We start from the raw sequence: 70,132 nt of genomic DNA, 5'->3' as shown, positions 1-70,132 counted from the left end.
CTGCACAAGGCTGTAGACCTCCTTCCTGATACAAAGAGAGTGCTACCAGACCTTAAAAACTGTGAGGTCCCTGTGAATGACATCCAGTATGAGAAGCTGAATGCAAAGCAGCAGTCAGCGATTGACTTTATCACAGGGAATTCCAAAAACGTCCAGAAATTTGTGGCACCACTCCTCATTTATGGACCATTTGGAACTGGGAAAACATTCACCCTCGCTACAGGAGCCAGAGAGCTTTGTAAGCAGCCTCACAACAAAGTGCTAATTTGCACCCACACCAACAGGTAAAGCATACTACTGAAAATTATTTAATGAAATTTTTTTTTTATTAAGCTACTTTCAAAGTGTTAATCTAGGCTAAGGTATTTGGTCTAGGCTGTACTGTTGTAACAAAACACACGTATCTTTTGTCCTTGACATGTTGTTAACTTTCAGTTCTGCAGATCTGTACGTCAGAGATCACTTCCATCCGTTCATCGACGAGACAAATGATGGAATGAGGCCAATTCGAATAAAAGCAAACAAACAAGGGAATGCTTTGTATGCCACAGATGAGATTACTTTGAAATACTGTTTTCTTTCACAAGATGGACAGAATTTTCTACCACCTACAAAAGCTGCCCTGGATTGCCACAAAATAGTCATTACCACCACATCACTGGCGAGACATTTTCATGACCTAAAGCTCCCAGAGGGATACTTCACCCACATACTGATTGATGAAGCCTCTCAGATGCTAGAATGTGAAGCCTTGATGGCCCTCGGTCTTGCTGGGCCAAACACCAGAGTTGTTTTGGCTGGAGATCACATGCAAATGGGACCCAAGCTGTTCTCAGTTGAAGATCACTACCGTTCAAATCACACTCTCCTTAACCGCTTGTTCCACTACTATCAAGGCCAACATTGTGATGCTGCCCAGAACAGTAGAATCATTTTCAGCGAAAACTATCGCTCAACCAAAGAAATTGTTGAGTTTGTGTCCACCAATTTCTACGTCGGTAAAAATGATGTCATCAAAGCAACTGGAAATATTCCAGCTCCTGCAAATGGTCACGCTCTGAAGTTTCACCATGTTAGGGGAGAGTGTCGCTTGGAAACTGTGTCTTTGTCTTGGTATAACAAAGAAGAGGCTGCCAAAGTGGTTGAAGCAGTGAAAGAGATTATGGAACACTGGCCATTGACCTGGGGGACCAAGGACCAAAGCTCAATCTGCATTCTGTCAGAGGGATTTCAGGTAAATTGATTTTAGTTGTCACAAGACTGAAACAAAAATATCAATTACATCAATGATAGGGTGAAGATTTCTGCATGAGTGTGTTAGTACTGCCATTGTTAGACATGGCCAGAGTTGTAAAAGTCTGATTTTTCATTCATTTTTGATTCGTAGGTTCAGCAAATTAGGACAGTGCTTAGAAGAAGCTTTCCTGATGTCCATGTTGAGAATCTTGCAAATGTGCAAGGTAATTTTAATTTCGCTTTTAAAAACTCCTGCATGATTATCCCATTATGTTAGAAATAAACAAACTGCGTACCTGTGTGACTTAAGTTATATATTTTATTACCTTTCATATATGTTATTGTCATTTTACATAATAAACATTGTCTTCATGTGTTAACAGGTAAACAGTTCAGGGTAGTCATAATGACGTCTGTGCAAACACGTGACAGCCTAAAAACATGTCACCTGCCTGGTCTGGAGCTGTTCAACGATGCTCGTGTGTTAAACACTGCGATGACTAGGGCTCAGTCCCATGTGGTTGTGGTTGGAGATGCTGCTGCCCTCTGTTGCTTTGGGAAGTGCTCAGGAGTCTGGAAGAGCTACATAGACCATTGCATCAGCAACAACAGTGTTGCACCACAGCATTTCACCAAAGATTTCTTCGAAAAAGATGTTATGGAAGTTGCAAGGTTTCAAAAGTCTGAACATGTGGATGAAAGCAACACTCTCAGTGATGCAATTCTTCAAGAGTTGAAAGATGAATATGAACAGCTGAAAACAGAATATAGTTCAGATGAAGACAATTTGGAATTTGAAAACTTGGATCCCCACAAGCCAGGATCATCAAACAATATCATTGATGTTGACACAGACCTTTTGGAGCTATGTAAAAAACAACCAGAGATGTACAAGCACGGAACGTTGGTCATGGATTCATATAACGTAGGTTATGTCATACCATTTCAAAATCCCACCAGATGTATAAGCATTAAGGGAAGAGCAAACCTGGGTAAGGTCTTCACTGGAGACGAAGTGATCTTAGAAAGAGCAAGGGTGGTCAGCATCACCAAGGAAGCTGAATCAGCCCGTGTACTTGTGTGCCTGCTTGAGGATGAGGATCACAGCAGACCAAGACAGAATTCTGAAGTCAGATTCGTCCTAAGGACGATGATCCCCATAACAAAATCTGCACCCAAAATTCGCATACATATCAGCAAGAACAAACGTAACTTCATTCCAATATGGGAGCAAATTGATGGACAGTGGACGATTGCAGCATACGTGCCTCTTGATGAAAAGCTCAAACAGAACAATGTATTCGTGGTGCAAGTGATTGGCTGGAAAGAACATTGTTATTTTCCATTGGGCAATGTCATAAATATTCTTCCAGCTGGAAGAACTTTGGCTGATGGACTAAGGATCCTGAATGAAGAATTCAATATTGCACCCAATACACGTATATCAGACAAGGTTTTCTCCTGGGCAGATGAAGACAGGACATACAGACAGGACATACGTGACGTATTCACTTTCACTGTTGATCCAGCAGGAGCAAAAGACTTGGATGATGCCATCAGTATCAGGGAAATTGGAGACCAATATGAGTTGGGAGTCCATATTACAGATGTGGCAAGCTTTGTGAGTCCAGGTGGTAAATTAGATGAGGACACAAAAAAACGTGTTACTACATTTTACTGCAGTGGTGAAAACCCCGTTCATATGTTCCCCCCAGAAATGAGCACTGGACACTTCAGTCTTCTGCCAGGTCAAGATCGCAGAGTAGTTTCATTAATGTTCAAAGTAAACAAGCAAACAAATGAGATCATTGGAAAGCCCAAATTCCAGCTGTCACTGATCAAGTCTGATAAGCAGTTGTCTTATGAAGAGGCAGAGGACATAATCTCCGAAAGATACAGAAGGAGACCTACATTTGACACAGATGAGGACCGTGTCACAGTGGCTTATTGTTTTGCAAAAGCTCAAAGGAAGATTAGACTTATGGATTGGGCTTATTCTCAACCTGATGCCCACAGATTGCCTGGAAATCGCAAAGCCAATCTGATGATTGAAGAGCTGAGTGTGTTATACAATGCACGTGCATCTGAGACTTTGAGTGATTCAGAAAAAGCCAGGTATTACACACCCCTTCGCTGTCAGGCACAACCAGATCCTGAAAAGATAGTTGAATTCAAGGGGAAATTCGGGGAATTGATACCACTGTCTTTTCATGTGCGGCACAAAGTTGACCATGATGAACAAGCCCCAAACTGCGAAGACTTCCACATACTCACAGAAGTGTGGAAAGATATCCAGTTAGCTGCCAGAACAGATGATATAGACAAAATGGTGGACCTGATTGCTGCAGATGACATCCATCCTCAGCTCCAGCCAGTCATTGATGAGTTCAGAAGATGCTGCAGTAAAGCTTATGTCATCCGTTCCAATTCCTCTCCCAAAGCTAAGGTTGGGCATTATTCTCTGAACCTAAGATGTTACACACAAGCATCTTCACCGATACGGCGGTACATGGACATCGTCTTGCAGAGACTTTTGCATTCCGTAATATGTCACAGGGATGTCCAGTACACTCGAACAGAGATTTTGACTTTGTGCAATCAATTTGAGCGCAAACTCAAGGATGCCAAGGAGTATGAACAAAAGGCTGAGCAGATCTCCTATGCAGTGAGCATGAAAAAACAAAGTGCTTCAAAGCTAGCCTTTGTTGTTCGTGTGGAACCCAACAGAGACAGTTTTGCAGTGTCATTTCCTTTTAACAAGAACATATTTGCAGAGAGTTTATCAATCATGTACAAGGATTTACAATTGTTGGACCAGCCATTTGATAATGAAGGAAATCACTGCATTCTGAAATGGAAAAGGCGGATCTACGCAGTTGACACCAAGCAAATCCACCAAGAGTTGAAAATGCCAGACTGTGGTCCCTGCATTGAGCTTCCACTGACAGTATGGAAAGCCGCTGTTGAAGCAATTGACAAAGAAAACTTTGATCATGCAAAGGATCTCATATTGGATGCTAATCCAAAGCAACTGGAAAGACGAAATACTCTGCCACAATCATCCGAGATGCCCCATTCCAAGACGAAAACATGTTCCTCCGTGGAGCAAGAAGTACAAAGGGAGCATGAGGTTGACATCAACCTCCAGTTGCAGACAGGTGACACCCTTCAGATCCAAATGACATCAGAGGTTAAAAGAGGTTATCTCATGCCTGCTGTTCAGTTGGTGCGCATTAAACCAAAGTTTGAGATTTGTGTGGACCATGTCCACAGCCCTATCACATGCTTCTCCATGTCTGCAGATCATCCATCAAGGATTTTTTATAGTAACACAGAGGAGTATGTACGGATCTGGAAACCGTTGTGTGAGATGGAATCTGCTGCCACTGCCGTGGATGAAAGTGACAGCATAATCATCGAGAATATGTTGGTAGACTTCAACCAAGAGCAGAAAGGCACACTAACAGGAAGCTTCTTTTTACCTCTGCGATGGATCAATGAATGGGCCATTGAATGCAACCTTTCAAAGTGCTTACTGTGCATACGGAAAAGAGACTTGAAGTTGACTTCAACCCTGGAACATTCTGCATGGGTTGACCCAAGAGAGTTCACATGGGTGGCTCATGGTGTCACAAGAAAAGTAGAAGAACGTAAAAACCCTCCAAATGAAGGAAGTAAAGTGGAGTTCTATGTCAATCACCTGCCGATGGAGACCATTCCTGATTGTGTCTTTCAGAAAAACACTTGTTTCACAGTTGAAATAATCCCAAAGCTCCTGCCTGACATGTAAGTGCAGTTCCTTTTGACTTTGACTGCAACATTGCTTATAATTTGACCTCATGCTTTTCATCTCATATTTTTCTTGCGATGACATTGAGGTTATATGTTGATAGAAAATGTGTTTTTCAGCTTTAGATTACACTGTTGACATAGAGTTTTATAATTCTTTTGTAGCCGGAAAGAAAATGCTGTGGTCAGCATTACATCTGCATGTGATCTTGTCAAGACTATAGCACTTGGAAAACGCATTCCAAAAGAAGGTATGTCCATTAGTCAGCAGTAAATAGTTAAATAGCAAATAGCTATTTGTATCTATGGGAGTCACACATGAAACTGAACACACATTGCACATCCCTTTAGTGTCTTTTAAATTTGATTAAATGTTTTTTTTTTCTTTTGCTTGCACATAACAACGTCATTTTGTCTTTGCAGTAAAAGTAACGTGGCCCACCAAGAGGTCAGAGCTCCTAAATGTACTGCCAAGTTTTAACCTGAGTCAGCATAATGCTGTGGACAAAGCTCTAAACAATGCCTTCACACTTATACAGGGACCACCTGGTAAGAGCTGGAACTTGTATTTACCCTGATGCTTCATATTTTCTGCAAAGCCTCAAACCAATGGGAAACCATTTGTCTCTTAGGAACTGGAAAGACAGTAGTAGGTGTGTACATAGTGTACCGATTCTTTGAGTTGAACTCAAAGAACCCAAGGAAATTTGATGACCCAAAGGATGAGAACAAGAAAGAAGTTATTCTCTACTGCGGCCCGTCCAACAAGTCTGTTGATGTTGTTGCAGGCAAGTTATTTTGTGTCTCTGCTGACATTTCAGCTGTATTTCTTTCTGTAATTCTAACCCATGTTGTGTTGTGTGTGTGTGTGTGTGTTTTACTGTTGTAAAACAGAGTACCTTTTGAGGTTTGGGGACAAGCTAAGGCCCCTCCGGGTCTACAGCCAACAAGTGGAGATGCTTGATTACCCTTATCCAGACTGCACCCTTCAATTTTCCCAGAGGACACTCCGCCAAGAACGTGCCAAACCAGAGCTCAGGTATTGTAACCACACCAGTTGATGACACTCAGTTTTGACATTTTTCTTTAATTACTAACTGCCACTAACATATTTTACATGGTTTTAGGAGCCTCACTCTGCATCATCGCATGCGAGAGGACCAAAACCCCTGCTCGGGTAAAATAAAAGATTTCGACCAACGCATTCAACTTGCCCTTAAGGAAAATGAAAAGCTGACTGCTGAAGAGGTGAAAGAGTAAGTTCAGATGCACTGCTTGTTTTTCAAATTTTAGAACTGCAACTCAAAATATATATGATTGCATACCAAAATCCTGTGAAAGAAGTAAGTAAGCAATTTCAAGACATCAGTTTGAATATGAAGAACTTTATTCACAGTCCTAACTGGGTGGATTGTTTCTCCTGCTAGATATAAAAAGCTTCTCAGAGATGCTCGGACACACGAGCTTGAACGGCATGACATCATACTGTGCACATGTACACAGTCATCCACCCCGAGTTTGACTAAGACTGTCAGCGCACGTCAGATCCTCATCGATGAATGCGGAATGGCAACCGAACCCCAGGCCTTGATTCCACTGGTCTGCAACAAACCAGAAAAGGTTTAACAATCAGTATCCTGCTCTTGCTTCCCATTAACACTGCCTTTCATGTGTTTGTATGCTAATGATGAATGATGCTTTCTAGTTTCAATGTCAGAATATCTTTTCCATTAGCCTAATCCTAATCAATGATGTTTATTTTACATTATGTATCGTGACAGTGTGAGACACTTGAGACGATGGCATCATGTCAACTACTAGCGAGGTTGTCCTGTCTGACATGGAAAATCATGACTCTCAAATCATCATTTCTGATGATAAGTGTAACCCCCCCCCACCAACAGTTTGGTCCGTGACAATAAACCTCAAAAACTACAGGCTAAATTGTCCGTCACAGTGAATTATTCCTTATGTTTCTGATGACTTCCTGATTTCCTGACTTGTGCCCCAATCAGATTTTCCAAATATCCAAATATAAGGGGCAGATTTGTTGAGCATATTCATGTCCCCAGTAGGATCAAGCCTTTTCATTTTGGACACGGGAGACTCTCCCTGCTGGTTGCCAGCTAAACAGCCACCTACCGATATTAGTCACTCTAATGCCTTACAATGTCACTTTCAGGTTGTTTTGATCGGTGACCACAAACAGCTACGACCCATTGTGAAGAATGAGCGCGTGAAGAGGCTGGGGATGGCCAAGTCTCTGTTTGAACGCTACTATACAATGCAGGAGAAGAGGGCAGTGATGCTGGACACCCAGTACAGAATGGTGAGAACATACAATATGCACTATATACGCCGTGTTTCACATTATAAATTGTAATAAACTACTATCACTAATGCACCTTCACAGCATAAGGACATATGCGAGTTCCCATCAAATGAATATTATGGGGGAAACCTGAAAACTGGGGTGGAGCAGCCGGTCAGTGTCCTGCGTGTTGGAAGCAGGACAGTGCCAATCGTTTTTGGGGACATCCAAGGAAAGACCATCAGTCTGGTTGTCAACACAGCCAAGGGCAACGAGAACTCCAAAGCAAACCAGGAAGAGAGAGAAAAAGTGGTACTGTGTCGCACACGCTTGCATTTCCTTGTTGATTTTAAACAGCAATATTAAAATATCGGGTTGCTACAGAGTCGTTAACCCGATACTGCTCTGTGACATTATTTATTATTGCTTTCAATCTTTTGGTTTGTTTTCTTTTGCAGATTGACATTGCTGAAAAGCTCGTGAAGACTGCCAAAATCGAAGAGCAAAGTATTGTGATTCTGTCGCCCTATAATGCTCAAGTCTCAGAAATCACGCATGAGCTGAGGAAGAAGAAACTGCATCAAATCACCACCACCACATTCACTAAAAGCCAAGGTGACCGCGTACCGCTCTGCTTACGACAAATCCAAAAACTACTGTTTCGGAAGAACTGCTCCTCTCAAGAGTATTCCATTTATTAACATGTAACCAGTATTTTAGTGTTTGGGTTGCTAGGTCTAGCTACTTCCTGTCCTGCTGGGTAGTTTAAAACTAGCAATGTGTCGTATTTTATGAGCATATCTCACATTTGGATAGATAAACGTTGTGACCTCAAAATGCAGTTGTCATGGATAGTCTGATTTCTTGATGACATGGACAGTTTTCTAGACATGTAAATGACTCAATCTGGTATTTCAGTCCAGGTCAGAAGAAACCAAAGAAAAAGCTCCCACTTAGTTGTTTAGCGAAGGCTCAACATGTGACATACAACATTCTGTCTTCCAGGAAGTGAATGGCGTTACGTCATCATATCTACAGTGTGCTCTCTGCCGAGCGATGAGATCGAGAGTGAACCAGAAAGAGCTTGGCTGTCCAAACATCTGGGCTTTGTGGGCGATCCCAACCAGATAAATGTGGGCATCACCAGAGCCAAGGAGGGACTGTGCATCATTGGTAAGATACGGCAGCTCATGCCCTCTGCCCACGCTTAAGGCCCAAAGCTCCCACGCAGCTTCGTAACTCAAATGTTTCTGTCTTTTCAAAGGGAACCAAAAGTTGCTCAGCTGCAGCAGAGCTTGGAAAAAGCTCCTGGACCACTACAAGCGCCACAATGCGGTGACAGACGCAGACAAGATTTCCGTTGCACCACATAGCTGAGCTCCTCTATCCTTTTTACGAGACTCGATTTCATATATTTTTAGTTCTTTTTACGACGTCCCAGTATGTTTTTATGCATTCCTTTTTACAGTTTTATGGCAGATTTTGGAGTTTTGATATTGTTTTTGACCGTTTTTGTTGTGTTCTGATTCAAATACACCGTTTTCTTTAATATCGATGCATCTGTAAATAGGAAATCCTACAGCTTCTACGTCAGCTGTATCTAGAATTGTGTTGTTAGACGCGTTTATTTAAACTCTAAACCTTCAAAGATTGAATAGCCTGTTGTGTTTTGTTTTTTGTATTTTTCATTTTTGTTACTATAATATGAGTACTAATGAAGCCAGTGCTATTCTTAACTGTGGACAGCTGACAGAAGACAGAGTTCAGCTCTTGCTGTTTGGATCTTTTTATTCATTTTTAGGTTTTGTTGAAATATAGAGAATTACCACTGTATGAAGTCACCTCCAGCGAATCATTGTTCCTGTTTACTGATGGATGAGTCAGCACTTGTTTTCACTGCAGGACAGCTGGCCTCAACACTTAAACTGCCTTGCCAGGCAGTGAGCTTAGTCTGTAGTTTTTATATCTTTATGTTTGACCTCTCATATTATTGTTTTTGAAACCTTTAGATTTTCTATGTTCAGGGAACGTTGTTTGCAGAAATGTTAAAGCTTTGTGTAAGGTGCGAAATGTTTAAGCCTTACTACATTCAGTGACTTTAGTAAATGTGTGTACAGACGTACAAAAATATTAGAATGGATTTATTCATGGTTTACGTTTTTTTTTATGTCTTGAAATTATGGGATTTTCATAACATTTTGTTTCGCCTAAAACAGGCACATATGGCACCTCCTTCATTGGTATATAGTATAAGCTGTAATTATACAATTGACTTCTTTTCATATAAAGAAAAATGGAGCAACATCAGTGTCAGTATCAGACGAGAATGTCATTTGATACTAAAAGATGGGTTGTTTTGATGAATAAAATCTTCATGACCAAACCACTGTGTGCCTTCCCTTCGGCGGAGTCTAAGGAACACAGGCCATCGACGAGGGCCCAGTCAGTTTTTGCCTTATTAAATCATAATATTTAAGTCTTTTTTTATTTAGCTATTTATATATTTGATCAGTTCTGGTCTTATCTGGTTATCACATTTTGTCGATCAGCCATACTGTAAATGTAACAATTGACCTGATTCCTGAGTGGCATAACGGGGCGTATTGTGAAGCAGCAGCAGGGAATGGTTTCCTCTAGTGACCAAGAGCGCACACAAAGCACAAAATAATGGCAAGCCACTGCACTTTGGAACTGGGTCATGATGATTAATATTACACCTGGGTTTTTCTATTGTCTGCTGTGGCAAAGGTCTATTGGGCGTGATGATTCCCTTAAAAAAAAAAAGCTGAACTGTTTTTTTTTTTATTCTAATATTCTGAACATTGTAAAATTACGACTTTATTCTCATAACATTACAACTTTTTTTCCTCAAAATCTTAGGAGCGCGTGGGGCATGTGTATTGTAAATAAAGCACTTTTTCACTTTTTCAACTTGTTTGGTCTTAAAAGTTGCTTTGGGAGGGAAAGAGCAGGTAGTGTCAAGCTCCTAGAAAACAATGCTCAACTGCTCCAACTGCCCAACGCTCTCATCATCTCACCATCGTGTGCGGAAAGAGGTAAAAACAATATGCATGTAAGCAGACCAGAATTAGGCTTAGGCTGCTGTTACCAGGCTTCTGCTCAAATTACAACCGAGTAAAGTGAGGTTTAATATCGCCTCTAATATAGCTCTGTTGGTGAAAACAGATATGTTTGCTAGGTGACTGCAAACCTGGGGAAAAAAAACACAACAACCTTAAACTCACACTCTCTTCTTTGTGTCATAATAACAGTAAGCATAACATTCAGTCCGATACAACAATATATTGGACAGGGGTTACTTTCTGTCCTCCCCCTTAGCCACTCCAACCACTCTCTCTCTCTCTCTCTCTCTCTCTCTCTAATCAGCCAAGCTTGGACGTCCAAGGTGATCTACAGAAAACGGTCTTTCACCTCCACAAACTGGGAATGCAAGCCCAGACAAGAGGCCCTTCAAGGAGACTGTAACGTGAGACTGCATGTCACATAAATTTGCACCACAATGAAATATGGACAATGTGGATTTAATGCCACCTTGTTGCTGTGCAGTGACTGTATTCAGCAAGTGAGTGATGACGTTGACCATCAAACAAATGGTACTTTCTGATTTCTTGTACTGAATACTGACTACACCGTCCGGAGCCTTTAAGGTTTGTAAAATATAAAAAAGCAAAAAAATAAAATAAAATGTTATGTTATAATGTTATAAATAAAGAAAACGTTATGAAAAGGTCCGGTTTCCTGTAGATAATTAGTGTAACATAGTTTCAATATGTCAATGCCTTGCTATATTGCACAGCACAGACAGACTATAACTTATCTTAGAGGAGAATGAAGGGGCCTGGGGGAGTGGAAATGAGACAAGACCTTGGATCTCGGCCCCCGCTGCACCACTTTTGACTACTGCTTTTTACTCCTCTCTCACAATTCCCCCCAACTGCAAGCAAAATATAATTCAGCGTACTGTAATCCCTGCTTAGGTGTAGTTCCGCTGATGAGCACAAGGGGGTGTGTGGTACCCGTGAGTGAATGAGCAGTTTACCTGCTCCCAGTTAGACATGTCGGTGCTTTTCCATAATCTGTTGTATCGTGAGTACAAAGTTAATGTGTGTATGATGTAAATAATATAAAAGATTTCATCTGGATGATCTTCCATATACATCTATCTACACACGCACATGCCACAACACCTTGCAGTTTGGGGGGTCTCCTCAACGCCAGACCAAGTGGCCTCTAGATCCACATGAAGACATTTTTTGCTGCATTAAAAAAATAAGCCCTGTCCCAAATAACACATCAGTATTTCATCAGCGAATGAGAGAATAAGGCGGAACTTATTCTTTAGTGCTTATACGTGACACCAAAAGCTGTCGGCGCTTCAGAGGAGAGGAGATTCATCTGGCAATGGACTAATAAACATTATATCCCAGACATTCTCTCACCAGGGACACGGCAGACCGATGAAGTCATCTGTGGCCATCCTACATCTTGTTTCATACGGGATGATGTCAGCACGGGACAAAGAAAAGGCTGTATTCTGTTCTTCAAAAAGAAGCAAACAAACACTGGACACCTGAAGGCCAGAGAGAGAGAGAGAGAGAGAGAGAGAGCTTTGGATTTGACTTGGCTTTGCATAATTGAAAAACAAGATATAAGATTTTTTATTTTTTTGCCTCATACATGTGGCACAATACTTAAGGACAATTTATCCATATGATGGGAATACTGGCTTCTCTGGCTGCACGCCACTGGAAGCTGTGCCAAAGACCTGTCCCCTGCAACTTGTGCTTTAATAAAACACCTTAATCAAAGACAGGTCAGTCAAAGACTTTAAGGCCAGCTTAAGGTAGCTTCAGGTTTAGTTCCCGTAAGATATAATAAAACATTAAACACCATATATATATATATATATATAAAACTTGGAGCTTTCATGTGTCCTAACAAATTAAACTGCGCAAAGGGGTCATATCCCCCAAAATGTGATGATCCACTCCATTACAGTATACTTGTCAACACATTTTCTTATTAAGTTACTTGTTTATACTTACCACGCACAATCTCAACTGAGCCAATGAAAGAACAGGGTAAGCCGTGAATGGATGGGTGGATGCAAGGTTTCTTTTCCGGAGCTGAACCTGATTATTAAACTCCCTGTCTAGCCAGGAGAGAAAATGCTCCTGCATACCTAAACCCCCTACCCCCATACAAAAAAAGCAAAACAATTTGTTCTCTGTTTTAGAGTTGGCTAATGTGAGAAACTTGTTAACTAAATTGAAAACATTTCCAATGTCACTGAATTGATATTGAAAAGATACAGTTAACAAAGTATTGTAGGTTCACTGACACAGAAATCGTAGTTTTTTCAAATGTATTTTGGTCCCCTGCGTTCTATGGCAATGGTAGGCCTACATTTGAACTCGTGGACCCGTCCCTTGAGTGGCATCTGCTAAGTTACTGTTATGAATGTGTTGAATTTGATATCACAAAATCAAGTGACTGTCCTGGTAAGTGTTACTAAGTTAAGGATGTTGGTACTACATTATCTACTCTCTAGTGTTTGTTTTCAGCTGTTTCATGGCGCTGACGTGACATGCAGTAACTTATGTGCCCGAATTGTAGTAATCTCTAAAAACAAATCCGAGATTGGAATTGTAGCTACAAATGTAATTTAGCTAAATGTTACACTGCAAGTCTGCACAACCCTGCTGATATACTGTAATGTTATATATGATTTAATAACTTAACATGTAAAAGTGTAAATGAGCTAAATATGAATAGTCAACAATAAATGTAATTAAAAACAGAATTGCCTGCCAGAAATATACATTTAACTTTGAATACTCTTTCACTTTCATGTTGTTGTAATTTTATTCTATTTTTAATTGATTAAGTCTTTTTTTTTCCAAAATGATAAACTAAATTATATCACAGCAGCCATTTTATAATGCAGTAAAAAAAAAAAAAAAGAATACACTCAGAAACTAATTAGGTGGGGTAAGTTCCCCTTAAATATCATATTATAAAACTATTAGTGTTACACTCTACAAAAGCTTATAATTTCGGTATGAAAACCGGCATATTTCAATTTAACAAAGTAGCCTAACCTGGATCATAAATACATGTCTGGTATTTGTAACAAGGTGATGCTCATTGTGGCTAGACCTCCTTCCATAATAGAGAGCGCAGCTTCCCCGATCCAATATGGCGGCCGCGTTGACGCATTACGAAACGCGACCAATGCTGTGTCATGTATATACGTAACCACATGGAGCCTGAAGTTGGCCGGAACTTTCGATATTTTTGCGTTCAGAAATAAAAGGACTAAATGTCGAATCACACGGAGATGCTCACAAGACAGGGAAGTCGTATTTCAAATAAGGCGCAATAGAAATTAAGTGGGATTAGTAAAATGATGTGGGCTAGTATGATGCATGGCAAGGACCTATAAGTAGTTTCTTTTACATAGGCTACAGTAAATCACAGGTATAATCACATATACAAATGATAAGTATCTTAAAGAGTGTGTTTGTCAATTGGCCAGTCAAATGCCGCTTAAAATGTATAGTGCGAGCTGACACAACGTACAAGATCGATAAAATCGCACAGCGTCTGTCCACTTTAACATAACCAACAATAAACGCGTTCGACATTACACGTTTTATTTTGAAGTCTTAACCGGAAACTCCCAATACATTTTTAGCGATCTTGACGCGTCTCTTCCTCCGTTCGCCCTCCTCCCCTCTTTAATCTACACTGACGTGCCACTTTCATTCTTGTTTTCTCCGCTCAGATAAAGGACACCGCGGAATCGCTTGGTCACCGCTGTCGCTGACAAAATGTGGACATTTTTCTGTTTAATATTTGAATCGTGACGGATTCACGGGGACGTATGGAGAAAGTTGGTGACAACTGGCGGAGACGCACGAGGAGCGCGCGAGCCTCCTGCAGACAACGAGCCGGAGCACGAGCCGACGAGTCCAATGTGCTGCGGTGTCTGAGCGTGGGAAACACGGAAAAAGACAATGACATGGAGGAGGACACTGGCCTCTTCAAGCAGGACAGCCTGGAGCGGAGGGTCATGGCGCCCCGCTACAGCCTGCTGCGGGAGGTGGGAAGGGGCACATACGGCGTGGTGTACGAAGCGGTGGCCCGGAGGTCCGGTGCCAAAGTTGCCGTAAAGAAACTGCGATGCGACGCGCCGGAAAACGTGGAGCTCGCCCTGCAGGAGTTCTGGGCGCTGGCGAGTCTGGAGAAACGGCACCAAAATGTGGTGCAGCTGGAAGAGTGTGTGCTGCAGAGGAACGGCATGGCCCAGAAAATGAGTCATGGGAACAAACGGTCCAAACAGTACCTCCGTCTGGTGGAGACTTCGCTTAAAGGTGAGGCTCCGTTGGCTCTCCGGGGTTAGCTGCTTGAGCTGAGTCACTTTAGCAGACTTGCTTATCAGGGGGACGTAAGTGCTCCGTTATGGTTTGGATTAGTGCCGAATTAAAACGCAACACTTCAGAAACTGTTATGTTGTGTTATAGCTAGGACCCTTTTTTTGTGGCCATCAGATATACCCAACGTAATGTTAAATTCGTGATTTTGTTAATGTAGTTTTGACCTCTCTTCCAAAGCAGGAGGTAGTTCCTCATATTTAGATACTGATTTACAGTATATGGACATGCTGGGGTGTTTTTCCAAATAATTGCTCATTAGGGTCATATAACAGTTTCTATGAATGTCAGTTACATCACACTGGTCATTTGAATTAGCTAACGTTAACCCAGACGGAGGATGTGAAATCTAGGTGGTTTTTGCTTTTTGTCTTGTCATTTGTCGTGGTGGCTTGTAGCCAGGTTTCAGTGGCCCACAAGTAAAGAAAACAACCAGTATGCTTGTAAGGTTTAGTTCGTAGGACTGTGTTTGTCTTACGAAATTTCCTTTTGAGGTAGAATTGTTGTTGTCGCCATGACACAGACTCGCTGGGGGGATGGGTAGCTTTGGTGAGGGAGCTCCCGAGGCTAACACTCACTAAAATGGAGTCTGCTGTGCTGGCTATATCCACAGAGGTATTTTGCACATTCCTTAGACAGTCTTTGCCCTTTCGCCAAGTCCATAAAATCAACAAAGTTTTTCCTCTGCATTTGCCGTGCCTGTTCCCTGGTGCTTATCTAGTGGAGGTTCTGTGGTCTTTATGATAAATTACATTATGGCATCATTGTGAAAGATAGAATGATTTATCAGTCTCTATCAAAGTAGGAGCACTGAAATATGCATCTCAATCAATGACTTATGGAGTGGAGTGGCAACCTAAGTAGACAATCTATGAATAATGGATACCCATTTTAGACGGTGACATGTCCAAATCTTTGATCATTGATGGGATATGTTTTGGTTTGAGCAAACTGTAACTACTAGCGTGTATCCTTGCATCACAGTGAATGACAGGTGTGCATCTGTTGCAGGTGAGAGAGTGCTCGGTCCCCCAGAGGAGCCTTGTTACCTCTGGTTCGTCATGGAGTTCTGTGAGGGCGGTGACCTCAATCAGTTCATCCTGTCGCGGCTGCCCGACTCGCGGACCAACAACAGCTTTATGCTCCAGCTGACCAGCGCCGTCGCTTTCCTGCATGAAAACAACATTGTCCACCGGGACCTCAAACCCGACAACATCCTCATCTCAGAGAAGTCGGGCAGTCCAGTTCTCAAGGTGGCCGACTTCGGCCTGAGTAAGGTTTGCGCCGGTTTGGGAAACGCCAGCGAGGGCAAAGAAGGCGAAGACAAGAACAAAAACGTCAACGTCAACAAGTTTTGGTTGTCATCGGCGTGCGGCTCAGACTTCTATATGGCTCCCGAGGTGTGGGAAGGCCACTACACAGCCAAGGCTGACATATTTGCCCTGGGCATCATCATCTGGGCCATGTTGGAGAGAATTACTTTCATTGACGCGGAGTCTAAGCGGGAGCTGCTGGGTACATATGTGAGACAAGGAGCGGACATTGTGCCGGTGGGTGAGGCACTGCTAGAGAACCCAAAGATGGTACTGAACATCCCACAGAAACGCAGGTCGTGCATGTCTGATGGAGTGAGGAAGCTGCTGCATGACATGCTCGCTGTCAACCCTCAGGACCGGCCCGACGCATTTGAGCTGCAGGCCAGAATGGACCAGGTCATGTGTGCTGCATGACCCTCAACCAGATTGTTTTACAGGTACTTATGGCTTTATCTTCATATCATCACCCCAGGAGTTCTTTGACCTCTTTGATGTGCTGTCTGTTCCGCTAGCTGCCTTGTTTATAATTGACTGCGTCTCCAACTTGATGTGGAAATACTATTTGCAGGTGGTTCACAGTGACACACATCAGATAGCAAATATACATGGGGACCCTTTTTTTTTTAACAATCTGTAACGCATGCAGGAAAAAGTTAGTATTCGAACTGTAATGACCTATTCAAATTCAAAATTTACAGTCTAGCGCAACAGACCATTTGAAGTAGTTTGACTGGAGGCCGCTCTAAAAAATTCAATCTGGTTGACCTGTCTGAGCAAACTGACTAAACACTGGTTGAAAGTGGGTTTTTGATAGTGTTATCTGGTGGTTCCAACCAGCTGAGTTTTATTAGCTGCTGTTTTTAAATTGCCCCCCCTCCACACACACACACACACACACTCACTCTGACGTTTGTATATTGGGGGGGGAGGGGCTGTTTGAACTTCTGTCTTCTCTATTTCTGTCACTTTTCACATATACAACCAAGTGCAACATTATGACTTTCTTCAAGGAAAATGTGTATTATGGCAGGCTTCTTGCTATTGGTCGACACTTAGTGTCCTCATGCAGATTAATAATGGCTTGAGTAACAGTTTGTGAGGAGTTAAAGTGCTCCACATTCACATCAGATTCTTTGTCCTCAGGTCTGTTCAGGCCTGTGCTTTGATGGCCGTCAGTCAATTACAGTAGATGACATTTGCAGTGTGAGATGTTGTGACATGTTCCAAGGTGTGTATTAATGTGTGCATGGGAATGGTTAAGAGCGAGGGTGGGGTTGCCCAGGGCACATATTTAGTAACTTCAGTGACTGCCCTCAGTGTAGGCTCTTGTACTGTCAGCCATCTTGCCTGGATAAGTGTGTGTGTGTGTGTGTGTGTTGTACTGGAGCTAACCAAGACTCCTTGAGCAACCAAAGCCTCCTCTTGGCCCCGGGGGCCACTGATCCATCACCACACAGATGCCTGTGTTTTAAAAAGGCTGAGTGAGCATGTACTGGCTCCTCCTGTTGTTATGAACATAGATGGTTCGTGTTAGCACATATGATAGTGACCTGCTTGAATTACCAGAATCACTGTCTTTTGCGTGTGTGAAAGACATTTCACCATACCTTCTGCCTTTGTTTGCTGTTACGTCATGTGCCTTGCTCTTGTAGGGGGATGGGGAGTCGTGCGTATTATGTGAGCAGGGCGGGGTTAGGAGCTGCAAACATCCCAGCTGACCTTCCTGCTCCTGCTCTGCTTTCTGCCTGTCAGTCTGCTGAACACCAGACACACAAGAGTGTTCTTGCAGTTCAGGAACGCCAACAGGGTGGTGTAGTGTTTCCGCCCTCTCAGCCAACACATGATTACAGATTGTCATTTGTAATTGTGATTACTTATAAATGTCAAAAGGTAAAAATTTAGGAGATTTGATAAAGGATTCCCAAACCCTCGATCTGTATCTGGAGCTGAATCTCGAGCTGAATAAGGACAGGCACATGTCGATGCAGGTGTAAATACGCACAGAGCACATTGGAATTGGAGTGCTATTCAGTGGTCAGACCACATCTAATATTGACACGGTGACTGACAGAGGAGCGCAATTGAGGCATTTTTGCAAACAAGATGGCTGCCGCTAATATGTTTTCTCTGCACCATCACAGCTCATCTCTGCACGTCGCTCAGCGCTTCGTTGCCCTGATTGGCTGTGGGTCTATCCAATTGCGTCCAGATGCTTTTTGGTCTGCACCCATTGATTACGGCCCTCCTTTGGAAAACGAAAATGAACTAGTCCCAGACTAATTTGCATTTGCAAACTTGTTTGGTGATGTCAGGCTAAACATTTCTAGCACAAAATTTACAAATATACCTTTTTATGAAATTGATAGCTTGGTAATTCCCAGGAATTCTGGGAGACATTGTTTTGGCTTACAGTCCATTGTAGAAGATGAGGGTCCACCAGTATCTAGAGATGTCCCAAGCTGAACTGTAGCCTGCTAGTGTTGCAGTGCTGCTGTCCTTAAATGACAGCCGAACTCTACACTGCAAGCCTGTCTCTCACATGCCAGTGAGAGTGACTCTGATTTCTGACACCCGGATTGGCCAAATAATGTCACGTGGATTCTCTAAGCTCCAACTATAATTCTCTTTCTTATTTTAGCAGTATATAGGCAGTACAAAACATTCACCCAGCAGCTTCTCTTTTTTTTTAACTTGGCTGTTTTCAGGTTTGTGTGCTCTCTGGAAGCCGGTGTCTGTACTACAAAGATCTTTTATGAGGGTAGGCCCTCCACTCTGCAACACCACTATACAATCAGTGAACTGAGCGTGGCTGTAGTCCAAAGCATATTGTCATATTAAGTACCCAGTAGCCCTGTTACCAGCAACAGACTGTGCTCTGTTGCATTCATCTGGCTATGGCTGAAACCAGACCATGTATCTGTCGGCCAAATTCTGATGCTATGTAAAATTGACAGCACTGTCCATCAAAACAATGGCTCTGTAAAGTCAGTTACGTAACAGGGTACGTGGGCACAAAATGGATTCTGTGACTGACGAGCCGAGCGGCTGCACATCTCTAAACACACCAGTCCCATCACACGGCGCCGCAGGTCGGATTTAACAAAGGGCTGTTTGTGCTGCAGGATTCACCAGAGGCCCGGGCTCCTCGCTGCTGTGCAATGGCTGATGATAAGTCTCAACACAGTGGTTTACAGACTGACGCGCTGTCAGACATATTAGCCATGTTGGTGCGAGGTGGAGTGCAGGACACCCCCCCCCCCCCCGGGCTACTTGGAAGCGTTCGTGGCCCTGGAGTCAGCTGTCCTGTCAGTGTGATTGACAGCAGGCCTGTGACCTCAGTAACGACCTCCCGGTGGTCTGTCCACCACACCTCAGGCTTCAGTTACACCATGCTGAATAAACGCCTTTACTGCTTTTTATCATGTCAGCTTTACTCACCGTTTACAGGATCCATATTGATTCAGTTACCAGCCAGAATTCAGACTTTTTTTTGGCATATCCGTTGAGATGTTTGTGTCTTTGCTGCTGTTTGGAATCAGTGTCTTTCTACATGCAGCTAATGCGACTATCTCTTAGCTTGTATGTATGTGTGTGTGTGTGTGTGTGTGTGTGTGTGTGTGTGTGGGCACTCTGCAGTGGGCATTGCTGTAAAACACTCAGAGACAATGTGCTGCAGCGGTGTGGCATTGCTGCACTGACTCAGCACATCTGTGTTTTATAGGCTGCTGCAAAGTCCATGTTCTCACTGCTGCACAGTAAGACTGTGTTTCAGATCAGGTTGGTAGAAAGTTAGCAACGTCTCTCCGGCTGTCTCTTTGCCACACACACACACACACACGTTTGTTCAGGCCGTGTGAAGCAGCTGGCTGATAGGTGAAATCCTCCAGGGGGGCTTCAGTGTCTCCTCAAGGACAACACTGTTTATAACCAAGCTGCTGACAGATGTTCTGCTAGCAAATAAAGATATATCAGGGGAGCAGCACTGCAGTGTTTGAGCTTAAAATATCAAATAAACGAAAGACGCGTACCACCGCTTACAGCTAATACCAGCCTCACTGTCCGTTGCTCCCCTTTTCTCAGAGCCTGACCGGTGGTGAGGCAAAAATCTGTCTAAAACCCAAGAGGTTTTATCCTCTTGGTAACATGAGTGTGCTCAGCAAATGTCACGGCAATTTGTCAGTTTATGAAAGATCTCGTGACATTTTTCTGAGCGTTCACGTTGTAGTGCTGATTCAATTACTTAAATACTATATTGCTATCACAATAAAGCAGAAGGGCTTATTTCCCTTTCGATCCTCTAACAAATGCTACAAACCAAAACTAAACACGCATGCTTACAAAAGGCAAAGTCGCTAAGCATAGCCGTTCCAAGTTCTCTTCATGCTGTAAGAGCATCTTATCAAGGTCACTATCTGAAGTGATGCGATCACCATTGGACATTGATCGTAGGATTTATTCCTTTGTACTGCGGCAAAGTAAATGTTTTTATTCATCAAACCGCAGATTTCAGAATTCATCAAATCTTTGCAACTGAGAAGTTGGACTTCAGTGATTAATCGATCATCAAAACAGTTGCAGATTAAATGAGTGTTTGTCTGAACCGAACAAAGCCCGGCACTACCAGCTTACACAGGTTACACAACACGTTTACATGCACTGTAGTAGACTTAAATGAGCTGAACTCCAGTCACAAGCTTGTGCACTACTCAAGGCTACCATGTCCCACAAACTGTCTAAACACTTTAAATGACTTGTTTTCCTCTGCAGATACACGTTTCTACCTGGAGCTGCTACATCAGTGAGGGTCTCCCTGTTTTAATCTGAAGACTGTGAAGATAGAAGGACAAGCAAAGGAACGTCTTGAAGTTTGGATACTGAAAAGGGTTTTTTTTTTTTCTTTTGTTTTCTTTGAACTTTGTTTACAGTGTCTCACCCTGATTATTATAATAAAGCAAGAAACATTATGTGTGCTGCTTAGTGGGAAGCTTGATTTTAGCTGATGTAGCCATGCCTCCTTCAAAGAATAGAAGTCTGGAGAAATTCCCACCAGAAAACATGAGATAGTGACACCAAGGAGAGTGCCAGCGATTGACTCCAAATTAAAGCTAAGCTGCAGCATCAGTTTATATATATATATACATATATATATATATGTATATATATATATGTGTGTGTGTGTTCAGTGGGGTGATCGTCTCCAATATTTAATGTAAACACTGACATCAGATACACACTGCTACGGGAATCCTCTTGCCTCTTCATGTGGCGGTGCTTCTGTTATTTTGTCCAAAACGTCAGTGAAGTCTGGTCTCGTGTCAGATGTTTTACTTTTTTCGACCATTAGGAGTGCATTCCAACATGCTTACCCGCCTTCTGTTGGTCTGTTTCCCGTCGATCGCCTGTCGTTACAGCGGTGCTTTAATAAACATCATTGCCACGTGTTGCCGGAGTGAGATTTGACGGCTTTATGTAATGACAGAAGACAGAAGTGTCGCCACCCAGTTTCTGTTGTTGGGTTTCAATTTCTCCAGACATCTGTCGGTTTACACTGAGGTACGCTACAAAGGAGTCGCGGTTAGTTAGTGTTTAAAATCCGTTGTCATGATATGTCATTTTATATTGCGATATTGATATATAAATCATAATACAGCCAGTTTTCTGGATATTCAGTTGACACTGTTTTGGCAAATCCAGTGAATTAAAATACTTGAAAAAAAATGCAAAAATCCTGTAAATTCAGTACGCTCATAAAGTAGTCGTGCTCCTTGATTCACAGCAGTGCCCACAATGTCCTGATGCATCCAAATGCTTTCAAAGTAATAAGTTACCTTCGTATAAACGATAGAGCAGAATTGGTAATGGTTGTCTCCCAGTAAAAACCCTCATATCGCCACCGGATCGCTCTAGATCTCTTTAGCCTGGGTTTTTGTTTTCCTAATTATACCGTCACACTGTGATCATGCTGCTCTCCAGAACAGTCCAAAGGGATCAGCGGAGAGAGAGAAAAAAAATCAGCCTTTAACTGCTACAACAATCTTTTTCCTTTACTCTGCCTCCTTTTGTAAGAGAGAGAGATGATTTTTTTTAAATATATACACAGTATATATGTTACAGTCCTACAGGTTTTGTTTTCGGCCCCTTTTTGGTCATAAAAACCACAAGGTTTGCTTTTCAACACACACTACAAACATGAATATGAAGCCATGCCTGTTGTCGATACATTTTGGAAAGTTAAACTGTGTTGCAAAACGCAGAAACTTTTACCCCACTTCTCCTTTCTCACTAGAAACCCCAGTGCGTCCACCTGTCATTTCAACTTCATGGACACGTTGTACCTTTTACGATTTCCACCGTAGTCTTTATACCTATGGTGCCTTGAAATGAATTGCCAGTCAGGTCAAATTTGGCTCAAGATCAGCTGCTGTGATTTTTCTTTGATTTGGCGCTGCGAGCACATTATTCAGGGTATATGGTCTTGATGATTTAGTTTCTTAAGCATAGTATCTCTAGTGTAATTACGGATGAGGAACGATAACTGTAACCCCCCCCCCCAAGGAAAATTCCCATGTGGTAATTTGGAATAAGACGTGAATCGACAGTATTTTTGCATTTTATTGTTGTTCAGTGGGCCATTTGTTTGCAGAGTGAAATCACGTTTTTTTTTTTAAAGGGAACTGAAGACTTTGTGTTTAAACAGGTGCCATATTATGATTCCATAACGCTTAGGGTGCATTATGGGTTCTAAACTGTAATGAGCAGGATTTGTAATCACTCTTAATGTAGGTGTTGCTAAAAAATGCGTCCCGGGCCTTTGTGAGGTGTAATTGTGCCTGTGATCAAAAGTGGAATGTGAAAAGGAACGAGTTCGGAGGCATCGTGGGAAACCACAGCTGAATATCGCAAAATCGGTTGACATTCTTGCCCTGAAACTAAAGGTCGGAAGACTGCAGAAGCTGAATGGAAGATTCTCCTGAAGTCTGTTATGTGTTGAACTAAACTGGGACCCTGACTGATTTAAAATACTCATTTCTTTTTAATTGTACTACCTCATGTTTCTGCACATTTTCACCTTTTCCTTTACTGAGCCATCGTTTCATTTTTCCAACAAACACATTCCTCAGTTAAGAGTCGAAACCAACAGCGTCTGCAAAAGCATCTTAGGGGGTTTTGAATGAGCAACGTTTGGCTTGTGTCAGTCGCTTGACTGTTTCTTTCTGCTTTGGCTGACGCATTGTGAGAAATGGGTTTGCATTGCTACAGATGTTTACATGGATGTGTTTTGTTTTTGTTTGTTTTTTAAAGATCAAAACAGGCCATAATGTACTTTTGGTTTATTTCCTGAACTTCTGTGAAAAACGTACCTCGGTTGCTCACCTTTTGTGTCACTAACGTGCGAATGTTTGATTGTGCGGGGGGGGGGGGGGGGTGATGATCTTGAACTGGAGATAAGCTAACGGTCGAGACAATTTTGAGATGATCAACTCACACGCAGGTTGTTTTTTTTGTTTTTTTTCTCTCAAGATTTAGTCTGGAGTTTTGTTTTACTTTAATTTAGAGGAATGTACTTAAAAATATCAAGAGATTTAAGCAAACGCTCACAATATTCCCCTCCAGGTCCGTGTAGCTGCCTCTGGATGGTTTCCTTCGTGTTTGACTAAACTCAAATGACAACACTCTTCTATGCAACTCAGCCTCCCTGGATACACTGTGGAACGACCCAGGCCTGGCTGATTTTGTTTGTCTTCTGCTTCTCATCCTGACGGGAACCGAACCGTACAACTGGACCTCGTTGTGTTCAGATGACTTGACCCTTTATTTCAACACAGTTTTCAGTCCGTGGTTGCACATGTTACTAAAGCCATTTTCTTGAATAAAAACACATTGTTTTTTCTTTCTTTTTTTTTATTTTAAAATTGTTGACTTTGTACATATCAGGGCTCTGTTTCAATAAAGGTTGGAAATACCTCTAATCTGTGTGAAGTTTGTAACATTTGTATGACCGTGAAGTGTGTAGGAGATTAATGGACAGAAATGCAGTGCCTTCTAGTCTAGTCCTCACTTCACCAACCGACTGAAGATGTAAAGCTATAGTGACGGGTCACAAATACAGTTTCAATGTTTAAGAAAGTTCCAGTAGTTTCCTAAAACAGCGCGGGTTTCAGCAACAGCAGTAGTTTTTAGCAAACGTTCCTGAAACGGGAGGAAATAGTGCGTTTGTTGGGGACTATTTTCCGCGGCGGATTAATCCACATAGGTGCTCAAGTGAGTATTTGGGGCAGCAGCATGGTGGGGACCAGTTTAGGGTTGCCTGACGCAGCTCTAACTACTTTGTGAAGAAGAAGAAAAAAAAAGTATATATATATATATATATATATATGTATATGTATATATGGTGGGAGATGTAAACCAACACTGATGGAGGATCATATGTCTCTGTGTAAAACCAGTGAGGTGAGTGTAGAGAAGTAATCATCACATGCATGACCCACGACCTCGGATGTCTCTGGATTCTGGTGCCACTCCAAGGAGCCGCACAATGCGCCGTGAATACACTTAATGAGATCAGTCACATACGCGTTGAGACCATGTACCGAATCTGGAATGTGTGCCACCAGAATAATTAAACATCCCAGAGGAAAGGAACATTCAAAGTAAGATCTCCTTCTTTGTCCAGCCTGGTTTTAACATCAATATGAGATTTTAAATTCAGCTCTTGAGAAATAGCCCTCCACTTCTTAAAATGCTCTTCTTCTTTTTTTTTGTTTTTTTCTTCCTCTCACTGCACTGATCTCTATTTGTGTGAAATAATCAGCTCCTGAGAGAACAGTAAGGTCCAAAAGAAAACTTGATTGCTGCCTGCTGGCGGCGCCGGAGGGAGGGTCATGGGGCTCACCAAAATTGCCAGGTCTCACGCCGCCTACATGAAAACGTTGTCAAAAAGTCACGGCGATCCAACAAATATATTTAGTAATATGCCGCTTTGGACCTGCTGACAGACAACAGATCTTTCACTTTTGAAACGCAAAAAGACGGAAGTGATAGCTTTTTCACTCTTAACATTTTCCAGTATTAAACAAACACGGACAGCCATTTGATTGTGTTGCTATTCTCAATAGTTTGTCTAATAACGGTCCATCCCTTTTAATTGGACAGACGTGAAAGGGGTTGTTGACCATGAGTTGCTGGTGCCATGTGTTGTTCCCCAGTCCATCAGTCGCTCTCCAAGCGTATTGGGGAAATGTCCTAAACTAAAACAAGACCAGGCGTGGAGGACGCATCGAGAACTTTGCCCAACAAGCGCTGCAGAGATAGAGCACCCGGGGGTTTCCTGAAGGGCAAACCTGAGGAAACACTGGACTGCTGGTATGTTCAGTGCCCATCTGGTTTGGATGGATTGTTTACATGTCTCGTTCACATTCCTTTCAGATTCCTAATAAATATTTTATGCCTTATGAGAGCTTCCCCTTCGCATTCCATTCATATGGCCACACATTTACATCACGTGTTTCTTAAATGATTGCCCCCAAACCATTTATCAGACATAAGACATAAGACGGTACTTGATACCAAAGTTGGGTCATGTTGAGCTCTGAATCATGAAAGCCTTTTTCTCTTATTCGTTTCCTTGGGCTTCTACTGCTGGACAGGATCTTTTTGTCTTAGATTGATTTACTCTGTTGTTGGGTGGAGGGGGGGGGGACTGGTCACAACTCGGTAATCTACTTCTGATGAGACAAAGAAAAGACTATTGTGAGCAGCAAAATGTTCCTTATGCATGAAAACATGTAAAAAAAAAAATTTTTTTAAATCAATTAGCAGTGTCTGTTTGATGTTCACTCTTGTTTAAAAGTTGCCCTAATAAGCCTTTTCAAACTGAATTTGAAAAGCGTATTTCAAAATGAGATCATTTATAAACAGAATAATGAAATGGAATATGAATTATTATTATCATTTTTTATTATTATTTATTTGATTTGTTTTTAACGAACGCATGAAATGCAAATGCGTTTCATCAGCGTAGAATTGCTTTATCAATCGATCACAGTTCAACGCTGAGGAGTCTGTAATTGCTCTGGCGGTCGACTCCGCACAGGTCGACGGGGGTCGTGCAGATACTCCAAACACCGCCGTGAGATGTCAGCAGAGCTCCGACTGGCCTCTGAACAGAAGCTGGAGTTGACGAGCCGTGACCTGCGTAATTAACCGCCAACAATAGCGCCCTCATCCCCCACCCCCGCCCCCATCGTCAGACTTTCCCAGCCCTGAAAGGATGCACAGTTGGAATGTCAAACATTGTCAGGCAGTCAGCATGCAAAAACTCTTGTTTGTGGAGCCTACACCCACTTCCCGCCCAGTTGTCCTGAAAAATTCTTTACTCTCTCTTTGCTGGTTTGGTGGGACAGAGACTTTCTGCAGACGTATGTTGTATTCAGCCTACTACACCTCCCACCAGACACCTCAGTTTCCATTACACAGTGGACCTAACTGGGCTAAATCCTCCCTCCTCCAAGTCTCCATCGAGTCTTGAGTTGATCATCACGTAGAGTAGCATGGAGTGGATCTCGATTTCAATAGTACTGAAGAGGCCGTAAGCGATCAATCAGCCACTGATCCTAAAGTAGTCAATCAATCACTGCTGATAAGAAGAGCTGTGTCATTGTGTCATGCGACCGTGGGGATGTTGGCAGAAGTGATTACTATACATAGCTCCGACAAAACTTTGTGATAACAACAACACGAGAGGAGAATGCGTGAATATTGGTCACATTCTGAAGTGTTTATTTCTGATGATATGATACTATATCCTTAAAGGATGAGGCTGAAAAGACCAAAACCAACAACATGATAGTCCGTCCCTCACTACTGTCTGTGGCTCTCAGCTCCACAGCTCCAAAAAAAAAAAAAAAAACACCTCACAAATATATACTTTCATTTTTTGCTAAAGGCTCAGTAATCCCCTGAAACAGCTGGTCAACATTTTATCAAACGTTACTCAAACAGGAGGAAATAGTGCATTTGTTGGGGACTATTTTCAGCTGCGGATGAATCCACATTTGGTGCTCTAGTGAGTATTTGTGGCAGCAGGACGGTGTACGCGGGATTGAGTCAAAATAAACTACAGTGCGTGTGTAAGTATGTATTATCAAGTCAAGTCAAGCGTCAAAAGTAAAAGTACTCCTCTTGCTGTAAAATGGTTTCTATTAGATCTGATGTTTCTGGATTAAAATTACTGCTGCATTAATGTGTATGTTGCATTTTACTGCTGTAGATGTTTAAGGGCGAGCTCATTTGAACTACTTTATATACTGTTGGGTAGATTAATCTGCAGTAATGCGTCATATTCTATAAAATTGTCCCTTAACTCTAAAAAACAGCCCTGTTTTCAGCTTTGTGACGATGCATTTTTCGGCCAATGCGAGACGAGTTTTTAAAAAGTTGATTTAACCTAAGAAGTAGGAGAATTCTCTGAACCCAACAAAGGAACACTTCATCCTTCAGTTTAACAGAAAGATTTCAAATTTCAAATTTGGAGATACATGGTTTTGGAAAAATTGTAATCTGAAAAGTAACTAAAACTGTCATACAAATGTAGCGGAGTAAAAAGTACATTATTTGTAAGTTATAAGGTTGCATAAAATGGAAATACAAGTACAAGTGCCTGGAATTTGTACTTAAGTGCAGTATCTACTTAATGTACTTCTCATTATAATTTGTATATGCTGTGATGTTATGTTGCTGTTGGTCTATTCTGTACATATGTTGCATGTCTGTCCATCCTGGCATGCATCCATGCTGTACAGATTGTAAAGCCCCCCCCCAGGCAAATTGTGATATATTGGGCTATATCAATAAAACTGAGTTTACTTGACTACTTTGAAAACTGTTCATGTCATCTCAAAACATATTCAGCAGCACCACCCAGTGGTGGGAGTCCGTAACTACAACACATCGGTTTACTGTGGTCTAGGCTCTAAAACCAATCAAGCAATTAATACATACATTTAAAACTTTAAATCAAACAAGTGCATACACTCAAAGCAACTGCATTTGCTGTTGTTTCTGGGGATGTGGGGGAGGGGGGTGGGAGTTTGTATTCTTCAGTTACAGACAGATGTTGATATTCTTTTAGACCGAGTGTCCTTAGATTTGACTATTTTGAACAAAGGGACGGCATAAGCATCCACTGAAATTCTATCCTCTGGACAAGGCTTTGAAACGGCACTTAGACCATCGCTGAGGGAGACGAAGCTCAATAAAGTGCAGTATTCGCCTCTAGAAGAAGCAAAAAGTCGGACACGATGGAAATTCTCAAATAAGGTACAATCAAATTATACTTCAGCACAGTACTTGATGATACGTACTTAGTTTTTTTATAAAGAGTGCAGTCTAGACCTGCTCTACATGTAAAGTGTCATGAGATAATAAACGCGTCACGCGAAATAAACCAACGTTTCCTGGCTACACTGTGTGCTTTCACCACATTATTTTCCTCTCCGTGTCCTCTTGTATTCCAAAACCATGCAGGTGCATTGGGGGTCTCTAAAGTGACCACAGATCCAAATGTCATGTCTAAGAGCAGCTAAGACAGACAGACTGAAGTGTTTGGATTTGATGTGTCACTCAAGGCCAGAGTTGTGGAACGTTCGAATCAAATTAAAATACATGAAGCATCGTTCTGCTCAGTCGGGAACCATTGAACCTGTGTATCTATTGATCTAATTCAGCCACCAGGTGGGGACAAACACACATAACTTCTTCTGCCAGCTGGTGTCCTTCACGTCAAACAAACCTACATATACAAACATCACGTTAACTGGCAGTTCAGCAGCTGCTTCGATGGACCTGCACGACGTCTGCAATAAAACCTGTTGACATTAGCTCTGAATGACATGACTGCGTGTGATGTGATATTTAGCTTTTCTTTTCTTTTCTTTTTTCATTTCTTTAAAGCAGCATTTATTCACTGAAAGCTGTAAACACAACATTAGCTGCGTCTGAGACCACTCCCTCTTGCACTTATTCACATAACGGACCCTCGCTAGTTTGCTCGACAGTGAGCAGTAAATTGAGATTTCAGATTTTGAGTGACGTGAATTTATGAATCATTGTCATCACTTGCGTCATCACCGACATTTCACATCCATGAAATGTGACTCATTGCAAAGTGCGATTGTTAGCAAACACCACTTTCTGCTACTTTCTGGATTGTGAGGGTACTATATAGACGCTAACTTCAGGGTTTGCCTACCAAAAATACGTCACCCCTGCAACAACACTCTATTGTCTTAATGGAAACATTGACAGAAAGAGACAATGTTACGTTGTGTTGAAGTCAGACGAAGAGAAACAAACGGAAGTTAAAGAAAAGAAAGGTAGGAAGTCTCAAAGATCTTCTCTTTAAAAAGAAATCAACAGAGAAGGAATAACACAGGTTTGCAAATTGACCTACATTAGCCACTCTACTCTATTTCACCAGCAGAAAGTGTTGGCTAACTTAAGCCCCATCCAGGGCAGAGGGTGGCAGTGGAAAAGGTTTACTGCAGGAACGTGGAGATAGGTCACTCTTCCCCAGTAACTATTTACTTTGCAATCCACCCGCCTGTGACATCAGAGCCTCCGCTATATAAATGAATGGAGGTAGGCCGCTTTAAGCAATACATCTCCACTCTTCTCCAGAGGAGGGAGAAGAAGAAGAGGGGAGGGAGACCGGACGAAGGAAGAAGCGCAAGAAGACAGAGGTGATGAAGGTGGACAGAAGAGACACACGGCTGGTTTGCTCTTTGCTGTTGTGTTCCATCACTCAGGTGAGACCTGCCTGCGTGAGATGCATGTTTACGTTCAAATGTAAAATGACAGGCCTCATTTGTTCTCTAGTCTCTGGTTGCATCAGTATTTCAAAATGATAGCGTCAGTTGAAAGTCCCACTCTTTCGTGGGGCTGTCCCCATTCTGGGGCCCAGCTCTCTGAAATTTCCCTCCACTTCTTTTTAATTAACAGTTACGAACTGTAACATGTATAAACGTGTGCGCACCGAGCTGCAGAGATATACAGCTGACTCACACTGGCTCATCACAGCCGATCATCACGCTGAGACATACCCTTAAACCGGATGCAGACCCGAAAATCAGCATTTCTGATTTCGGTTGGACTTGCTTCTTCGCTGTCGCGGGAAGAACTTGTGGTTACTACTTGATGGCCCTGTGTCAGCTTTATCGGGTGTGAGCGGAACGCCAGGCCTCTTCCTGTGTGGCTGTATCGCGAAAAAAGCGACGGCCACGCTCGGGAGAGTCGACTGCACAACAAACATCCGTAGCAGAGGTACAGGTCCTTCTGCTGAAATCTGACTTCAGTACGCAGTAGAAACTCGGACCTCTCAAGGCATTAGAGATTTATAATACTTCCGATGTGTCTTGCTTTTGCGGCAATAGACGTGTGGTTCGCCCAAATCACAACAAGCTTTTGTCACATAACCCGAGTGACGGTTTATGTGGTGTTAAGATACAGACCTGTGAGCTTCAGTGGGGGTGACGGGAAATGTGTGTGTGTGTGTGTGTGTGTGAGCCGCTCAAAGGATTGAAAAATGACATTTGGAAAAAGTCAACAGCATCGTGTTCTTTCAGACACGAGGTCCCACTTTTCTGGATAATCTGCATACTTTGCTGTGAACAGTTGCCACTGAAACTATTTCCTCAGCAGAAAGCAGTTCCAGGGAAAACGGGTTGTGGTGCCAAATCTCTCTAACACTCCAGCGCTAAACCTTTTTTTTTTTTTTTTTAATACCAGTGGAGCCAGATATTTGCCACTAAATCAGGAAGCGCAACAAGCCACTGAGCTACAAGTGTAAAACAGCAGCTGTTGTTTTGTTACTCTCACTTTAGGTGTGGTGCCAGCTGTGCATTGGGCCATGCCAGTGCCCGCCCACCACCGCGCCGCGCTGCCCTGCCGGTGTTCCTCAGATGTTAGACAGCTGCGGGTGCTGCCAGGTGTGCGCCAGGCAGGAGGGCGAGGCCTGCACCGACCGGCTGCCCTGCGACACCCGTCGAGGGCTGCGGTGTGACTACAGCGCCAGCCTCCCCGGAGGGCCGGGACAGTGTGTCGGTGCGCAACAGAATACACTCAAGATGAAACAATATGCGCTTTTAGAGCCGCAAATACCTGTATGCTTGTATACCTGTCGGATGGAATATGTTGTCACAGATGGGTGGAAGGGGCTCTTTTGTCCATCTAATCAAAATATATTCCATTTGTTGCATGATTGCTAAAAGATTTGTAACCAGTTTATAAACTTGCGAGTGTATTTGCGAACAGATACGAGAATGTAGAAGTGACACGTTCCCTGCTGGATTTGTAAAACACACAACCAAAATGAAAACTTTGACAAAGACGATCTAAATTTTCAGGATCCTCAAGATATAATCAAAAAATAATATCCTTGCTTGATGTGTATGATGCAAAAAAAATATTATGTATAACATTTATAATAATATACATATTTACGATGTATGAAAAGATAGAAACATAGAAAATAATATGTATTTATATATAAGTTGAATTAAGACTAATGTAGCGTCAACTATATATACCTTGAAAATTCCTTATGACCTTGGAAACAGTAGTTTGACTATTTATATATATTTATATATATAAATATCGGGGGAAAAAAACTGTAAGCGAATTCAACTTAAGTTTTAATTTTGATTCTGCGCCGAACAAATCGAGCAGGAGATGTCGCTTTGGATTATAGTGGAGCTGCAGCGCTTGTTCGATGAACGGAAATCCATTTCGATAATCGACTCATCGCTGAAGTCATTTGATGGTTTCAGCTTCCTGAATAGAATTAGAAGGTTTTGAAGCCCCCAGTTGGGGTGCAGGCCTCACAAGCCGACAGAAAAGCGCTCAACTCTCAGCTCGCTGTCTTGCTTTTCCTGCTTTGGTTCAGTCTCATTGCTCTCTGCCAAAACAGAGAGTAAATGTCGGACTTGACAAACTGTTTCCTGCGGGTTATTTGTCTGCACATGTTTCACATAACTCACCCCACACTTGGCGCAGCACTGATGTAATGAGCCAATCCCCTCCTCCTGCCTTCGCTGTGATCAGGTCAAAACGAGCTTGGCTGTGAGGTGAATGGCAGGAGGCTGGAGGAGGGACAGGTGTTTCAACCTTCCTGTGCCCAGCTCTGCCACTGCCTGGGGGGAGGGGTGACCTGCGTGCCCCTGTGCAGTGAGGATCTGCAGAGGCCCACTGACAAGTGCCCCAACCCTCAGCTGGCGCGACTGCCGGGGCGCTGCTGCAAAGAGTGGGTGTGTGACGGCCCGGACAACAGCATTTCCTCAAATCCATCAGGTAATGGGGGTTGAGGCTCTACAAGAGCAGACAAAGATGGCTGGAAACACATGTCAACACGTTAGTCTGTGGTTAGATGATCAGAATAATACCTGCAACAACACGTCAGGCTGTTAAGGCTCATGTGAAATAGTGAAAGCATCAAACAGAGCGATGCCATGATTTTCAGCTGTACCCCGTGAGGCATTAAAAGCTGCTGTTAAATTCAGGTCAGCAGGTGTTCAGACACACGGACCCACAGTCACCTACCAGAATGGTTCGGTTCAGTTGTGACAAAATAAACTGATTTCAATACCAAAGAGGTGCCAGGAAGATCAAACATATGCGTGAAACATCTGCGAGGCAGCTATTCTTAGAAAAACTGGCCTCACCCGAGCAGCATGTTTACAACATTTCAGTCTGCACGCGGGCCGAACTTTCTGACTCACGAGCTCTCATCAAAGCCGTCCTCTTCAAACAACTTTCAGCTCGATGCACACAGCGAATATTTCACTCTTCGGCGCTTCTTTTTCCAGCAGAGCAGACGCGTCAGGACCACAGGGGTGGGCCGTCCGGCCCGGCGCTCGGCCCGCTCTCCAACTGCATCGGGTGGACCTCAGAGTGGAGCCCGTGCTCCCACAGCTGCGGCCCAGGTGTGTCCGCCCGCACCACAAACAGGAACTGGGCTTGTCGCCTGCAGGCCGAGACCAGACTGTGCCAGGTCAGGCCGTGCCAAACTCTCCTGCCGGGTCTCCGAATGCTGCAGCCGGTCAGTGCACACGTCAGCACACACACGAACCAGGTCTAGTCGACGGCGCCACTGATAAAGCAGCTGTCAACACGTCATCTGTCAGCTTTTGCAGACGCACTGCATCTCTGAGCTGCCACGGTGCACCATGTCAGCATCCACACGGTTTTATCTTGAACTGTACGGAACTAAAGAAATAAAGACATTACACAAGAAACAATCCTATGAAAATATGGCAAAATATAGTAGATGAAAGAACTTATCATGACAGGAACTGCTGTAACATGTACAGATGCATTCTAGGCGGGCTCACAGGCGTCGCTTATTGGGACACTTCAATGGGGGTCAGCAGTCATTATTCGATCAGGTCCAGCTAGATCCTGTTAGCCTCAAAAGACAGACACAAAACTCCCTCTCAATACCCTTCATAGTGTGTCATTCTCAACATCGGCGGAGCAACTACACGGGGGGTCATTATGAATTCGCCAGCTAGCTTAGCTTAGCTTAGCACCACAGCAGAGAGCTAGCTCAACACTAGCTCTCGGGCCTAGGAAAATCCAATCTCATAAGCCAGTGTGAAAAGGGTCCAGTTGCAGACGTCATGGGGACCCCAGGTCTGCGACCCTACAGGAAGAGAGTGGGTCATCTAAGAACTTAATTTAACCAGAAACCAATCAGCAGTTTGTTTGTTTTTTCTGCTCAGGGCTTAAAGAAGGGGTTGATATAATGTTCGCCAGGTAACAAAACAAACCCCAAATTATCTTCAGTGTAGTGTGGAGGAAACACTGAATCATCCAAATAAATACAGCCCGGTTGACGACAGGCAAAAGCACATTTACGTTGGTCAAGGATACAACCCTGAAAACATGCTTTTGTTGTCAATGTCAGTGCCCAAACTACCACACCACCTTCAAAACTCCCAACAAACTCCGTCCCGCTCGGGGCGAGAATGTAATGGGACACATAATTACCACAGTTTTGTCACCGTGTGTTTCAGGGTCCAGGGGCGTGCGAGAGCAGCTACGGTTCACCCCTGTCCGTTCAGCTTGAACACCAGGGCTGCTGGAGCACCAGAGCCTACCGCCCCCGGTTCTGTGCCTCGACCTGCCCGGAGGGACGCTGCTGCAGCCCCTCCCGCACCCGGACGGTGCGGGTGGTTTTCCGCTGCCCTCGCGGCAGGCTCGCCCAGCTGCAGGTGATGATGATCGAGTCCTGCTCCTGCAGCGTCTCCGCCTGCCGCCAGGCCCCGGCCGCGCCCGCCCGAAGTTTCCTGCCGTGGCCGTGAGGCCCATCCAGCTGCAAGGCAGATGGGCAGGTCCCGTCTGTGAGGAAACCGGAGGACGAAAAATGACCAAGCGTGCGCACATGGAAATGTGGCGGTGCAGGAAGTTGAGCCGGTGTTTCAAAATTATGGAGATATTACAATCAGGATGTGAAACTCGATATTCCACAATAGCTGTTGAGAACTGTGCATCCAGATGTGCTCACATTTGAAAGCATGCAAGTAAGATTTATGCAGTGATCCAGTATCCAGATATGAAAACAAACATTTGAATCCCGTCTTGTACTTGAGATTAAAGGAAATATGTCAAATATGTAGCGCCCACGGCTTCCTGAACGGACATTTTCGGGGTTTAGGGCTCGCAAACCAACAGAAAACCGCTCGGCTGTTTTGCTTTCCCTGATTTGGCTCAGACTGGTAGCTTCCACAAACCCAGTGTACGCGCACCAAACAGTTAGCGATGAGCCGGTGAGATATTTCAGTGAGTTTTGTGAGTTGGTGGGGAGACCAAAGCGGAGAGCAAACGCCGGACGTACGTTCATCAGGTCGCCGGAAAAAGAAAAAAACAAAACTCCTACAGTGAATCCTGCTGGATGTGTAAACAGGCAACTGTTTGCGCGTCCGACTGGACTTCAATTTCATTTTTCTGACACAGCGTGCGGGTTTGCTCTGTAAACCACACACAGTCGCACAGCAGGAAACGTGTAGAGATTGCGCGTTAATGATTTCATGATAGCAAGAAGAGCATTCATTGAAACCCACCAGTCCAAGGGGGAGGCCTAAACTGATCTACATAAAAAAAAAAAAAACTGTGGTCACGAAGATTAGAATCGCTGTTTGTTGTGTTTGTTCAGTCAAGAGCACACATTGCTGAACTGATAAGTGTGTAATAAAACTGACATTATTAATGTTTTTTGGGGTTTTTTGGGGGGGGGGTTTCTCCCAGTTCATGCATAGAATGAACATCTTAGTAGGATGCCATCTGGCTGTCTGCATTTGATTTAAATCTTGGTACACAATCCACCTTACACAATAAGTGGTGTTTGACAAGAGGGTGTGTGTGTGTGTGTGTGTGTGGGTGTGTGTGTGTGTTTCTATATGCCAGACCGAATCCCAAGGAAATCAGGTGAGATGTTTTGTCACAGTCAGCAGCAACATGCAGCCTCTTCCGCCAAGCATGAAAGATACTGAATATTTGTTAGTTTGCTGTCGCTGTAAGTGTTTCCAAGCGTGTCTCATCACGCGTATCACACCAGTGGGCGGGCGTTTTCACGGGTTTCACATTCACCTCGGAGCTGTTTTCTGGCACGACGCGCAGACAAGATGTTCGGTGTGAGCGAGCCGCCCAGCTGGCTGCTGTTCTGGTGTCCGCGGTAGAGTTCAAGTTGAGCGAAAAGGAGGAGAGAGGAGGGTGGGGGGGGGGGGGAGAGAGGGAGGGCGGGGTGGTGATTCAAAACACCCGAGAGAGAGAGAGAGAGAGAGAGAGAGAGAGAGAGATGTCTCCGAATATCACGCACGGAGCCTGCGGGAGCATCGACCTGAACTTTACGCACGGCTTCCTGCCGCCGGTGTTCGTCACCGTGTTCGTCGTCGGGACGCTGTCCAACATCTGGGGGCTGAGGAGCGTGTGCGCCAGCTGGAACAACATCGGGAACATCAACATCTTCATGCTCAACCTCGGGCTGGCGGACCTGCTGTACCTGTTCACCCTGCCGTTCCTCGTGGTCTACTACGCGCGCAACAGCCACTGGCAGTTCGGCCAGCCCTTCTGCAAGGTGACCCGCTTCTGCTTCAACCTCAACCTTTACGGCAGCATCGGCTTCCTCACCTGCATCAGCGTCTACAGGTACCTGGGCATCGTGCACCCCATGAGGGTGATGGGGAAAATCAGCAGCCGCCACTCGCTGGTCGTCAGCGCCCTGGTCTGGCTCTGCGTCGTCGCTCAGATCCTCCCCGACATGTTCTTCGACAAGAACGATCCGCAGTCCCCGACCACAACCAACTCCTGCTTCGACACCACCTCCGACGAGCTGGTCAGGGGCTACCTGCCTTACAGCATCGGCTGGACCGTGACGGGCTTTGCCGTGCCGCTGGTCATCATCCTGGTCTGCTACGGGCACGTTGTCGTGGTTCTCGCCAGGAAGGCCAACGTCAACCCCTTGCTGAAGCAGCGGTGTTTGAAACTGGTGGTGATCCTGGTGATGCTCTTCTCCGTCTGCTTCATCCCCTACCACGTCTTTCGCAACGTCAATCTGAAGAACAGGATTTCGAAGCTGAACGGCTTTTGCCGCGCCGGCTTCCGCGACGTCTACGTCGCGCACCAGGTCGGCAGGTGCCTGGCCTGCCTGAACAGCGCGCTGAACCCGCTCATCTACATCGTCGGGAACGACGATTTCCTGGTGAAGCTTCACGGCGTCAGGATGCGGGCCCGGCGGTCTCTGGCCGGCCTGACGGGCAAAGTCCTCTACCGCAAGCCGACGGAGGCGGACGCGGATTCGCCGCCGGAGACGCGCGTTGACTCCGACCTGACGGAGAAGTAACCCAAGACGCGCACGTCCCCGCAGGATGTGTGTGCGGTGATGACCGATGACCTGATGTGTGATGTTAAAGGGGGTCACCAAGGCCTCAGATCTCCTGCTTGAGAACTTCCTCTGAACATTATCATCTTTTTTTTTGTTGTTGTTGTTGTTGTTGTTGTTGTTGTTGCAGCTGGCAGCTCGTGTAGTCACCTGACTGCATCAAACATTCAGTGTTGTGTTGTTTGTGTGCTTCAGAGCTGATGTCCTGTCATTAACCCCCCCCCCCCCACACACACTGCACAGGCCAGGGAGGGTCCACGCCGTGTGTTGTGCTCAAGCCTTCGCCAGGAGCTTGCGTTCATGTTTGCTGATCCTCAAAGGGTCAAAGGGTCAAAAGGTCAGAGGGTCAGCGGGCCATTCCGCAGCACCTATACTGCAGGGCTGGTCGGAGAAGATGAAGTGTGTAAGTGCTGGGACGGCCTGAAGAAGCGATGGAGGAAATATCCCAAACCCTAAACACGCCGCGCCGTGCAAACCCTTCACTAAAAGTCATGTATTCAAATGTTTTACTTTAATGAAAGTTACAGAAGTATTATCAGCGAAATGTATTCGAGTGTCTCAAATTAAAGTGTCAGTACGCAAGAAGGCCTCCTGTCAGAATGATGTTGTGGGATCACTTATTACTGATTATTAGAGGCGTTGAGCGCGTCGGCCATTTTGAAGGACGCAGTCGTGTTGCGCCGCTGAACCTTCATTTTAGTGTTAAAATACGAAGAGGTGCTCCCGTCGTTTCGTTGTTCATGTTCATTTGGCATTTGGTCGAACCTCAAAACCAAACCGAAAAAAAAAAGAAAAAAAAAGAAAGTACAAAACCATCCTGATCATGAAAAAGTGAGAGTCGGTGATAGTAGTAGCAATACCACAGTGTACAAATCCCCTCTTGCAAGTGAAAGTCCTGCATTCAAAATCCTACTTGCGCCAAAATACGAAAGTATCAGCGTCAAAATGTACTTTAAAGTACATATATATATATATATATATATATATATATATATATATTTATATATACAGTGCTTAACAAACTTATTAGACCACCTGTCATAAAAATGAGAAAACACAAATATTTTAGAAATCTGTCAAAAACTTGTTTCAAACTAAAAATTGTATTGTTATTTATTAGGCAAAATAACAAACTGGAACAACTAAATAGTCCTTATTCACATATATTAACCACAAATCTTAATATTCTGTACGACCTCCTTTGGCCCTGATAACAGCTTGCATTCTTTGCAGCCACTAAAACAAATGTTTCTGTTCAGGAATGCAAGTAAATAACTGATTTGGCATCTCAATCAAAAAATAATAATAATGTGCTTTACTATTTTTTTTCTGCTTTTTTGTAAAACAGTACATTTGAGAATTCATGGAGAACAACAATAATTATATTTTAGCATTAGAGATATCATTTTGATTAAAGAGCTCGGCTTGCACATACTGGTGGATTAACCATTACAGAAACATCAGATATGTTGGTCATCAGCAATACTGTTCATTTAGGGCAGCGGGGGCAAACGCCTCACACTGGGTGGTGGTCTGATACATTTGTTAAGCACTGTGTATATTTTGATTCATTGATGTGGTCTTCACTTTAACGTTGCAGCCGGTAAGTTAATTCATTAATTAAACCACTTTATATTCTGTTGGGCAGCTTAACCTACAAGAACGCATTGTAATTAATAATCTGCAAACGTAAATAGTAACGAAAGCTGTGAAATAAATATAGTGAAGTAGCGAGTACAATACCTGCCTCCGAACTGTAGTACAGTAGAAGTATAAAGGTGCATAAAATGGAAATGCTCAAGTACCCTTTAATTATACTTAAGTACAGTACTCGGTGACTTTATATCACTGGTGAGAGTTTAGAGGAATAATTCCTGGGGGCTGTTTTGATTGTTGACTGTATCATTACGGGAAAAGATCTGGTGTCATCGAGGTACTGGACATTATGGGTTGAAAACTATCTGTCTACTGTTTTAGATCAGCCCTGACCCTCACAAGGACGGAGAGTTGACCAGTTGGGACTCGTCTCATGTCACGAAATTCTATATAGAAGAATGTTAAAGCCCTCTAATCAGTGTCGGCCAGTCAGTCAGTTTGAGGGTGTAGTGAGTCTTTAATGGCATTAAGCATCCTGTCCTCCTCAGTTCCGATAAAGCAGCACAATGAAGCAGGAAGTCAAGGCCTAGAGCATCGAGCTGGTTGACGTCTATAAGTTTCGTGACCCGCTCTGCCCTCGCAGCCCATATGTGAGTTCCAGGCCTGTTAGGGATAATGACTCTGGCTCTGGCTTGGATCTGGCTTCGCGAATCAGACCAGGATCGCGTTATAAACAGGAACATACAACACAATAAGGTAATACTTTCCGAGCCCATTCCCCCCCCCCCCCCCCCCCCGGCCCATTGAAATGTACACAAAAGCCACAAGTGGTTTCCGGTTGAACTGACAGCAGAAAGATAATAATTCACGAATCCACCTCTTGATTCTGCACAAATAAGATATGCACAATCCCTTTTTCCCAAGCAAATAATTGCGTAAACTAGTAGTGGGACGTAACGATGCCTGTTTTTTGTTGCCAAAATACAGGAACTTCTCAGCAGTACAGAGTTGTCATTCTTCCGTCACGGTTGCAAAATCCCTTTCCTGTGGTTTCACCTTCAAGAGGTCTCAGACATTCATTTCAAACTCTCTCACTCCCACGTTCTGAAAATGAAAAAACCCAGAATGTTCCAGTGTTGTTCAACAGTCTCGAAGCCAACGGTTTGACATAAGAGAGCTCATTCCATCCGTGTCCTCGTGCCTTTGTGGCGTCCGAGCAGACAAACACACACACACAGATAAATATTAGCATCTCACGGCTTTTCTCTGTCCGCTCACTCTCTGACTCTGTAAACACGGTCTGGTAAGTAAAAAAAAACAACAAAAAAAAACACAAAACAACTTGATGAATGAGCATAAGCACTTAGAGGAAACAACAGGACCACGCAGTAACGTAGCATACTGCTGCTGCTGCACCTGCTCTCGGCTGTCTTTTGGACGTTCAAGCTCCCTTAAGTTCAGAACTGAATTGCCAATTTGTTTCACATAGTTTCAGTTAGCCCATTTCTTGTCTTGAGGAGGGGTTCATTTGCTTCGTTTTGCCCCCAAACTAATCAGTAGAGAATGACGTACCCATCCCACCAAAGTCCTTTTCAGTTGCCCTGAAGCTGTGGTATTGATTGCTTGGAGATCAGGAAATGTAAGAGTTGTTATTCCTATTGTCCGTGAACTCAATCTCATCCACACGTTCTCACAATTTCTCACAAATGTAGGTAGGTAGCTAGCAGACTGGCATCGCTTATCAATCAATCAATCGCCAAGGCCACGGCCCCCTTCTGGGGGAAATAATCGCGCTTTCACACAACGAGGGGAAACATGGGAAAATGCAGAAAAGCTGTCGTGTGGCAGGTTGCAAAACAAATAAACACGCGAATCCAGATCCCGATTTGAGGCATTTAAGACCCATGAATGCTCACGCTTAGTGTGGTAAATAGTCAAATGATGCTGGTGACAGTTACCGACGGATAGCTAGCGGCATCAGACTTCGTCTCCAACTAAATCTCAGCCTGGCCCGGCTCAAGCAAACAGCTGGCTATTAACAGGTTGCTTATTTACAAACTACACTTAGCCTGACGACACGTGGTGATTCAATCAAATATCGATAAGCAATATCTGGCCACCGCGATGGCTCATTGATCCACTTGCACTGAAGGGCAGACCGATCAGCCTTAATTTATGAATGCATTCAAACTTGTCGAAATTGTAATCCACATCTAGAGGATCTTCAGTTTTCTATCAGTTTTGTTTTTTTTTAAAAAAAGGAACTAACGGATGCCTGGATGGATCCATCAAAATGATTTTTTTTTTTACAACAAACCAGACAATTTATCTCATCAGCGGCCTCTGTGCCACTGACCTCGTTAAGTTGGTGATTTCGAGTAAGGAAGTAAAAAGTCTCACAGAGCAAGTTATTATAATAAAGCAGATCAAATATATTTCTCTTTGGAAGTAAACACAGGCTGTGATTTCTCTTGTCGAATGTTCAAAAAGGGGACAGGGCTCTTATTCGGAAATATCCAGGGTCTTCAGGGTGATGGTGTCCATCCACGAGCCATACACCAAGTTTGCAGCATCTGCTCTCTTGACAGAGAATTGATAGTACCTGTCAGGCATCAGATTGTTGACCTGTATGTTGTACGACTGGCATGTCAGTTTAGTAAACTGGCCAGCGGCTGGGTGAAGGCTCTTCACGTGGATCTCAAACTGTTGGTCCGGCTCCTTGGGCTGCTGGCCTGCGACTTCCCAACACAGATACACGGTGTTGGATATCAGACACGACTTGAACCTGTCAAACATCACCGGCATCTTGAGGGCCAGCGATGCTCTGAGCTTCGGTACGGGTAAGTGGCCTGTGTTGGGGATGAGCTTGCTCTGCAGATCCAGCGGGCCATCATCCCAAGTCATCCTGCTCTCAAAGTCATCAACGTACCGGTAGGTTTGCCGGAGCTTCTGCCGCGCGGAAGCTGCTACGCCGCTGTCCACCAGACCCTGGTCGTACTCGTTGACGAAGGCCTCTAGCTCCCGGCAGCCCCTGACGATGCCTTGGAAGAGCATTCCCAGGAGAGCGAGGAGGAGCTTCACCTGGGTGTTGGCCAGGGTCATGGCACGCTGCAGCCTCTGCTGGTCGATGAGAGACCACAACGCGCTGTTGCACAAACGGGAAGTGCGCTGCTGCTGCTGCTGGTCTGCAGTCGGCGAATCATCGCGCTGGATCTCCAGGTAGTACGAGCTCGTCTGCATGAGCCGCAGCTCTTCCTGCAACACCTTGGAAATACATCACATGATAATAATAAAAAAAAAAACAATGAATGGTAATACAGGAGTGCATAGCTTGTACCCAGCTCTACATTACGGTGCACTAACCATTATGGAGTTGTCATGAAGTCTGGTGTCGAGCAGCTGTAGGATCTGGTTGCGGAGGTCTAGGAGGGTCTCCACCTGAGTCCAGACCTTCTGGGCTCCACACTTATCTGAGCTTGCACAGGCCAGCATGACTTCGTCCATGGTAACTGTAACATGCATTCACAGCTGTAAAGGCGAGCTAATGCGCAGCCATGTACTGTATGGTTATACGCAAATACAGGCAACTGAAACAATGCTGTGTCTGTTTTTGGCTTCGAAAAAAACAACAGATTGATTAAAGCCTACTGCCTGTTTGACTTTGGTGTATTTGCATGGACTGTTCACCTCCATAGAATGACATTCAGGCCTACCAATACTATCATAAACCTAAGGAACTGTGGAACTGTGGAAAAATGCACATTTGGTACTAAAATTTGCACACCCACGGTTGTTCGTTCATATGTCTGCCTCCTTCACAAATAAGGTAAAAACTAAACGCTGTGGGATATTTATGTTCCAGAAGATAGTTAATGTGTCAGTTAATGAGCAGCAAGCAACCGCCATGGATCACTGCTTCACGGCTTTTGTGTTTCAGGACTGTCTGAGACAGTGTTCGCAGTGATATGTCACACATCAAGTGAAAGTGAAAGTGATTTGTGTTTGATTCATCTTCAGTCATTGAATGTCAAACAGAAGTAGAATTACCCTATATGTTGTCAGCTGTTAGTCTACAATACCAAAGCTCATAGTTGAATTCCTAAAGTTAGGGTCAGGGTCGGGGTTAACAACCCACAGTTAGCCTGATACCGCTAAATAGCTAATCGCTAGATAATACCTGAAATTCTACCAAAGAATAAACTAAAAAAGACTCAGCTGGATACCTAATATTTAATTTATACAACAATTATTAAGCCTACCTACTTCCTGGGCTCCTGTTGTATGGTTTAATGGCGACTCCTGTTTTCAATTAAATCAATCTGCATGGTTACGATTTATCTTCCATAGTTACGGAATGACAGCAGCACTCCGCGTCGCCTTAACGTTCTGTCAGTCGTTGTGACTTTTTATTTCATTTTTTTGCGCCGTTGAAGTGAAGGTCTATAAGACCACGTCTTCATTCTTAGAAAATAAATGCGTAGCGACGAGTTGCAGCTTGTTAGCTGGTTTAGCAGAAGCACCGTACAACGGTCACAATGGGTATGACATCTTCTCCGCAAAAGAAAACAGAACACATCGGCTAATGGACATCAATAACAGATGAGTCCCAATGCAATTACAGGCCTATCAGCCAGCATCCAATTAGAGATCTGCAAATGATCCGAGGCCAGTGGGGAACAACAGTACAACAGTTTGAACCTATTTTTGGCTTCTTGTGCATCAGGTCAGATCGGGTTTAGGCCTTGAAATTGTGAGCTGTGTGTGTGTGTGTGTGTGTGTGTGGTTTGTGTGCTGAGGTCATGTTGTGGGTGTGGAGGATACAGGCTGCAGCCCTGCGCTGTTGTTGGCGTATCGGGTGCTTTCTGTTTTGCTGGCCACGGCTGCTGTACAGCCATTGTATTGAATCGTAAAATAATAATGATAATAATAATAATAATAAATGCCACTGTCAACGGGTGATAGGCACCTCCCCGTCCTTGTGTGGATGCCCTCCTCACCAGTGACTGCATTCGGTCCCTTTTTCGCCTCTCAGGTTTGGCTGCTTTTAAATTGTGGTGATTTGTCTCCACCTAGTGGTTGAAATCCACTAGGCGCTTACCACTCAAAGACTGTCTCTGTACTCATGCACCTCTGCCACCACGCCTGCATTTTGGGGTCATATCTGTTCTCCAGGCGGCGGCTGTTTCACCGTCTCACTCATTTCTCCACATCTGTCCGCCAAAGACAGGGACCACCAGTGCTTTCAGCTGGCTCTGAGAATAGTTGTTGCAGTTGGTACAATAACAACAGTTCCCTTGGCGAGACGGTATCCACGAGCTTCCGCTTTCTCACCACGGGTCACTTCAGATGAGCTGTTTCCCATGCTGATGGTAATTCACGCAGCCAGTATAAACCTGCAGAAACAGGCAGAATGTATTTATACTGGAATGAGTCACTGGATCTGAACTCTGCAGAAACACGAAATCTAAGCAGGCTTTCAGCTTGCCACGGCATGCTGTTACGGATTTATGGATTTTGAAATCTTTCAAATTTAACGGGATCTTTTTACACTCGTTTTTGTCTGTACAGTAATGTAAAATGAAAAGGTGATTATATTCACAATTCTATGCGTATTTATGCCTTTTTGGAGGAGCAATAGAAAGCGTACTGACTGGAAACATTACAAATTGGCAGGTTGGAGGTGAGGTTAGTCTGAAGGATACTGGAAGACAATACCCACCCCGGCCACAGCCTGTTCACCCTGCTGCCGTCTGGCAACCGATACAGGAGTTTCATTATACAACTTCGTGCTGCGAAATTACCATTAAACAAACTCCTTGAACCCTTCAGCATCCATTTGTCTGAAAAATAAAAACTGGCAGCCGATTGAACTCAACTTCACATCTATTCTATCACTTCCACTTCAGAAAACGATCGGAATGCTTCGCGGTGTGACCCATTTGTGACCGTCACTGGGTCATTTTAAGATATACAAGCAACAAGAATGCATACGCACCCGTGAGGAAAATGAGCAATGGATTGGAGAATTGCGATTATCATCAGATGAAAACCCGTAAAGCTGCACTCTGCCGAGTGTTTTAAGAGTCTTTCAGCTCTGTGTTTTGATTCCACAGCTTTACTGTTTTGGTTCAGTCTCTTGGCTCTCATCAGCCTTGTTTCCAGCTGCAGCAGACAGCTGTTTTCAGAGACCACGCTCTTATGGACCCACTTCTGCGCTACATGCCCGGTATACTGACTGACGGACAGAGCTAGCAGCTAGCCGGTGAACATAGTGGAACGCTCAGCACCTCGCCAGAGACAGAAACAGAGGTAAGAGGAGAGTGAACACTGGACTTGCATTAGTCGGGTGGACAGAAACGAGACACCCGATGAACGCTAATGTTGCTCTGTGGCGGCTGAATGTGTGAAGAGGCCACTGTTTGCTAAAATGTTTGTCAGATCAACTTCATAAGGTGATGATGTGTCAATGTCGGGTGGTTAAAAAAAAGTCAAATGGATAACAAGAATGAATCAGAATTATCACCTGGAACATTAATCACGTATTACATTTTATACTACAAACTTTTTGAATTTCTTTTATCGCTTTGTTTAAATGCAATTGAATCTGCGTTTCAGCAGGATTCTACCACATAGAAAATGTCATAAGTCAGGGTGGAATCACAAGACGGAGACAGTCGACTTGATCTCAGTTGTAAATCTGCCTTTATTCTTTCACAGTATTCGCACTTTTGCTGTAAGACGCAACAGAATTTCAACGTACAAAAGCCAAGCTGCTGAATGAAATAAGGCAACTCCCCAAAAAAGTGTAAAACCAAATATCAGTTGGTCGTTTTCAGAACACAGACGTCTTCATTTTTATTGTTGCGTTTTCTCTTATTTGTTTGAAGTTTGTTTTGTAAATTGCGGTTGTTCTCAATGATATAATTACAGTATCTGTGAGTGCGTTGTGCACTTATTAATACCTACTTCTGTGCCAAAGTTTCAAATCTGCTGTTTGTACAATGAAGAATTGTTGAAAGTACACAATGATACTTCGGTAAACATGATGCAAAAATGAACCAGCTCATTTATCTGGGAGTCAAAGCGAAACATGAACGACTATAAATCAGACTGAACGGTGAACAGAAACTGCAGAAGCACGACTAGAGAACTAACCCCAGTGAATCACTTTGGCTTACAAGGCATTTGGTCAGGGTTTCAGTATCATATTCTCACACACACACACACACACACACACACTAACCATTCAATTAACACTGATATTTCTTACAAAACGCAACTTATTGTTTGGAATTTTTTTTTTCTTTTTTCTTTTTTTTTTTTAAAGATGACATTTAAAAGTACAATCATAATAAATATTTAAGCTGTTCCGTACTATTTGGAGTCATAGAATGATGCGCAGATCAATCATACAATCATCGCCCATATCAGCTTTAAACAAACATTTGGATTGTATCTGCGTGTTCAGTGCAGTTCTCTCTCTGTATGGGTCTATTTTACAACCTGGAAACCGTCCCATCTCAAACACACCTTCACAATGAATATCTTGGTCCATACATATTTGGCAGAAACCACTACACTCATGTGCTTCGTATTACGCTCAATATATTGGATATATTGAAATATTTGATAGGTTTGACATATAAGGCATTGCGAGGCTTAGCAGCAAGCTATATGAGCGTGCTACTGTATGCAGTCCGGGGTTGGTTGTTTAATACTGTCATACTGACATTTCTAGAACATTCATATTTCTAAGCAATGTAAAAAAAAAAGAAAATCAAGTATTTGGTTAAATCTGACTAATATTTGTTGTTACAGCAGAAATGAGAGCACATCATATCAAAATGATTGCATTTGATTTACAATGCACATACATTTACACCCACAACAAATGGAATGTTTTTCCTCGTGGTGTGTTTTTGTGCTTCAGTAGAAAATACGTGATTGTTCTCGGATGTCCAATCAACGAGCGGCTGCTCCTGACTGGTATGAAATCACCACCGTAAAGACCTGAACCCGGAGCGGCTGTTATGGCACCTCTGGACGAGACCCGATTTTGAAACTTCACTCCAACCAGAAATAATTGAAACTGAGCTCCAGCTAAAGGTATAAAATGTGAGTCCGTTTGGAAAGTAAGACGTAGGCAACACGGTATTATCTGAAGAGGTTTGTTGAGGGCAAGGTGGAGTCAGACGGAGTTACTGCTCAGCTGAAGTCTCGGTTGGTGAGGATCAAGGGGGCCACCAGGGTCCAGATGTACAGGGCTAAACACACCCAGCTGGAGGTGATCTTCACCCACACGGCTGGCCACTTGCTGGTTACAGTGTAGTCTGCATCAGGGCTGTCAGGAACAGGACACAGAACAACAACATGTCATCATCATGTGTTAAGGTGGAGAAAACAATCTGCAACAAAATAAGGTGGCAGAAAAGAAGATGAATCTCACTGGAGGGCTTTAAATCCAGGTGGGGTCTTATTAAGACCTGGGAATGCAGTAACATTGCTACAACAGTCCAAAAGGGCGGAGGACATGTTCATTCAGGTGTACACACAGGTTGTAAAGACCCCCTTTTTTAGCCCCATTAACTAAATGCACCTTAAATGCTGGTTATACTGTACACACACAGTCGCCACAGCACGCAGGTCAAAGCCGAGCCATGACGTTGGTCTGCAAACCGACTATTTTTTAATAACTTTAACATTAGCCCTCGTTTGCTCTTGGTATACCTGACTGTGTATGATCAGCCAGACATAACCTTAAATTGCGGCACCATTCTCTAAATCCTCAACCACCTGGAAGAAAAAACATTTCCTCCACTGGGCGATAAAAAAAAAAAAAGATCTTTAAACGCTTCCTCGAGTTGCGACCGTATTTCCTTATCCAGCTGGAAATTGGCACCGACCTGTACCAGTTGGTGAGGGTCATCATGATGTAGAGCGAGGCCAGGAAGAACATCAAGTGGAAGAAGGAGTAGCTGTACTGGACCATGTCGCGCTCGTTGTCCTTCACCCGCCTGGGCCCTGTCGACTCCTCCGAGAGGTCGGGGCTGCTGCCGCCCTCGGCCAGGATGGCCGAGTCTTTGGAGGCCATGGTCAGCTTGTTCATCTGGCTGGTGCTGGACGAACGAATGCTGAGGAAATAAAACAGATGAATGTACATTCACAAACGCTACAAATGGCTGTTTTGTTGTTTTTTTTACAAAGGCCCTGAAGTGCACACCGCGACAACATATGATATATGATACGCACTTAGTTACCTAAAATCTCTCTAACGAACTGAAAGTTTACTTGTGCGGCTGACGACACAATGGTGCTTTTGATCATATCACGTGATCTTCCTCAGCAGATGGAGTTTGCCCAGTTGAGGTGGAATAGTAGGTGTTTAGATATCAATGTTTTTCTGAGCACTTTAAGGGCTTCTTTTAGATTCGAAGTTCACCCTTGACCTTGGAAACAGCAGCTAGCAGGAGAAAATCTTGTGATATGATCAAAAGCTCCAGAAAAGAAACCAAATGGACCTTGACGTGAGACTAAACGTCTTTAGCTTTGAAATGTGATTCATTTGTCTAAGTTAATAAATGGTGATTACGGGTTTGTCACATCATTGTATTCGTTTCTTATTTGTTCCTCCCAGAGAAGAGGGTTTGCATGTGATGTAACCAAGCCTTCCAGGGACAGTGCTGAGCTGTGAAGGTCCTGTGACAAAGACATTTGTCCCATAGACAGCCAATACTAATTCAATTACCTCAGATGAACAGCTGGGTTGTTTTTTTAAAAGAGTGTATCAACACATAGCTTTCTTTTTTCTTTGCGTGGGGAGGCGCCGTGATTCTACTTATCAATGCACAACTTAACAAGAACCAACACATGATTTTCATGTGAACATCCCCAGACCTCGTGGCTGACAGGACGCTTGTGAACGCCTCTCCGAGAAGACTGACCACGGGTCGGGCGGAAGAAGGGGTCATATTGTTTCGTATCTTTACCCGGGGGCTGTCATCCTACCTTGAGTAGAGGATGCACAGGACAAATATAGCGAGCCCCACGATGCTCTGGGCGTCCCACCACTGCAGGTACGGGGACGTCAGGACAGGTTCCTCTGTGCCGATGATCACCACAGCTGTCTGGTTCTCGATCTCCAGAGGGGCCAGCGTGGGGGCTGCAATCTGCTGGAAGATACTCAGTAGACCGGGGTTACATGCTCGGTCTGAGGGGAAGAGAAAAAAGAAAAAAAAAAAAACAAGCGCGATGTTTGGGCGATGGTTGGGCGATGGTTGAGACATGTTCCTGACTTGCACATGGTCTTGGGAAGAAATGCATGCAAGTACAGGTCATGAGATTCATGAAAGTAAACCTTCTCACCAGGCTCATTGTTCATGGCAGACCAGGTCAGAAACATGGTGTACAGGGTGATGATGGAGGACTGTAGAAGACCTGAACGTGGCTGAGACTCCTGTGGGCACACACACACACACACACACACATACACACAAATCTATAAATGCCTAACATGAAATGCTCCACCATAACTGATAACAAACTCCATTCGCTGATAAAGACTGTAAGATGTGGCTGATAGAATAGAAGAAGGCAGTAAGCGGACATTGAGTTGAGATTCTGGGAGTTGGGAAATAAGTTCTGATCCAACACAATCAACTTTAAATGTAGACGGATTGTAATAACTAACAGTGCCCACGTATTATTTTTCATTTTCAGCCAGGTCGTACATCATTTGAAAATAAGTAAGGAGGCGTGTTGCTTTTAGGTACCGCTGAGACTCTGAAATATGACCCAGCTCCAATTGGAGTAACAGAGTCATGCATTTAAATGCTTATCAGACATTTAAATGCTTAGCAGATGCTACAGTTTGTAGTCTGATAGTGTGATAATGTGATAAAGATGATGGAGAAACCAGCTAGAATAATAACGTCTCCGCTTAACATTGGAGAGGCGTACATTTAACAGCCTATGTACTGTATTACTAATATTATACTGTAATGTGTCCCCTCTATATATCCTAAATAATACTAGACTTCACTGGTGTTCGCGACATTGTTTCCAGTGTTTCTCACTGTAGCATCGAATGAGAATGCCTGTCCCCGACTGAGGGTTTGACACCGAAGAGCCACTCCCAGTCCTGTACCTGTACTTTAGGCAGCACAGACACGACAGATGCCACCACGCAGAACAACATGTTGAAGCTGATGAAGAACTTGTTGATGAAGCATCCGTCAGGCTTGGTGTAGAAGAGGTAGAACAGCAAGACTGCAGTAAACGACAGGATGTAGTTGAGGGTTGTGACCCCCAGCAAAGCTGGAAAAAAAAAAAAAAAAAAAAGATTGAAAAGGTAAAAAAAAAACGGATACTAAAATAATAATAAAAATAGATAAGGGTTAGGGTCAATATATTTCTAATTTAAAGTGTTCAGTCCCTGCGTCAACAGAATTTAAATGTTTCAGTTGTGAGCGGTTCCTTTTTTCCATTGGATATAGTTGGAACAGTAGCGTCCATCGACACCACATTCAAAAATCAACCAATTTTGTCATGTTGTCATGCAAAAAATGCATTTCATTTTGGAACTTTAAAGTGTGAACACAGTACGTACACCGTTAGAAGCTGTATGCAGCGCGTAATTGTGCCACAGCTTGAGTCACTGACCTGCATACCAGCCCCTGGAGTTGCCAGTCTCCATCCTGTCCAGCCAGGTCTCGTTCCAGGAGTGGGCGAAGTCCACCAGCAGCACCAGCTGGATCAGGATGAAAAAGAAAGCTCCGCCGGAGCCCACGACAAACCACCCTGGGGCATCAGACACACATGTCATTTATTATTACACATTACTCATTGATCATATATTATTACAACTGTTTATATTCGATGTCATGATCAGAGTTACCGAGAGTTAAAAAATATAAAGTTCTTACAGTAGGTAAAAGGCACGTCTGGAATGTAAAAGGCACCGACTGTCACTGCCACCAAGGCGGCAAACTTGAAGAACCAAAATCTGAAAAACAGACGGCTGATTATACAGCAGCTTGCACATAAAACATATGCATGTAACTGAGTTGTATCAAGAGCATTATCTACCCTCCAAGTCAAACAATGTCCAAAGCATTCTATAACACTAAGAGGGTCATTTGATTGTTAAATGGCAAAAACAATAGAATCGCACACTGCACACAAGGGTCACTGTGTGACAAGAATTCGAGCAGCTCAGTGATCAGCAGAGGAAGGATGTGGTCGTAAAACACACAGAGACTCACACACACAGCAGCAATGTAAAGCCACAATGGTGGCAAATCTAGGTTTATTTTATTTTCTAGTGGGTAGAAAAAGGTGACCTTTAACAAACGTATATATATATATATATATATATATATATATATATAGTAATGAGATGTACACTTATTCATAATGTTATTGTGACTCATTTTGCTTTGCTCTGTTTTATTCGGTGAAGATGAACACTGACTGGAGGGGTTTGCTTTCCTGGGCTGGAGGGGTGCATGGTCACACCTAGACCTGTTGATTTAGCACTGGAGTCTGTGGGAGAGTACATACCAACAGGTGTCTTCTTTGTTCTACAAGCTCTTAATGTACCTGCAGCGAATGTGGTTGGTGAAAGGTTTATTTTGAGAGGGGAAATGCTGCTTCCTGTCTGCTCTCGTCTCTTGCTGTGTCACTGCACGTGTGCAGTAAAAGAATGGTTCACAATCTGAGTATTTGCATTCCGACGCACCGTCGTAAGATGTGACTGGCGGCCTCTCTTTCTCACTGATGCTTGAACGTCTAGAGAACTTGTCGTCTTTGGAATTAATCAGTCGGTTTTAGTCAGGAGGCAAACGAAAAGGAAAATCTGGTATCATCAAATGATAAAAGAAAATAAATAATTAGCTGCTTCCACTAATAACTGACTGAATCGTTGCAATATTGATAAACCAAGTCAAATTATTTGTTTCATGCCTGAAGAGGAATAAACGCACACAGACAAAAATCCTGACTCATCAAAATGTGAAATACTTTTGCTGCTGGTCTGGTATGGGCTCAGGTAACGTGATGGGCATTTCTTACATTTTTTAAAAAACTTTATGAACAATATGACGAATCAAATTATCAAAAATAATCAGCAGATAAGCTGCAAGTTGGTAATAAAAATAAATGCGGCAGCCGTAGTAAAGAATCTCAACGCATCAAAGGTGAGTGCAGGACAAAGGCCGTCTGCTGAACGACATGTTGTATAACTTGTAACACCTCTGACCTAGTGTTGGAGAGGACAGAGAGCTCTGTAAATGCATTTGATGCAGGAATGCGCTTCGTTTCTGCACCTTCCACACGTGTCACATCTCCAGGAGTGTGAGTCTTAAGGCTGATAGTTTTCAAGAGAGAAGCAGACTAAAACATTTACAACCCAGCCTCCCACCCTTACTGCAGTGCTTACCCATTGTGGATGGCAGCACGCGGGTCTCTGCTGTTCTTCACGTTAATCATAAGAATGGAAAACCCCAGGAACCACATGCTCATGCCAAAGCAGATGCGGTACACTGCCTTGTAGCCCACAAACATTTCACAGTTGACGTCAGCCTGCAGGCCGGGGATAGAAGAGCCAGCCCCGTCCTCGCAGAAGCCCGGGACCTACAGCAAATCACAGGAAGCCACGGCATCTATGAACAGGGTCACTGGGAAATTAAGCGAATGTTTCAACAAAAAAAAAATGACATTGTGAACCTCGAACTGACTTCATTTCAGCCAAGCCTTTAATGTACCTGAAATTATAACATTGAAACACATCAAAGTTTGTGCGTTTACTTAAATTGTGAATGCATGACTTTTACAACCAAGCACCGTCGGTCAGCGTGTGCAACAGAGTTGACTCACTCCGTACTTCTTTTTGCAATATAACGAACTATGTGCGCCAAATCTACCTCAGACAGAAAAGTAGTGAATTTACAATTAGTCTTCTTTGATAGTACAATGAGTGTATTTGGGGTTTGGTCTCGCTCGGACAAAGCAAGACATCTGAAGACGTCACCGTGGGCTCTGGGAACTTCTCGCTTTTTTTCCTCACATTTGACCAAAGGATTCAATGTTTAATCAAGAATGAAATAACAAAAATAAGGATTGGGGCGAGAGAGATTTTGAATTTGACAACATAATATTTAACACTCTTTGCTGACACATGTCTCAAGCATTTTATGGTTTAACTCAGAAATTAAAAGGCAACGTCATTTATTCAGCCTACTACTCTACTGGAGCACCCGATGACCCCGGTTTAGATATATATATATATATATCAGCTGATGTTGGCTTATTACAGATATATGATATTTATGTTGATCGATAAGTAACAGGAAAGATTCTTTTGAGATCATTTAGAAATAGCGTCACCAATATATAGTTTATCCACCAAAGAGCACTGACAAGCTTATTTTGCAAACTATTCTGCGCAGTACATATATATATCGGTCAGTTCACTATGAAAATAAATAAATAGATATGTTTAAAAATAATGAATATTGGTATAAATATCATTATCAGCGATGGATATTATTCAGAGCTACAACTCGTGCCTCTTATGCCATCTCTCTCTGGGTCAGTTATTTGCTGAATTAAATCTGCGCAGCGTTAGCTGACATTAGCCACTTTAAAATCTGTGTAATATCGCACAAATGCATTCGTCACACATTTCCACGGTCATACCCGTTTTAGCTGCTGATCCACGCCCGGCGACAGCATGACGCAAGCGACGATGGTCCCCAGCAGCAAGATGAAGGCGTAGATGATCCTGGTCACGGTGGAGTTCCTGCTGCTCGGACAGCAGCTGCACATCAGGCAGGTTGCGCTGCTGCACAGGCACGGCATCTGGAGACAAAGCAAAATCACACAATTCAGCATCCACCTGTGCCTCCAAGGAGGAACACCTAAAAATGGGTTGGAAATGAGAGTAGAAACATAACAAATGCAGATGCTCCCATACAGATGTTCTGTATGATAGAATTAAGACACTGACATCTATTTATGCTACGGCCTTCACTATCAACATATCTCAACCCAACGTGATACTGTAGACAGCGCAAGGGTTCCAGAGACTCGGAGAATCTATGACGCGGGGCACTGGAGCTGTTCCGAAGGCTGCAACTCCTTTCACTGTTTACTCTTCAGCTGACATTTCAATTGATTTCAGTGGCTGCACTTCCACTGACAATTCAAACCCTTTCAGGTATCATGTCTTCACTTTTAAACAAGCTCGTCTAACTCGCACATTTCAGCCAACACTTCGACTGACACCGTCTTCTCACTTTATACACTTGAACGTGTACCAATGTTTTCCAGGATTTCCACTTCAACCAACATTTCCAGCTTGATTCATCACCTACACTTGGAGTGACATTTCAACTCCTTTCAGCAGCCTAATTTCAACTGATACTTCAACTTCACTCACGCTTACACTTGAATTGACAGTTCTACTTCATGCATTGCACTTCAACTGAAACTTCACCTGTTTCAGTGTTTCAAGTATTTGAAATGTTTCAACTGCAAAGGTTCACCAGTGAGCATGTATACATTTTAGTCTCAGTTTTGGTTGAGTTCTTCCTTTGTTCTTTTACAATAAACCAATGTTATCATTCTGTGGATGAATGTGAGGACTGAGAGAGACATCATTCCCATGTCGTTCTGTTCATTAGCAGGAGGCTGAGGCTAATGTCTTTTCTCCGCTTCTAAATATGGTAAATCAGATTGGACATGAGCAACATGAGGCTTTTGGTCCGTGTCTGAACTAAACGCTTGAATGATCCGGCTATTTAGGCTTTCTCCCATTCAGCTAATCTACCAACAGTACATGGTTTGTTTGCAGACCCTGACCATGGAATACAAAAGAGAGTTTTTCAGTGATAGAGGGAGTAAGTTTCGAGAATCTCTTCTTGGAAAAATACCAATTAAGACTGACCTTGCATGTCAACTGTAGATGTCATGATAACAGAACAAAATGATGATCAGACTGGGGACGGACAAGATGTTCTGCCAGTTTTCTGTTTTACTGGCATTAAATACTGTAGCTCTGAAAAGTCTGCTTGTACAATCTTAATTGGAGTGTAAATGAGAAATATACTGAAATAAACTATTATTTAACTCATAGCCCATATTTTATTTCCACGCACAGTCCAATCAACATTTCTTCTAGTCATGTGGATCGTGATCTCAGCAAATAAAGGATCCAAAAGAGTTAAAAACAACAACAATAATGAAATAGGACCAGTATTTACGTGTATTTTCTGCTATATACACTCTATATACAGTATGTATGCATATTATTATCCACAAAGTGTGTTTGGATGTGAAAGCTTTCAGATGTGAATATTTGCTGGTTGTCTTTGTCTTCTATGATAATAAATTGAAAAAGAAAAGGCTTTGGTTTTTGGATTGTTGGTGGGACAAAATTAGAAATTTGAAGACATCACCTTTGACTTAGGAAAATAGTGATGCTGCCAATAATCATAAGCCACCGCTCTGGAAAGGTGGAAATTAAAGATAATTATTTTAATACAGCACCTGACAGTGGCACCAAATCCCCCCCAATCCCTCCCATCTCATTGTTGATGTTTTGAAACTCGAAATCGTCAAGCTATGGGGGAGGCGATGTTGTATAATGAGTCTAGAGACAAACATCGAGATGCTCATTACAGTCCTGGTTATTTGTTGTGTCAATGTGACAACTCTACCTTTGTACTAATTAAACTGGGATGTATTAGCAGTTGCCATGTGTGTAAAATGTTCAAATGTTTTACACATGATTTAGCATAAAACACATACCTGTGAGCTCAGTTTTTATGGAAACATACACAAACACAAAAATTCAGCCCAGACAGATGTGGACTGGACCAGTGTTCACATATGTTCTCATCAGCACTGTCATCTGCCTCCCATTCCCAAGTCCATTGGTTCCTACTGAAAATATAAACCTTTAAAAGCTAAACATATATTAAGTTTTATTTACAAAAAAAGGCTAATCGAATTTACCAAACAGCTGGCCACTGTAGTTTTTTTATCCAACATTACTCAAACAGGAAGAAATCATGCATTTGTTGAGGACTATTTGCAGTGGCAGATTAATACAGACTTACTGGTGCAGCCAGCCTGGAGTATCTCCAGCAGCAGGGTAGCGTATGCGGGATTGACTCAAAATAAACTACAGCGGCTGTGTTCGTGGCAAGGCAAGTTTTGTATCGCCCCTTTCAACTACAACAAGGCAATTCTAAGCACATGGTAGTATAAAAGACACACATAAATGGGATTTCAAAAGAGCCCTTGTTGGACCCTGTTGTAAAGCTGCTTGCACCAGAGTGATTGTCTGTTATGCCATTCCATAGTGGCCTAAACTGACACAGGTGGAAAAATGTTACTTTAAATTGCAACCTGAGCGGTATATCTGAGTCAGATGGTGAGTCGCTTCAGAGAGGACTATTCATGGCCTATTTTTAGTAAGTATCACTTCAATAAAAGCTAGGCACAGTTCACTGACCTCCTCAAAACAGCCTGCCTATTCATTTGCTATTCAAAAAAAATGCCATCTACACTGTTGTAGATGAGTCTCTCTCTCCTACTGAGCGGGGTCAAGAGATAAGGAGGCCCGGAAAGATTGTCAACAAGTTAATACCCCTGCCAGCCAGACAAGGTCGCTTAATACAACCGCAGACTAGGCCACGGTAATGTGTGCCGGATAACGCGCAGCCAGCACATGACCAGGCAGCCCACGCTCTGTCCTGACCCGAACCAAAGTCAACTCGGGAAATGCGGTTATTAGTGTGAAATCAACAGAAGCATGGTCTTCATTTTGCTCGAGCTTTTCAAGAACACTTGACAGTCCTCTACAGAAAAAGGTCAGACGGGAGAAAGATCGAGCTGAAAACGATTAGCCGATTCATTTATTCGTCAAATTGATGACGATCTTCATAATCTATCAATCTTTCAATCGGCTCACCAAACATTTGCTGGTCGCGGCTTCAGAAATGTGAGTGATCGTATCCACATGTAAGGCAACAAAGCAGAGTTGATCCAATTAATCACGTGTAAGCAGATGACCAAGTGTGTTGTGATTAACCCTTTGCCGTGCTGTGTGTTCGTGTTTTGTCTAACGTTACTGTCCCTGTGTGTAGGATATGCTACCATTTAGCCGGTTAGCTAACTACAGGTTGCACTCTGATCTGTGTTTCGTTTCTCTTTATGGCACATACATTACGTAAAGATATGACATGATGATAACAAGCTGAAATGTTAGCAAGGTGGTTATAATTTAAAAAAAAAAAAGCACTGCTAAGTGAGTCAGGTGCGTGCGGAATTAACCAGTAAACCTAAGCAAATCACTAAAGGGTTTAATTTATATTCTATATCTGCCCAAAAGTCAGGAAAAAGACAAATGCGCGATTAAAACGCCAGGTATCCGAATGGAGTTCGGCTTTCTGCTCTTCTCCTGAATACACAAGCTGTCGAGCGGATGAGAAACGGATGAAACAATTGAATAACCGAAATGAAACCGAAATGAGCGCTGCTTTCTGAATCAGTCATCGATAAATCACGAGTCACGACCCCCTGTAATAAGTTACATTCGGTTCTAGCTAAGCCCGAAAGCGAAGAGAGGAGGACTAGGCATTAAAAACACCAGATATTTGTGTTGAGTTCGGCGCTTCATTCTCCACAGCGCACCGTACGGTGGAGCGACGTTACCTGTTGCGTATTACTCTCCATGACGTCGTCGCATCTCACCTTTTCCCATCCGTTTAAAGCGACGCGCTTGCACACGACACCAGAACTTACCCAGCTTGCGAAGGAAAAGGCCCCCAGAACAGCTCCCATGGCTGTCCAGTCCCAGTACAGTAGCGGGCAGTCCCTAAATCCGTCTTCTTCTTCCCGTTACTTCTGCTCCGTCCCTCCAGCGTGGATTTCAAACACACAAACCGGGTGGGAATGAAAAGCGCGAGGCGGCGGGGCTGAATGACTAATGCCGACCCCGGACACTCGCGCTCAGTGTTGTCGGCTCGCGAGGTGCCTAGTTGCGATTTCTCCGCTCAGCGCGTCTGTGAGCGCGTCACGCTGGGTTACGTCATGACGACGTTGACCTGCTGTGAACTGTACAGCGCGCCATGTGGACTATTATATTTACTAATCAATTTATAAGCTCTTTCTAATGTATAAACTCTTTTATTTATTTAGAACATTTATTATCAATGTGCAAGTAGCATTTCACTGTTGGTGGAGCTCATTTTAACTACATTATGTACTGGTGTGGTGTGGTTAATCTATAATTGCAATAATCATATTTTATAAATCCATTGATGTGTATTATTTGATACCAATCATAAAAGTAATCTTTTCATAAAATGATATCAGTACAAAGTTGTCACGTATGCAGTGTTCCAGGTAAATAACTAGCAGATGTTGGGGCCCCATACTGATAAGATTCATTATTGTTTGGGTGTCTCCCTTGGAATGTGGGAGTTATGCGATAGAGGTCTCTTTTCCTTGACCCCTAGACTGCTGTCCAAATAACTTGTATATCATAGGTTTTGGGGTACTGAGGGACCCTAGGGAAATATAAGTTTATAGATTCATGAGTTATAATAGGACCCTATGTATGCCTAAATGTATAAAGGACGAGGTTGAACAGTGTTCGAGGCAGCAGTACTGATTTGGCTACGGGTGCTGTCCAGGCCAAGATGCGCATGCCTGTTGATCCTGATCTTTGATGCAAATAAAGAATATTATGTGAAAAGTCAGTATCAGCGGAGTCTCCTTCCATCATCGAATCATCGCCTACATCTGGGGAATGAAGAAGAAATTGACAACACCATCATATGTTTTATTTGTAAAATCTTAATTTGTAGACTTCTAGCAGCTGAAGTGCGGTGGATTTTTCTCTTCGTCTTCTCTCTGGCTGGTCAACGCAGATTACAGCTATTTTAAAATACTACTAAATGAGGTGCCACTACCCTCTCTACTAAGTGACTGGAAACAGCAAGGCTCATATTTAGACTGAGTGTAAATGCAATTCACCCAGGTTGTTTGCGCCAAAAGCAAGTTGTCTCGAGAGCAACCGACCAACATAGAACAGTCACAAAGTTTTACATACACTGGAGTCTGGGTGTGGGCAGTCCCGTCCCAACTCGTCCCATGGGCTTACTGATAACACAGAACCAGTTTTCTCATCGTCTCACGCAATACAGTCTGTCCTTGAAGGAATATTTTTCATCTTCCACAGGTCCTGTGTTGCAGTTATATTCCCCCAGATCTTGCCATCTCTTACAGTTTATTCATTACTAACGTGAACACTCATCCCTCAAGGCTAGGCCTGGAGTCACTCCCTGCCCACGGGGGAACAATAGCTTCTGAGCAGTGCACCTGCCAGAGAGTATATGCGGAGTACATACTGAGTGTAAGCTGAGAGAATATATTTATGCTTTAACTAATTAACCATAAAACTACTCACCCACGAGCTAAAGTAAAACTATTCACCGCATTTCGTTTCCCACTCCTACAAAAGCCATCACGTAAAGTGTCGGGAGAGGAAAGTAGCATGAAACGGAAAAAGTCAAGTGAAGTACAAGTATCTCAAATATGTATTTACGTACAGTGCGTGAGTAAATATAGTGACATTCCACCACTGATTGACTGTTACAGTTTGGGTCAGTGTGTAAATCCTTACATTAAGAATGTCACAAGAGATGAATCTTTAAATTCAGTTAGTGATGTGTTCATCCTCACATTTTAACACAAGACAACAACAAACAAAATAAAAAACAAAAACTTATCTTGTCTGCAAAGTAAGAACATTTCTACCCACGTATTAGTGAAGGAAAATAAAATGTGTCACAGAGATCATGAGAACTCGTACTCCTTACTCATACTATGCACTCATGCATACCGAACAGAGATATTATATTTTGCTTTGCATAAAAACATTTTTAATCATTTGTATCATTTTTGTATTGAAGAACAGTGGTAACATGCTGTTTTGCAGGTCTGTGATTTTTCTAATTCTAATGTCCTAATCATTTCCAAGATTTGGTCACTATCATGTAATGGAAATTTTTACTGTCTTTATATCACCCGATGCAATGTTGTAATTTACCAAGCTTTAATTCTGAGCCAAAAGAACTGTAACAGACACAACAAGTATCTTGTGACTGGAACATCACGAGGTTGCATGCCAAACATCTTATTGTTCAGTTCATGTAGCCTTGACATATGCCGGCCGCGCCACAACCACTTTCTTTCCCAGTACAGGACCGAAAAACAGGGACTGTGCAGCCTTGGGCAACACCTGCTACAGGCACAGAATTAAAGCCCTCCACAAAGGACACATGCATTCAGAATACACATGACCCCTGGTTATTCTTTTACAACGCAGCACACATTTGCGTCCAAGGCAGTGGAATAAAACATTCAATTCACACAAAAAAAAAACTCAACCACACCACCGGCTCAGTTTTCAAAGGTTTTATTAGAGCAAAAGGGGGAAGAGAAATACGTTCTTCATAGTTCAGCCCAGTTCCATGTGATTCACTTCAGTTTATCAAGCAACAGAAATACCCCACTTCTGGATTCCCCAGCTATCCAACAAAGCAAAACTCAAAACAAGGAAGTATTTCCAACCGTTAAGTTCATTTAACACCCCCCCCAGCTTCAGTCAGGAAGATAAAGGGTCACTCAAAAAAATGTGCAGTTTGCCTACAAGCCAGCACACAATTCAACATACATGGAGAAAAAGAAAAGTTCCCATTAATAAATGAATAATGAGTGAATATTTACATGGGTTTAGATGGAGCAGGTCTTTCAAGGACATCCCTATTTCCAAAAGTACAATTTATTTCCAGGAAACATCCTAGGAAATTATTAGGGAATTGGTAATAGTAATAAAAAAGTACTGGCCAGTGGTGGACGTGAGCTGACAGGCTTTACTGACACAGGATTGTTCTCTAGAATTGGAAGAGTCGCACAAAGCCTGGTTTTGCTGAATGATCCAAGTTTGGTCACATTTATAATGTACATAAAGAAAGAAACGTAACTGGAAGCAACGACTCCTACCATCTTTATAATGAACATGTGCCATCCCATTTATTATGTTGTATGCATATGTGGTATACAGTGGTCATGTCAGCGGCCGTTCCGCCAGCTGCAGGCTCGGCAGAGTGAAGAGCCTCTCCTCGGGCTCCGTCTGGGCGCTGTGGACCACCCAGCACCTGACCTCGGAGCCCTGGTCGTCCTTGTTGGGGGTGAGTTTCAGAAAACTGAACATGGAGTAGAGGCCGTTGATGTTCAGGCTCGCGGGAGTGTTGAAGACACCGGAGAGAACCGTCTCTCCATCTTTAGTCCAAGTCACTGACACGTCTTCAGGACAGAAGTCTTTGACGCACAGGTACAGGGTACACTCCTCATTCATCCGGGGGCACAGTGGTTCACAGTCGATGAACATCACATTAGGAGGAGTTCCTGTTCAAAGAGACATGGGATGCATATCGTAAAACGAGCTAAAAGTTGTCACTGTGTGGGCAGAATTTATTTGACATGAAAAAAAATGTCACATTAGTTTATGTGGAAAGAATAAGAGGATCGCCCTCGTGTTTATCCCCCTTCAGGGGGGGAAGAGGGTTAGCGGAAATGTGGTTTTGACTTTGATCCGATCAGAAGGGAACATTTCCACAAATTTCACTCAACATTTTGCATTTTCAAACCACCCTGCAGTGTTCTTAGAAATCATCTAACATGCACTGCTCAGGCTGTAATATTCCTTTTCAACAAAACCTTCATGTTACATTTAATGAACAACAGAAATGTATGACCACAATATTCGGAGAATATTTTGAGGGCATTACATTAGGTTCTTTATTTTTTTAAAAATGGCGCCGCAAAAGCAGCATCTATGAGATTCAGGTTGTTAAAGATGTTCAAATCTCAAATACTTGGGTCACGTAATGACAACTGAACTATCTCCATGACAACTCGAACAAACTTCATCTGCTGAGGAAAACCATGAGATGGTTTTAAACATCATAGAAAGTTCAATGTTCGCCTTCTTTCATCTCGGGAACATGGCTGGATGACCTTATTGTGGGGACATCGGAAGATATTATTCAGTTTAAAATACTGAACAGCTACAGATTCATTCCAAATGATTATCTACCTTGAGTGTTGATGTGGTACAGGACGTCTTTGTAACCCGGAGGAGGGAAGCTGGAGTGGTAAACGCGGCAGGTGTAGACGGCACTCTCATCCTCTCTGGCCATGACCAGCTGGATTTTACTCCACATGCTGTAGAGGCGGTTGTGGTCGGAGAAAGGCCCAAAGTGCGTGACGGTGCGGACCTGCTCCCCGTCGTTCCTGGACCACTCCAGGTCCACGTCCTGGGGGTAGAAGTTCTCCACCCGACAGCAGAGAACCAGCAGCCTCTCCACCTTGGGTATCTGAGGGATGCTGGAGATCTGGAGGAAAGACGGCTCCACTGGAGGCGTGCGAGTGTGTGTGGTGAAAGGAGAAGGGCAGCCATTTTAAATCATGCCAGTCATTCACAGGAGATGATAATAACAGCACAGAACATATTTCTTCAATACATTACACATATACACATTTCCCATCATGAATCATTTCAGGTCTTCCCAGATAGAACTGCTGTTATGTAAAGATAATGCTACTGATGAAAGGATAACCTGACTGTTCCTTTCTATATTTTGCAGTCAGAGAGAATTGTCATGTGTGAATCTGCAGCTCCACTCGGCTTTACACAGTTTTATAGTGACTTTAGCTGTCCAGCCCACAACTTGACTGTTTTTCTCTAAATAGCCACCGTACACTACACACAAACTAGCCAGTTGGTGGACATAGTGGAGCGTTTGGCAGCTGGAGAGTCAGATAATTCCCTCAGTAGAGCTAAAAGAGAGGGAATATTGCACTTACATTCATCAGGTGGACAGAAACGAGACACCAGATGAGTGCAAATGTCGCTCTGCGTCCGCCGGACGTGTAAATAGGGTAACTGTTTGCTAGAATATTTGTCACATCAACTTTATAAGGTGACGATATGTCAATGTTGCGCTCCACGTGGCCAAAAGAAATCAGTTATTGCAGGTTTAAGGACTCATCTTTTCGTCACATCCAATCCGGGTGGACAGACAGATGTTGCTTATTATGCAGCATACATGGAATAAACAAAATGAGCTCAGACCACTAATCTAAACCTCCTTTCCAAGTTCTTTAAAGCTGCACTAATCAGCACTTTCATATTAACAAGGGATCAAATGACTGTGTGTAAAAAAAAAAAGTGTGCAAGTAGTGCTGTGTTAACATCTCGTTGAGCTGCCCCCAAGTGGCCAAAAAGGTCAGTTTTCGAGTCATGCGAGATTCGTTTTTTTTTGTCATGGTACCAGGCAAATTAATTGAATGTTGAAATCAGCCTGTGAAAACTGTTTTGTAGCTCTGAGGGCGTTAAAAAAAAAAACATCCCTGTGCATGAATCAATAATGTAGGCATTTACCAGAGAAGGAGGCTCTAATGAAAATATGCTTATGGGAAATGTAGGAAAGAACGTTTTGGAGCTTGATCTATACTATAGGGGCTATAGTGAAGAAGGTCTAAAGCCCAAGCAACCAACAGAAAATGCAGTGTTCATTAGACTCCCACAATACTGTGGTGAAGTGCTGAAAAGAACAAAAAAAAACAAACAAACATACTGATGATTTTGATATTCATAGAGATTAATTATGGCAGAGGTGGGGCTAAAAACGTAAAGTTTGTTCCGAGGGTCATGAAAATGAAGGGGGTTTAGTGGAAAAAGATGGAGGGCTGATAGTGAAACTACATGCAAGGTTAAGGGGTTGCCAAAAAAAACCCAGGAGGATTCCTCCTCTGAATATCCACAGCAAAGTAAAGGAAAACTGACGAATAGTATTCAAGACACCTCAACATGGCCCAAAGTGTTAATCAAAGGGAGGGTTTGTCCTGATGGTGGCACTAGACAAAAGGTCAGGGGTCACCAAAATCATTAGGAATCATCCCATGGGGACCACGAATATCTATAACACATTTACTGCAACCTGGCCAACAGCTGTTAAATATCTTACTCCGGACAACATCAAGCGATCTCTCCTAATTGTTTCAGAAAACACAACACAGTGACATGAACGTGATGTGCTGTCGGAGCCGCAGTTTACCTCACCTTTTACCCGGACTGTGGTCTCCCTGCTGAAGCTCTTGCCCCTGCACAGCACCACGCACTGGTATTTGGTCAGGTCTTCGGTGACAGTCAGGCACACAGTCAGGACAGATGTGTGGTGCCGGCCATCGGACTGGAGGCAGGCCTGTTCGCTCAGATCCTCGCTGACCAGCAGAGGAACAGATTCGGACCGGACCAGTGAGTCCGCGCCGCTTCTCAGTCGAAACCACTTCACCCTGAGCTCCCGCTGTCTTGCTCCACGGACGGTGCATCTGAGTTCGGACGGCACCTGAGCGTATATGATGCTGTGCTGGGAGATCTCCGAAACACTTGGCGGAGCTGTGGAGGGAGACAGAAATGGACGTTGTTGCACAATTGAGACGGTAACAAGTGTTTTCTCCTCATTCTCCGCAAGAGCTGACGCTTTCCCGCTATTCCACTGATCGACACGTGGTGCCAGTAATGCGCCAAGAAGTGTAGGACCGCGAAAAGGGGGTTCTCCAGGCAGCTTCCAGCAATGTGCAGCGAAATCAGGTGCTTCTCAGAACGAGGACAGCGAACTTCAGAGCGAGGGACCGGGCAACACTGATTGACTTGCATCCTTTAATCGCGCAAAGAGACTAAAGTTTCAACACAACTTCATCAGAGTTGTCAAAATGGACAAAAAACCTGAATACAAATACATTCATTGTCAACCTCGCCTGACAAATGTACAGAAGTGGTGTTGAAACGCTGGTCTGTTTGCACTATTAAAGTGTGCTCCAGTCCCTTTTTTTTGTTTTGTTTGTTGCACCGTAACCACGCCCACCAGTGATGTCACGGGGTCCTGCAATACACCTCTACATCACTTCAGCAAAGTGAGAAGTTAAACCAAGTAAAAGTACTTAGCAAATTATATATCTCTCTACTGGTACAACCGCTAGTATTTCTTACAATCGACAGTAACTGGAAAATACTTGATGTATAAATACATTACATTAAACTGTAGCGTTGCAATTAATTCAACTTTCCATAGTCAACCTTTGAGGTGCTGCTGTAACATTTAAAGGACAATCTCAGTATGTTGGTCTAACTGTAATAACAGCGGTATTAATCTTAGCCGTGAATAAGAACAGCATACAGTTTGTTCACATTGAGACGGACCTTTACGGAAATACCTGTAGAGGAGCAAAGTGCCTCCAATAACAGAGGTGACCAGCAGCAAACTGACCACGCTGGTGACAGATACCAGTGTGACAGCACTGTAGAGGGGCTGCGATGGCGCTGCAGGGGAAATCCATAAAACACACAGTAAATATATAATTCAGTGTAGGTAATGCTAGGGCAATAAAATTATGAAGTCAAATGAAATGCCACCTCGGACAGTTAGTGCAACAGATCTGTTGTACGGCCGGCTGTAGGTCTGGTGCTCCACCTGGCAGATGACGCGTATCTCTCCGCCCTTCACTGCCGAGGAGTGCAGCGTGATGCCACTGCGAATGCTGTAGGTGCCGTCCGGGTTGCGAACGGCCATTTCGGTGCAGACGCGAGAGAGGCGGCTCTCGCCTGCGTGGGCGGTGCGGGAGCCGTTCTGGATGTGCCACGTCACGGCCAGCTTCTCTGGATAGAAGCCTGTGATGTCACACTGTACCGTCTGCTCCTCCCCGTCTGTCAGTGCTGCCTTTTCTGGGAGCAACACTGAAGGCCGAGCTGGAGGGGGGGGGTCAAAAACAGTACATTTATATGCATCTCTATGTTTTTTGGTTGATTAGTACATGTTGAGTTAGTTTCTAGATCCTAAAGCATGTGGCACAGATTAAAGTAGAAACAGAGACAGAGTACCCAGCACTTCCAGTGAAGTGGCCTCCGTGTAGACCACAGGCGTGATGATTCTGCAGGTGTACAGCCCCTCATCTCCCACCGTCACGTTGCGCAGCCGCAGGGACGCGTCGCCTTGGAGCAGCCGCATTGCATCCACCGCAGAGCCGCCTCTGCTCCCGTGCGCTCTGCCGTCCTCGAAGGTGTACACGATGCTCTTCCCTGCGTGTTTATCCACCATGTTCCACTCAATGGTGACGGCGCTCCGCTCCACCAGCTTGGACGCGCCGTCAAACAGGCAGCCGAGGGTGACGTCCGCGCCCACCAAGACACCGAGCTTCCTCGTCGTGTCAGCCGAGGAACCTGGAAACACGAGAGGGGATTTAAAAAGACTAAACACTGAGCTTGATACTTACACAACGACAAAATAACAATGCTCCACACTTACCCCGACAGTGCAAAACAATAACCATGACTTTAATCATCGCCTTCATGCTCTGGAGGCGCTCCATTTGGATTCAGGCGTCGCGCCGTCGGCGCATGATGGAGTGAAAGCAAAACCTTTGGCGCGCCAGTCTCGGCCGAGTGCTGCGCTCTCACCCAGCCCGAAGAGATCCCCCGGACCGAGGGTCACGTGTCACCGAACATGCAGAGCGGGGCTTGGCTGGCAAACATTCAACCTGGCTGCTTTATCCGTGCTGTGTTCTGCTCACACACGCACCTCCTCCCGGACCTTGACCCCCGTGGGCCGGCTGCAACCTCCTTGCACGCCGCTCTGCGGAAATACTGAAAGCGCTGAAAGACTGGAGACTCTCAGCGGTACATCATGTCGTCGCCGAGATGAATCATCTACATTTATTGTACATTTATTGCAGATTCTTCCTGCAGCAAGTTGAGAATCACAGGAACAGCCTTTTACAACCTACACCCAGTCACTGGCAAAGCACTTCAGTAATACAAGTGAACTTTCACACACCTGGAGTCAGCCATGTTGACTTTAGGGGTGGGGGGGTGGGGGGGGCTTCTTTTAGCTGCAAGAGATTTCTCATGAAAAGATCCCTTTAGTCCAAGTAGGCCTTCTTTTCCCTCACAGTCTTAATCATCCAGGAGTAATAAAAGAGAGCTCTGTTCTTTGAAATCTGAAATCTTTTAAAAGGCCACGCCACCAATTTCACAACACATGAAGCCCGGTTGAGTAGTCGAAAGGAGCACTTCTGACAGGTTATTAGAGGTGTGGTTGAGGCGCGGCCCTGCTCCTTAACTTAACTACTTAACTTCAACAGAAAAAAGGTTAGCCTATATGTAACTTAGACAAGTAAAAAAAAAAACTTTTGACTTTTCAACCAAATTCAGCCTGGTTTCATCCTTGACGTTACAATCTCTTTTGACCTGAAGAGCACCAAAGCCATGCACGCTTACTGTAATGTCTGTCTGTAGTAAAAATGTCTATGTAGATTCTTAGTACGTGCAACCACAATTTTTAATCATTTGGCCTTCCGTAACAGAAAACTGCTATTTTCTTACAAAACAAAAGTTTTTTTATTTTATGATATGATACTTTACATACAACAGTCTTTTTGCACAATTACAGCTTTGTAATTCGAAAACATCATTTCCACAGAGGCTTGCCCCTGTGCACAGCGAGGATCATCATCCCACCATCGACCTCTTCCTCCCTCTCAACCGAACCTCGTCGAGCTTTTTAATGACGGCCGGCGACTTCTTGGATGACGCCGCGTAGCTCTTCAGCAGCCTCTCAAACAGCGCCTCTGTGTTGGGGTGGGTACTGAGGAAAGCCTTCTCCAGCACGTACAAGTCCACCCCCTTATCCTCCGGCAGGGCGGAGATGTAACTCAGGCCGAAGTCGATGAGGACCAGGTCGGACTCCCCGTCCTCCGGGCCGCATCTCAGTAGCATGTTGGAGGTGGTCAGGTCTCCATGGATGACGTCCTCATCGTGCATTTTGGCCAGGATCTGGCCCACCCTCTCAACCAGCTGCTCCAGCTCCTTACAAGAATTAGACTGCTTAGTGGATGCAATGTGGTCACGCACAGTCGAGGAACCCACGATTTCCTCCAGGAAAATACAGTGGGATGTGTAGTCCACAAAATAGACTACAGGGGCAGATATGCCTGAGGAGAAGAGAAGTGAAAGGAGAGTCGGATTTAGCAAACTGTATGCTGAGCTCTAAAGGCAAAAGCCACTCATTAAAACTATAAACCTGTGTTTTCCAGTGTTACAGGATGAGGATGACGTTATTCTACATTTTGCTCTCTACCCTGTCTGTGGCTCTCAGTCCCAAGACCATTAGTTCCTACTGAAGATGTAAATCTTTAAAAACAGGTCACCTTTGATTTTTTTTTAAAGGACAAGAATTTCCAAAAACAGCTGGCCAATGCAACTTTACAAAAATGTCACACAAACAGGAGGAAATAGTGCATTTGTTGGGCACTATTTTTAGCGGTGGATTAATACGCATTTGGTGCTCTAGTGAGTAGCAGCAGGACGGTGTATGTGGGACTGGTTCCAGATTCTCAAATGAGACAATTTGCTGTTTTTTCTCTGTTTCATGTCACTGTAGATTGATTATCTTTGGGGGGGGGGGGGGGGTTCTGCTGTTAAGACAAAACAAGCAATATTAAGACGTCACCCGTGGGCTCTGGGAAGTTGACATCTGCATATTTCACTACTTCATGACATCTTATAAACTAAACAATTAATCGATTCATCAGACAGAATCAGTGATGGAAAAAATGAAGTAGGACTGAAGCAGGCTGTATTAAACACTTAAATGTTGCGTTTTATTACCGGGCCTATACTGCCATACTGTGGCCGTCATTTTTGCTAAGGTTGAGTTCGGTGCCCTGGAGGTGTCACAGAGACACAATTAGTGCGCTCAAATTATTTTTCCACCATGACACCTACATGCCTCCGTAGTTGACCACTCACTTCTCACCCGGCAGTTAATTGGTCAACCCCTACTGTCACAGAATCTGACGGGTCCCACATTTTGTTGCAACACCAGCACAGTCTTGCAGTATGAAACACTCTCGTGTTAAAGCCAGCTGAAGTGAATTTAACTACTTGTATTTAACGGTCTTCATTTATTAAGTATTCTGCTCTTCATAAAGACGACTCGGACCTCTACAGTACCAGGTCCAGACCAGCAGAGACGGCCGCTACGAAACTTGCCTGCTCTCCGGCAGCGCAGTATGGAGCGGACCTCCTGGACCGTCCTGCGGTGCGTCAGTTTTTCGTCCAGCACTGGGTGTCTGTAGCGTTTCGGGAACCTTTCTTTCAAAATAGTCGGCTTTCCCAGAAACTCTGCCCGGTACACCCGGGCTTCTGCTCCTTGTTTTAATAACTCTGCTTTAGCGAGGAACTCCGGCACCGCCATGCTCTTCTCCTGAGCCGTGTTTACTTCCGTCTTCCTCGGTGTGCGCCGCGCTGCTGCTTCCTCCGCTCTGTTTCTGCAGGCTGCCACCTAGCGGCCACCACAAGTACACACATATACTACAGAGGGAAACGTCTCACTGCCGTGGCCACATGAAAAGACAGGATTTTACCAGTTACTTCTTACCCTAACATCCCTAAACCTACGCACACACATATATTTAAATGCACATTCGATAATAATAATAATAATTTAAATTGCTTAATTTTATGCTTCACGTTTGCCTTACTTCTAAGAGGCAGGATGCTTACATATAACTTTAATTAACTAGCCTACTTAATGTAGCTACCTTTAATTACACTTTAATAATAATATTAAACTTAATGCTTTAGCAAGTCAGGGCTTACAGAGTTAGCAACCTACTCGTTATACGCACTATTTTCCTACCTCTGTCCTCTTCGTGTTTACATGAAATATATAAGGTACACAATTAAGGGTTTTTCTCAATTTACGTGAGAAGTAAATTGACAAATATACTTGGGAAACATGGTTCAGTCAGATTTGAAGCACAGCGATTCAGTTTGTCTTTGACTAACATGTTCTTCTATTTCTAACAGAGTACCTGTCATTACATTTATTTGGCTATCCTCAGGGAGGAACAGGAAGGACTTGCAATGAGGGAAAATTCAAGCAAAAAAAAAAACCTCAGCTGCTCAGGTGCTCTTCTGTAGCTGAGCCCCTGACCTCTGACCTCCCAGGAAGAAACAAGCACACAGCATGTCACTACAGAGAGCAACACATAAGCCAATAATTATTATTATTTTTATATTTTTTAAATATGGACGTCAAGCAACTACAGGTGTCCCCAAAAAGACCCGAGGCCACCGCGGAGACCTTGGAAGAGGACACATGTAGGAGAGAGGAACAGACAGAGAGGGAGAGACGAGACGAGAGGCTGAAGCACGCACTTAAGGAAGGATGCATTAACAGCAACAACAAGAAAAAGTACCTCAAAAATCCCCCATCATGCAGCAGGCCTGCATGACCTCCCTCACTGTCATACCATACATTTCCTTTCAGTTCTTTCAGTCTAAAAACTAAACTGAAAC

At 43.6% G+C, this 70,132-nt stretch overlaps 7 protein-coding genes across 8 annotated transcripts in view; 4 read left to right on the top strand and 3 right to left on the bottom strand.

Annotated features, from left to right (window-relative positions):
- The window catches only part of LOC139282507 (3'-5' exoribonuclease HELZ2-like), an 18,225-nt gene extending 8,506 nt beyond the window's left edge, over positions 1-9,719 (top strand). Inside the window, exons 6-20 of the mRNA XM_070902260.1 lie at positions 1-284; positions 436-1,234; positions 1,388-1,460; positions 1,620-5,022; positions 5,191-5,276; positions 5,449-5,574; positions 5,658-5,813; positions 5,920-6,064; positions 6,153-6,281; positions 6,453-6,645; positions 7,208-7,354; positions 7,439-7,648; positions 7,795-7,951; positions 8,342-8,509; positions 8,601-9,719. The exon at positions 1-284 is cut by the window's left edge and continues 358 nt beyond it. Of these exons, the coding sequence (XP_070758361.1) occupies positions 1-284; positions 436-1,234; positions 1,388-1,460; positions 1,620-5,022; positions 5,191-5,276; positions 5,449-5,574; positions 5,658-5,813; positions 5,920-6,064; positions 6,153-6,281; positions 6,453-6,645; positions 7,208-7,354; positions 7,439-7,648; positions 7,795-7,951; positions 8,342-8,509; positions 8,601-8,713 (6,189 nt within the window). The 3' untranslated portion in view covers positions 8,714-9,719. The remainder of the gene's footprint in view (positions 285-435; positions 1,235-1,387; positions 1,461-1,619; positions 5,023-5,190; positions 5,277-5,448; positions 5,575-5,657; positions 5,814-5,919; positions 6,065-6,152; positions 6,282-6,452; positions 6,646-7,207; positions 7,355-7,438; positions 7,649-7,794; positions 7,952-8,341; positions 8,510-8,600) is intronic.
- Positions 9,720-14,234: 4,515 nt separating this feature from the next.
- On the top strand, positions 14,235-21,073 carry LOC139282966 (serine/threonine-protein kinase 35-like). The gene is made up of 3 exons (XM_070902888.1): positions 14,235-14,733; positions 15,805-16,546; positions 20,877-21,073. The coding sequence occupies exons 1-2, from the start codon at positions 14,244-14,246 to the stop codon at positions 16,521-16,523; spliced, it is 1,209 nt and encodes a 402-aa protein (XP_070758989.1). The 5' UTR covers positions 14,235-14,243; the 3' UTR covers positions 16,524-16,546; positions 20,877-21,073.
- Positions 21,074-29,786: 8,713 nt separating this feature from the next.
- Positions 29,787-34,465, top strand: LOC139282912 (CCN family member 5-like). Its single transcript, XM_070902820.1, has 5 exons — positions 29,787-29,914; positions 30,989-31,208; positions 32,208-32,453; positions 32,972-33,201; positions 34,178-34,465. Exons 1-5 carry the CDS (start codon positions 29,852-29,854, stop codon positions 34,463-34,465), a joined length of 1,047 nt encoding a protein of 348 aa, XP_070758921.1. The 5' UTR covers positions 29,787-29,851.
- Positions 34,466-35,958: 1,493 nt separating this feature from the next.
- Positions 35,959-37,002, top strand: LOC139282905 (P2Y purinoceptor 1-like). Its single transcript, XM_070902810.1, has one exon. The coding sequence runs from the start codon at positions 35,959-35,961 to the stop codon at positions 37,000-37,002; it is 1,044 nt and encodes a 347-aa protein (XP_070758911.1).
- Positions 37,003-41,139: 4,137 nt separating this feature from the next.
- Positions 41,140-42,141, bottom strand: LOC139282902 (fibronectin type III domain-containing protein 11-like). The gene is made up of 2 exons (XM_070902807.1): positions 42,001-42,141; positions 41,140-41,901 (listed from the first exon to the last, which is right to left on the bottom strand). Exons 1-2 carry the CDS (start codon positions 42,139-42,141, stop codon positions 41,140-41,142), a joined length of 903 nt encoding a protein of 300 aa, XP_070758908.1.
- Positions 42,142-45,316: 3,175 nt separating this feature from the next.
- On the bottom strand, positions 45,317-57,489 carry LOC139282404 (serine incorporator 1). Of its 2 annotated transcripts, XM_070902101.1 has the most exons (11): positions 57,445-57,489; positions 53,332-53,493; positions 52,073-52,266; positions 50,559-50,638; positions 50,296-50,433; positions 49,781-49,950; positions 49,000-49,090; positions 48,818-48,844; positions 48,643-48,757; positions 47,541-47,768; positions 45,317-46,978 (listed from the first exon to the last, which is right to left on the bottom strand). In XM_070902101.1, the coding sequence occupies exons 1-11, from the start codon at positions 57,481-57,483 to the stop codon at positions 46,843-46,845; spliced, it is 1,380 nt and encodes a 459-aa protein (XP_070758202.1). In that variant the 5' UTR covers positions 57,484-57,489; the 3' UTR covers positions 45,317-46,842. The 2 variants fall into 2 exon arrangements, with proteins under 2 accessions (XP_070758202.1, XP_070758201.1); XM_070902100.1 differs by having other exon boundaries at positions 48,643-48,844.
- A 9,715-nt stretch (positions 57,490-67,204) lies between these two features.
- Positions 67,205-69,035, bottom strand: tp53rk (TP53 regulating kinase). Its single transcript, XM_070903332.1, has 2 exons — positions 68,822-69,035; positions 67,205-67,761 (listed from the first exon to the last, which is right to left on the bottom strand). The coding sequence occupies exons 1-2, from the start codon at positions 69,024-69,026 to the stop codon at positions 67,280-67,282; spliced, it is 687 nt and encodes a 228-aa protein (XP_070759433.1). The 5' UTR covers positions 69,027-69,035; the 3' UTR covers positions 67,205-67,279.
- Between the last annotated feature and the right edge of the window lie 1,097 nt (positions 69,036-70,132).

The sequence above is a fragment of the Enoplosus armatus genome, chromosome 3 (assembly GCF_043641665.1).
Source record: "Enoplosus armatus isolate fEnoArm2 chromosome 3, fEnoArm2.hap1, whole genome shotgun sequence".
In the NCBI taxonomy this organism is placed as follows: domain Eukaryota; kingdom Metazoa; phylum Chordata; class Actinopteri; order Centrarchiformes; family Enoplosidae; genus Enoplosus; species Enoplosus armatus.
The sequence above is the reverse complement of the archived record's forward strand: the minus strand, read 5'-3'. Positions and strand labels throughout refer to the sequence as shown.

Bases quoted from the DNA above. Each gene is read 5' to 3' on its own strand.
- LOC139282966 (XM_070902888.1), top strand. From the start codon at position 14,244: ATGGAGAAAGTTGGTGACAACTGGCGGAGACGCACGAGGAGCGCGCGA. The intron at 14,734-15,804 runs GTGAGGCTCCGT...CATCTGTTGCAG, and splicing joins GGTGGAGACTTCGCTTAAAG to GTGAGAGAGTGCTCGGTCCC.
- LOC139282912 (XM_070902820.1), top strand. From the start codon at position 29,852: ATGAAGGTGGACAGAAGAGACACACGGCTGGTTTGCTCTTTGCTGTTG. The intron at 29,915-30,988 runs GTGAGACCTGCC...CTCTCACTTTAG, and splicing joins TGTTGTGTTCCATCACTCAG to GTGTGGTGCCAGCTGTGCAT. The intron at 32,454-32,971 runs GTAATGGGGGTT...TTTTTCCAGCAG, and splicing joins CATTTCCTCAAATCCATCAG to AGCAGACGCGTCAGGACCAC.
- LOC139282905 (XM_070902810.1), top strand. From the start codon at position 35,959: ATGTCTCCGAATATCACGCACGGAGCCTGCGGGAGCATCGACCTGAAC.
- LOC139282902 (XM_070902807.1), bottom strand. From the start codon at position 42,141: ATGGACGAAGTCATGCTGGCCTGTGCAAGCTCAGATAAGTGTGGAGCC. The intron at 41,902-42,000 runs GTTAGTGCACCG...TGTATTTCCAAG, and splicing joins TTCATGACAACTCCATAATG to GTGTTGCAGGAAGAGCTGCG.
- LOC139282404 (XM_070902100.1), bottom strand. From the start codon at position 57,483: ATGGGAGCTGTTCTGGGGGCCTTTTCCTTCGCAAGCTGG. The intron at 52,267-53,331 runs GTATGACCGTGG...GATTTGCTGTAG, and splicing joins TGGATCAGCAGCTAAAACGG to GTCCCGGGCTTCTGCGAGGA. The intron at 47,769-48,642 runs GTAGGATGACAG...TTATTTCCTCAG, and splicing joins CTGTGCATCCTCTACTCAAG to CATTCGTTCGTCCAGCACCA.
- tp53rk (XM_070903332.1), bottom strand. From the start codon at position 69,026: ATGGCGGTGCCGGAGTTCCTCGCTAAAGCAGAGTTATTAAAACAAGGA. The intron at 67,762-68,821 runs GCAAGTTTCGTA...TCTTCTCCTCAG, and splicing joins ACTGCGCTGCCGGAGAGCAG to GCATATCTGCCCCTGTAGTC.